The 72,089-nt window shown below is 38.0% G+C and overlaps 1 long non-coding RNA gene across 1 annotated transcript; it reads left to right on the top strand.

Moving 5' to 3' along the window:
* The first annotated feature begins 14,045 nt into the window (after positions 1 to 14,045).
* Positions 14,046 to 52,112, top strand: LOC133046770 (uncharacterized). Its single transcript, XR_009690557.1, has 3 exons — positions 14,046 to 14,127; positions 33,606 to 33,770; positions 50,994 to 52,112. It is a non-coding gene; the product is annotated as an uncharacterized LOC133046770 (long non-coding RNA).
* Positions 52,113 to 72,089: the final 19,977 nt, after the last annotated feature.

The raw sequence follows: 72,089 nt of genomic DNA, 5'->3' as shown, positions 1-72,089 counted from the left end.
TGGAAATTTACAGGCAAGAATACTGGAGTGAGTTGCCATTTTTCACTCCAGGGAATCTTTCTGACCCAGGAATCGAACCTGTGTCTCTTGTGTCTTCTGCATTGGCATGTGGATTCTTTCCTACTGTGCTAGCTGGGAGGCCCCAGAAACATAAAAATGTGACTATTTATATCCTTTTAAATGGTGGTACAATTATAGAGTTAGGCATTTCTGTATTAATTAATAAGATACAGCAAAGACCCAAGAAACACTAGAATATAAGACACCAATAAGGACTAGGAAAATGTAGAATTTTGTCTCATTTTTATGAAAAAATATGCTATAACAACAAATATTTTTCATGTCACTTGACATTGTATAACTTTAAGATTTTCAGATGAAATATATAACTTTTGAGATTCTTACAAAACAGGGATAATACTGGGATTTTAAAGTGGATTTTTTTTTAACGCTCTAATGAATGTAGTCTGGGCAACTTTTTGGTATAATGACTAGATCCTGCTTTCTAGAAATCAGTGTTTCTCTTGGCTTACTTTTATGAGTCATCCTTAACAATAGTAACTGGTCGATTAACTCAGTACTTAATAAGTGCCAAACATTCTCTCATTCATACATTTATCCAAAAAAACACATGCACACATCTACCTTGTGCATAACACTCTTTTAATTTTAATTAAGGATTCAATTAAAAATAAGTTATTTTGTGCCCCAGGGGAATTTATAGTCTCATAGAGAGATAAGACATTAGAGCAAATGAGTAACACTGAGCTAAGAGATTGGTGGGAGAATTAATGAGTATCCTGAAGACAGAAGAGGGGGAACTACACTATGAGTTGGGTTAGTCAGAAAAAACTAGTTGAAAATGGGGGTGTGGTAATCATGAGCAGGTTTGTACAACTTCCATATTGTCTAGAAATATTTTGGTTCTAGAACTGCTCTACTACAACTCTTTTATTTTACTGGCAAAGAAAGTAAGGCCCAAAGGACATAAGAAGCTTTGGGTGCAACTTCTGAGGTGCAGTTCAGTGGTGACTGAGCTGGGGCTGGAACCCAATTTCCCAGTCCATTAGTCCAAGGTGCTTTCTGTTAGAACAGTTTAAGAGATAACAAATGCAGTGATCCCCAACATTTTGGCACCAGAGACTGATTTCTCCATGGACAGGTGGGGGGCGGGGTGGGGCAGAAGGTTTCAGGGTGAGTTAAGCTCATTACATTTATTGTGCACTTTATTTCTGCTATTAATTACATCAGCTCCACCTCAGATCATTAGGCATTAGATCCTGGAGACTGGGGACCCCTGGGCTAGTGACCCACCACAGACCTTTGTTGTTAAACTCTCTTGTTGTCAATCTTTCTGTCAGATTTTCAAAATTTTAGGTTGGAAATTTATCTTTTTGATTAATTCAGAACTGTATTAGGTTTTACTGAGAAAAATTATTTACATGCCGTGTTGCTGTATTATGAAAGTGATTAGTGATTTTCACTGAAGGCAGCATGACTTTGCAATTTAGAGTAGGAATACATAAAAGAAAATGTTTTGGGGTTTGTCACCCCCCACCTTCATTCTTTACCTCTAATGGCCCTAGTGGCCTCCATTTTATTCTCCTTCCATAAAGAAATCTTTCAACAGCCCTTACACATGTTGTATTTTCTTGACAAAGTCTACCAGGAAAGCAGTGTTTGAAAAGTTCAGTACTGCTTCCAATCTCAGGCTTTATCTTTGAAATTTTGCACACTGAGTTAAAATATTGCTACATTTGTGGCCTGGGATCGTCCCTGCTAATTCCATATGAAACAAGAGTGCCAAAGAACTCTTAGAACTCCCCTTGTGAATTTGCTTGGTGAGCAGTTCTGGACTTGGCGTTTTAATCGCTCCATCAGGATCAATGTGATCCTGTGTTAACGCCAAGGTCAAGTAGGATAAGCAGTTGAACTTTCTCCTTCGTCTTGCGTGGCTCGTTGGAAAATGTAACCTTTATAGGCTTGGTTTCTGCTTTGGAGGGGAATCTGAAGTCCAGATGTTTCTTTCCTTCTTTTGAAAATCCCTTTTCATTTTTACTAGGCTTGGTGTCAGAGAAGCAATTGGGGGTAGATTAGGTAGGAGGTGGAAGGTCAGTGTTTTCTTCACTAACATTGCAAAATAAGAGATTTTTGTGTTTGTTTATTTCTAGTTTCTGCCAATTGGGCCACTGAGCGTAAGTTGTTGATTCTGAAGACATAGATTTCCTTCTTGTGTCAGCAGTGGCCAGGCAGTCAAGATAAGTGAAGAAAAGATAGGTGGCAGTCCTTTTGGTTGGCAAAAAATAAACCCTTATGTAGCCAGTTGCACCCTTTTTAGACTTTTTTCTCCAATGCAGTCAATGTAAATAGCTCCCTTCTTCCTCAAATGCTATAATGTTTTTTGTTACTAATAACCTATGAATAAACAGTAGCTAAACTGCTTTTCTTTTTCTGAAGCAGTCATATTTTCTTGATGAACAACCATGCATTCATTATCTTTAATTACAAATGACATTTATGGCCAACTTTATAGTTCCTGTCATTTCACAAAGCTCACTAACAAGGCCCTTCAAATAACTCCTTTAACAGCTTCAAGTGAGTGGGCTTTTGTTGCAGAAAAGCTCATGGAATGGTCTATTAATTGGCCATACATTCGATTCTGCCTATTTCTGACTGGAGGTAGTAGTCTAAATCTCCAATTCACATTTTCTATGATGTCTATGAATGATGGTAAATAATTCCCCGGCTATTTTCATGGGCACAAAAAATAAACCAAAAAACACGAACAAAAACTCAAAGAATGGAAGACACATATAAAAATTCGAGAATTTTATGGTCAGGAACTGATCTTTGCAATGAAATTGCAAATTGTTGTTGGGGATAAAATCGCTGCCACATTTGGGGATAAAAATAAGTATTGTGAATTCTTCTGCTAATCATTTCTTCTTGTTTTGTCCTTGTCTAGTAGCCAAAATTAACTTTCTGTCCTTTTCATCGCTAACTGGGGAGAACTGCTAACTCCCTGACTGAGTAGATGTTATAATGTAGGTACTAGACAGAAGATGGATTTTCAGTCTTCATTGCACATTAGAATCACAGAAATACTGTTGTCTAGACTCCACTTCCCAGGCTTCTGCTTGAATTTTTCTGGTGTTGAGGAAGAAGGAGGATGACACCGATTTCTTTTTAAAAGATTCCCAGATGACACTAATGGACCAAGGCTGAGAATTGTAACAGTTAAATGACGGAAAGACTACTATGTTGTATGTTAATTGCTCAGTCTTGTTCAACTCTGTGTGACCCCATGGACTGTAGCCCACCAGGCTTTTCTGTCCATGGAATTCTTAAGGCACGAATACTGGAGTGGGTTGCTATTCCCTTCTCCAGGGGAACTTCCTGACCCAGGGATTGAACCTGTGTCTCCTGCATTGCAGGCAGATTCTGTACCATCTGAGTCACACTACCTATTTAGGGTATTTCAACTGGCAGAGATATATTCTCCTTTCAGGAAAAAAAAAAAAAAATGAAAACAGTCTTTCCTTTTCATTATATAGTGATAGTAAAATTTTCAACCTGCATAGTTACAGGGTTTTTTTTTTTTTAATTTTTTAATGGAGCCAAAATTAAGCCTGTGTTTTATTCTTTATAAACAAAAGATTAATAGTGACATAGATAACTATTTCCATTAAGAGAGAGTTTGCTTCTTGGGTCAAGATTGCAAGTTATGATGAATTTATAGAAAATTTTTACGAATGTGAACCAATAATCTTTTTTTTACCTAACCTAATTTGAGTTGCTTCTGTCACTTGCAATCAAATAATTACTGCTCAAATGTGGGATATGCAAAATGTTTAGATGTAGGTAATTGGAGACAAGTGAAACCTTTTTATAAGGGGCAGAACCAGAGCTGGAAGACTCTGGATTGACTAAGGAGAGACGGAAGAGAATTCTGAGTGGAAAATAATTCGCTGATATATCTGGATCACACATGGATTGTGGAGCAAATTTTTTAATGAGTGAAAATCCAACGATTCCTTATCTTATCACAGTGGAAGATACTAAAGTTATGGCAACTATTACAATGTTATTGTTACTTAGACTTCAGAGGTTCCTGACACTGTATCTATCTTTTGTTTGAACATTTATACATTTTTGAGCATTTTCCTGCTATCATTTGAAGTCATATATTTCTAGTTGGACTACAAGCTCCTCAGAGGTGGTTTACTGTCTTTTGTTTGTTTGTTTTAACTTGCAGTGTGTTGTTGTTTAGTTGCTAAGTATGCCCAACTCTTTTGTGATCCCATGGAGTGTAGCCCGCCAGGTTCCTCTGTCCATGGGATTTCCCAGGCAAGAATACTGGAGTGGGTTGCCATTTCCTTCTCTAGGGGATCTTCCCAAGCCAGAAATCTAACCTGAGTCTCCTGCATTGGCAGGCATATTCTTTACCACTGAGCCACTAGAGAAGCCCACAGTAAGCACCTAATAAATACTTCTCTGTTGATTTTTCAGATTGATGAAAAGGAGAATTAAATAATCACTTGGTACAAGATGGAGAACTAGTTCAGTACATATTATTTGAATGTAGTCTTCATAAGACTGAAGACAAAGAAAAAGCTATGATGAAACCTCATTGTAGATTTAAGTGCTGAGAGACAGAAATGTGTAGAATAAGGTAATGAGCTGAACAAGGTGCTGAAGAAGTATAAGAAATTCTGATAGTTTTTTGTTTACTTTAGCTAGTCTTAAATGCAAACCTGTAGTTTTTGGCTGACTGTGAGCTATGGCACTGTTGTCTGATGTCAAAAGCATGGGTTCTGGACTCAAACATACTCAGGTTCAAATCCTACCTCTGCATTTCCTAGCAAGAGGATCTTGAAAAAATTATTAGTTTTTTTTCCTCAGATTTCATTTTATCATGTATAAATGAAGAGCACAATCATACTGACTTTTGGGGACTATTGAGGGGTTTTGAGGAGATAATGTACAGTACATATAACAGGTGCCTTGTATAGTTACTTGGTGAAGATCATAGATTTCTAGAAAAGGCCTTTGTGTGTAGGACCCAAGTAAGCAGTTTTTTCATGCATTTTCTGGGCATGTTGTGGCCACTCCCTGTCCCTGGGTTGTTATAAATCAAGAAAAGTCTACATAGGTCAAAGCAGGAATTATTATAATTCAGTTTCTTACATTTGTATAGAGATAGCATGATGTAGTGGGAAGATTGTAGGGATTAGCATCTGATACCCTAGGCTCAAGTGTTAGCTCTGGCACTTATTGTCTCCTATTCCATTATTGGCCAGATAGCTCTCTGTTGGCCCATCTCTTGAGGTTGCTATGGGCAATAGTGACAGAGTCAATGAGAAGGTAAATTTACAATTGTAAAGTGTTGTCCAAATGTAATTATGAAAAGAGAGACAGCATCTCTAAGAATTTAGAAAAATGTATAAATACAAGGTTCTCAAGGCAAGAATACTGAAGTGGTTTGCTATTCCCTTATCCAGTGGATCATGCTTTGTCAGAACACTCCACCATGACCCGTCCATCATAGGTGGCCCTACATGGTATGGCTCATAGTTTCATTGAGTTAGACATGGTCACTTTTCATTTCAATCCCAAAGAAAGGCAGTGCCAAAGAAAGTTCAAACTACTGTACAATTGCACTCATCTCACATGCTAGCAAAGTAATGCTCAAAATTCTCCAAGCCAGGCTTCAACAGTACGTGAACTGTGAACTTCCAGATGTTCAAGCTGAATTTAGAAAAGGCAGAGAAACCAGAGATCAAGTTGCCAACATCCACTGGATCATAGAAAAAGCAAGAGAATTCCAGAAAAACACCTACTTTTGCTTTGTTGACTATGCCAAAGCCTTTGATGTGTGGATCACAACAAACTGTGAAAAATTCTTCAAGAGATGGGAATACCAGACAACCTGACCTGCCTTCTGATAAATCTGTATGCAGGTCAGGAAGCAACAGTTAGAACTGGACATGGAACAACAGACTGGTTCCAAATTGGGAAAGGAATGCATTAAAGCTGTATGTTGTCACCCTGCTTATTTAACTTATGTGCAGAGTACATCATGCAAAATGCCGGGCTGGATGAAGCACAAGTTGGAATCAAGACTGCTGGGAGAAATATCAATAACTTCAGATATGCAGATGATACCACCCTTATGGCAGAAAGTGAAGAAGAACTAAGGAGCCTTTTGATGAAAGTGAAAGAGGAGAGTGGAAAAGTTGGCTTAAAGCCCAACATTCAGAAAACTAAGATCATGGTATCCAGTCCCATCACTTCATGGAAAATAGATGGGAAAACAATGGAAATAGTGACAGACTTTATTTTCTTGGGCTCCAAAATCACTGCAGATGGTGACTGCAGTCATGAAATTAAAAGCTACTTGCTCCTTGGAAGAAAAGCTATGACCAACCTAGACAGCATACTAAAAAGCAGATATATTACTTTGCCGAAAAAGGTCTGTCTAGTCAAAGCTATGGTTTTTCCAGTAGTCATGTATGGATGTGAGAGTGGACCATAAAGAAAGCTTAGCATGAAAGAACTGATGCTTTTGAACTGTGGTGTTGGAGAAGACTCTTGAGAGTCCCTTGGACTGCAAGGAGAGCCAACCAGGCCATCCTAAAGGAAATCAGTCCTGAATATTCATTGGAAAGACTGATTTGAAGCTGAAACTCCAATACTTTGGCCACCTGATGCAAAGAACTGACTCATTTGAAAAGACCCTGATGCTGGGAAAGATGGAAGGCAGGAGGAGAAGGGGACAACAGAGAATGAGGTAGTTGGATGGACCGACGCGATGGACAAGAGTTTGAGTGGGCTCCGTGAGTTGGTGATGGACAGGGAAGCCTGGCATGCTGCAGTCCATGGGGTTGCAAAGAGTTGGACATGACTGAGCGACTGAATGGAACTGATAAATAGAAGTGGTTAGGGCCTAATCATTTAGTTTCAGTTGAGGGCTTTCCTGGTGGCTCAGACAGTAAAGAATGTGCCTGCAATGTGGGAGACCTGGGTTTGATACCTGGGCCAGGAATGTCCCCTGGAGAAAGAGACTGGCAACCCACACCAGTATTCTTGCCTGGAGAATTCCATGGACAGAGGAGCCTGAGGGATTACAGTCCATGGGGTCACAAAAGAGTTGGACAGAACTGAGCAGCTTTCAGTTCACTGATAGTAAGCATTCTGTTGAAGATACAGTAGAGTAAATGCCATTCAATTTATCTTTATCATGGAATTGGCCCTGGGAATATACATGAACCTCAAAAGTATCTTTGGCTGCATAAAACTAGATTCTACAAAAAACTAAAAAAAAAAAAAATGTATGGTCTTACACATGTCAAAATTCTCACTTGGGCACAGCGATCCAGCAAATAATTCCTTTATTTGAAGGCAATTACCTACCTTGTGGCTGACATGTTTATAAAGAAAACCCAAGCATTTAGTTTCCGTTTGTTTTTGTTTAGGTTGGTTTTTCCATTGTCTTGCCTTGGGTCTAAAGAAAGCCTGCACATAATAGGAATGGCATGGAGCTATTTTGAAAAATGTGGCTAGAGGAGGAGCTAAAGCCTAAGAGCTGCCACCGCAGATATAAACAGTATCTACTTTTATGACTTGACTTGAGTAACAATGGGACCCACAGAATGCCTCTCACCCGCTACAGGCAGGGCATTACCACCCATTGTTCCACTTTCTGCAATTATCCACCCGCCAAAGGTGCCTATTGCCACATCCACTTCCCATGCAGGAGCATTTACTTTTCTCCTAGTGTGCAGGTTTGGATACATTTTTGTTCTGGAGATATATCAAAGTCAGCCTCTAGCCTGCGGTCTAGAGTACAGGAGAGTTTAGTCATAGCTTGGTCCAACTTCTGAACGACAATATTAAGCTTATGAATGCTGCAATGTTTACGTTATCTCTAGCCATGCCGTTTACTGCAGTTGTTGACACTAACACTGTTTGGTCCAGATGAGAGAACAAGATCGGCAACCGAGATTGTTTTGTGTTGTAAGTTCTACTTGCAGATGTCCTGAAACTAATGAAAGCCAGAGTGTATTTCTCTCCCTGATCACATGATCAGAAAGCCAAGGTTGTTGGAGACATTCAGGAAAGCTTTAGTTTTTAAGGTTAACAAATTATTGGGGGAAAATAACATGAGACTTCATTAGACAATGCCTGAGAGGATTTAGGAGATAACCTGCTTTCTTGGGTATATTTCAGAGGCCCTTCAAAGCCTTGTATGTGGAAAAGAGTGGTGTATTTTAGTAGCATCTGTTTAGCTATTACTTTTTAAACTGCCGTTTTCGGTATGTAAAGCAAGCATTGAATTCAAATAATTTTCAATCAGCGAAAAAGTTGCTTTATTTTCACAACAATTTTGGCTCTGTAGACATGGTTTTGGAACATACACTACTTGGTCTTAGAAATATGCATAGAGAGAACCTTGCTTCATTTTTCCTTTTGTTTTCATTTGTTTAATATTATACTAATGGACAAAGTTGGGCCAACTAAAGAGAGAAAAAGCGGCAAGTTAAGGGAAGGGTGATTTTAATTAGCTAACTCTTTTTAAAACTGCTGAGATCTGCCCCTTGGATTGGCAATGCTTTACCATTAGAACCAGACAGACCCTGAAAAGTTTTTAACTTTTCTTTTACTTGAGATTTCTTTTAAAGGAATGATCTTTTTTACAAGGTTTTCTACATTGCTCTTGAGAGACAGGTATAGTGTTAGATCTTGAAGAAAAATATGTGAAGATATTTTTATATCTTCATGGACCTTATTCCATGGTAGAAAAAATAATACAATGGTAACTCTAGAAAAACTATTTTTGACTTGTGTACCATGGAAACTGTGTGCTTTACAAACATGGTGATAATGGCAGCTAAGGAATTTGGACAACAGTTTGAGGTTCGCTGTAATGTTCTTTGAAATGCACTGATCTAAAGATTTTGTTCTAATCTGCTCAGCTTGGATCTTTGAATATTTGAAATCTGAGAGTAACCATTTGATTATTTTAAACCATAATATATTAAAGAATATGCATAGTGTTATTAAAGAATATATAGTAGTCTTCTGTTTAGAATCCTATTTGATATATCCAGCATTAAATGTATTAAGCTTTTTCTCTAAAACATTTTACTGTTGTATTTTAATTTTGAACATACATGAGTTTCTCTCAGTCATGTAATAAATATATAGAAAAATATATAGTCACCTGCTCTGCCAATGAAGCTCTTATTTCCCAAACTAAATGTCTTCACTGAAGAGAAGCTTTATTAATAATGGTGATAGCTAACATTTATTGAATATTTACTAAACGACAGAACAGTGCTAGGCACTTTGCATGTGCCCAAGAGTGGCTGTTTTCTTCCGTCCTGTTTCTTCTTCCTGGCAACCCAGCTAGTACATTTCCACTCTGGTTTGGAATTAGGTGTGGCCATGTGAGTTAGTTCTTGCCAAGGGAATGTGAGTAACAGTGATGTGGACTGCTTCTAGGTCTAGTCCGTAAAATCATCTCACATGAGCTACTCTGTGCTCTTTCCTTTTCTTCTGGCTTGATGCAGAGAAGCATGATAATGTTAGAAGTGATGTGTTGAAAAGGGTATGGTTACAAGATGAAAAGAGTCTGGGTTCCAATATCTCTGTTTGAAGTGGAGCCCCCTGATAATCGAGAATTACCCTTTTGGGATGGTACATGTGTAAGAGAGAAGTTTTTGTCACGTTAGAGTCATTATGTATTTGGGCATTTATTTGTTGTAACAGCTAACATTAACACACACATATTATTTAATTCTTTTCTCCTTGAGATTTCAAGGAATATGATTTTATGCATTTTATGAATAAGGAAGCTGGTTCATAGAGATTTTTAAATGTGATGACTCAGTGGAACATAGTTCCTAAATGGTGGAGCAAGGACTTAATAAAAATTCTGTTTGTAGATGCCTCTTTCTTGTGTTATAATTATCAATAAGAAGTAAAACAATTTTGCATTCTCCAAATCTTACATTTTGTGCTACATAGTTATATGCCCTTTAGAATTAAAGAGATATTGTTTGCATACTAACTTTTCAATAAATTCCTGTATTCACTAAACTTTGTCTTTAGTTTGTAGGTTGTACTCAGCAAAATTTTTGTGATGATAATTGGGGTAGTTTTTTCAATGATGATTAAGATTTATTTAAGTTATATAACACTCATATTTTAGAGTAAAAGAAGTTAGAAGAAATTTTATCACTAGAGTGTCATTATATGAAGATTCATAATATTATCAAGTAATATGTCTATAGTATGCATTTTTCAAAATGCATACTTTTTTTGAGATTAAATTGATTATAAAAATCATTAATGGCAACTTTTGTTACTGCTTAATATTTTACCTAAGTTATTTTCACTGAGCTATTTCATGGTTTCAATCAGGAAAGTTTCATAGTCATTTAAAATCTGATGAGGTCTGTATTTTTAGATCCCTGTGTCTCATTGCCATTCAAGTGACTGTGGACTTTCCCACATCTATCAAGGGATAGCACTGTAACTGCATCATGATGTTTGGATCAATGGAAAAGATGTTTTGAACTATTGCCATAATATATGCACAATCAAGTTAATAAGCATAGTAAATGCATCATAGGATAATATGGCTTTAAATGTAGAGACTTTGTATGCTTATTAAAGAAAAAAAAGAAGACAGGAAAACAAGTATCTGAAGTCTTAGAAGTTAAGCAAGTACATGTCCAAAGAGAAAAAGCCTACTGGATAACGGAAAAACTTAGGCATCAATTATACTAAAAGAAAGCATTCTCAAAGTCCAAAACAAGTAGTGAAGTACATGAAGGCATTGAGGAAGCTGACAATTTGTATAACAAAATGCTTGAAATTCCAGAGGAAATAAACTTTTGCTATTGTTTTATAAAATAACATATTTATTCATGGTTAAATAACCAAGCATAACATTCCATGCTAAGGACCAAAGTCCTTCATTTTCTTGTTGAAACATTGCAATGGTTTTCCATAATGAAAAAATGAAAACAAAAACTGCTTCTCAACAGAATGATCAGTTTGTTTCACTGGAGAGTGTTTGGCAGCTTTCTCTTTATCTAACTAAAGGATCCCTGTTAATTCTCAGCATTACCTGTTACTCTTGACCTCATCTCTCTAGGAGAAGAGTCTAGTTTTGGGGCCAAACCTCCTAGAGGAACACCAGGGCCTCCTCTTTTTGCGTAGAAAGTTCCATTTAGTTCTGGCAACACAAGGCTTTCTGGTTCAAAGAGAAGAGTCTTATAAGACTTCTTGGACACCAAATAACTCTTACAAAACAACATTTTGATGAATTAAGTGTAAATGAATCAGAAACATATGGATTAAATTTCCTTTGAAATATGCATGTCTTTTCTGAATTAAGGGGGAAAAGGTTTGGCAAAATGTATTTTGCTGAACCCAAAACACTAGAATAAATCTCAGTGTTTTCCTGGACCCCCAAATTATGCTGGAGTCTCTTTTATTTTAAAATTAATTCATGTTTAGGTTTAATACAGTTTATTTTTTAAAAATTGAAAATGGCTTTCCTCCGACCTCTAATTTTTTCTCTGGATCTGTGTTTCTTTTGTTCTTGATAAAACATCTGACACTTAGAAGTATGCATCCAACTTTATGTTCACATGTCATCAAACTTTTAAAAGAAGAAATGCATTTTGCTTCTCTGTCAATAATTGTGCAATCTTAATTTTGCATCTTATTCAAATTTAAAATTTCTATGTAAGTTATTTAGAATTTTCCCCCATGCTGTGGTCACTTGGAAAAGACACAAACTAGAAAGGTTTTTGAATTAAAGAGACATCAGGCTCCTATTTTACAGAGATAAATGTAGTGACACCCAGTGAGGAAATTTGTGTGGTGAAGATGGTTTTGTATCTGTTCTGCTGCTTTGAAGAGTATGTCCATTCTTTTTCCACCTTCCTCATTATGACATGGTGATAGAGGAAGAAATGGGGTTAAGAGGTTTTTTCCTAAATTTCAGTGTCCTTGTTCCATCTCTGACTTAATTGACCTCGTTGGGTGAGCTTACTCCAAGAAGGGGCAGAAGAATAAACACTTACTGAATTGGCTCAGCTGTGTGCATTGGCATACAGACCCTACTATTCTTTTATCTGAGATTGCAGGCCATCTGACTTTCCCAATCTGCTTTAGATACTCAGTCCTTTTTTCACTAAACTATAAGCACACAAGTCTTCTTTATTTTCTCACTTATACCAAACTTCCTCCCCTCAGGGTCCTTGTCCATGCTGTTCTCTGAGCTTGGAATGCTCCCTACTTTCCATCTCCCAGCCACTCCCATGGCTAATCCAACTCAGCTTTCAAGGCACATTTCAAATGTCACCAGTCCAGAGAGGTCTTTCCTGAACAGCTTATCCTGAGTATGTTCCTCTCTCAAGTTTTTTTTTTTTTTTTTTTGATTTCCTTTAAAGCATTTACAATCACAGTCCGTAATTATTTTAGTTTTGTGTTGTTTTCCCTGCTATTTCTTCCAAAAAGGCAAGGACTGTGTTTGCCTTGTTTATGATTTTTTATCTCAGTACCTTGATTTTTCATCTCAATACCTACACACAGAAGGTATTGAATAAATGTTGTTGAATGAGTAAATGAGTAAAGCATGAGGCTTTAGATGATCTGTGTCTTCTTCTTTAGAGTTGTGACATGCAATTTCTGTAGCAAACTTACTACAGAAAGAGATAGAAGAGATAGCAGATAGAATGGATTAAGTGGATTTGCCGGGACTTTGTTAGTTTGTGTTTGTCATCCTGGTTTAATTATCCGTAGTAGTTGCTCTCACTTTCAGCAGTGGTCGGGTTGGGGCAATTAATTATATGATCATTTGAGTTACCTAGTATTTTGGACAAATACATAATGATATATTCTCTGATGTTGGGAAAGATAGAAGACAGGAGAAGGGGATAACAGAGGACAAGATAGTTGTGTGGCATCATCAACTCTATGGACATGAGTTTGAGCAAGCTCCGGGAGATGGTGAAGGGCAGGGAAGCCTGGCATGCTGCAGTCCATGGGGTTGCAAAGAGGTGGACAGGACTGAGCGACTGAACAACAACATATAATGATATGTGTTCATCAATATGGTACCATACAGAGTACTTTTGTCTGCCCTAAAAATCCTCTATGCTCTATCTATTCATCCCTACCCTACACCCCCTAGCAATTACTGATCTTTTTCCTATTTCCATAGTTTTGCCTCTTTTCCCAATGTCATATAGTTGGAACCATGCAGTATGTTTCTTGATCCACTCTGACAATCTCTTTCAGTTGGTGCATTTAGACCACTGATCTGTAAGGTGATTATTGATGTAGCTGGATAACTATTTACCAGATTAGTTACTATTTTCTGTTTGTTCCCTTTGTTCTATTTTAGCCTTCCATTCTTTTTCTGTCTTTCGTGATTTTAATTGAACATTTTATGTGATTCCATTTTCTCTCCTTTCTTACATATCAGTTATACTCTTTTTTTTTTTTTTACTTTAATTGTTGCCCTAGTTTGCAATATAAAATTTCAACATTCCTGCTGTGTCTGGGTTCTGATGCTTGCTTTCTCTTTTCAGATTGTGATTTTGCCTTTTGGTATGCCTTGTGAGTTTTCTTGACAGCCAGACACGATGTGTCAGGTAAAAGGAACTGCTATAAATAGGGCTTTATTAACGTGATAGTGAGTGTGAGGAGAGGCAAGTGTTCTATAGTCCCCTGATGAGGTCTCAGTATCTTTGAGGCCTATGCCTCTGTACTGTGAACTTACAAGTGTTTCTCGGTTCTTTTCTCCTCCATTGGGTGATGCAGGATGGAAGAATGGGTGGAGTTAGGCATTTCTCTTCTCCCATTAGGCCTAGTAGAAGCTGGAGTTGGGTATTTTCCTTCACTTAGGTCAGTTAGGCTGTAATACCTCAGCTGTGGTTAATTCTGGCTCTGGTTAACTGGTTTCCCCTGTGGGCAGGCCTTATTAAGAACAGAGTGCTCTTACATATCTCAGGAGTGGTTCTTTCTTCCCCTGCTGGAAGCACAAGGGGATTTTTTTCCTATGATATTAATCCTTACTGTGGGAACACAGTTGATCTTTTGGAGGTGAGTCTCACAATATTATGTCTGCCTTCCTATGACTGGGTCTCCCTGAAGTTCTGAACTCTCAGAGTTGTCCACGCTGAGCCTTTGTAATTTGTGAACTACAGTTCAGATTTTTGTTCCTGAGGAGGTTTCTGCTTAAAAATCTCTTCTCTCGTAAGTTGTGACTCCCTGTATTTGCTGTCTTTCCGATATTGTGGGCAGTTAATTTGCTCTGTGTCATCGCCTGTATTATAAATTCAGGAAGAGTTGCTGATTTTTCAGTTTGTTCAGCTTTTTAGTTGTTGTTAGGATGGAGTGGTTTCCAGTATTCTTATACCCAGAACATTTGTGTAGCACTTTGAGAAGGATAGGCATTTGCTTTTTAAAAAAACAGAAGAGGAAGCAGATACTGAGATGAAATTAGGAGAATAAAAGATGTATTTTTAACTATGAAAGAAGAGGAGCAAAAATAGGATTGGGCAATGGGAACTCTCAGAATGTGAGGTATATCTGACACAGTCTCTGCCAGCCTTATGGGATTTGAGGAGCAAGGCTTGCCCCTCAGCTTTTGTTAATGGTATGAGGTAAGAGCTGATCTTTACTTTGCATATGGACAGTGATTTGTTTCAGCACTATTTGTTGAACACCATTTGTTGAAACCCTGGCTTCTGGTGGTTAAATACCCCCACCTGGCCTTAATTGTGGGAACCCCATCATCTCCATTGCTATCCATGAGATATTGTTGCATCTTCTGTCAACACTTGATCTGTAGAGGAGAGCCACTATAAACTTAATAATTATGTGCTGTGGGCTAAGTTGCTTTAGTTGTGTCCATCTCTTTGTGACCCTGTGGACTGTAGTTCATCAAGCTCCCCTATCCATGGGATTCTCCAGGCAAGAATACCGGAGTAGGTTGCCATTTCTTCCTCCAGGGGATCTTCCCGACCCAGGGATCGAACCTGCAGCTCCTCTGCTCCTGCATTGCAGGCAGCTTCTTTACCACTTGAGCCACCAGGGAAGACCTCTTAATAATTATGGTGCCCCCTAATCAGCATATTCCTGATGGCTTTGGTGAATGTTGTGCCCTTTGCGTCTTCTCATGACAGAATCCTCCTGTACGTCGTCAAACTGTATATAACCATGGCCAATATGCCTGGCCCTCTAAGCCTTTTATTCCTTTCTTATACCATCTGCTCTGGCAGTTCAGGCATTTTAACCTTGTTCAACATGAGTTTGTTTCTCCAGGCTCCTAGAAGCCATGCTGCTGCTAAGTCACTTCAGTCCTGTCCGACCCTGTGTGATCCCATAGACAGCAGCCCACCAGGCTCCCCCATCCCTGGGATTCTCCAGGCAAGAACACTGGAGTGGGTTGCCATTTCCTTCTCCAATGTGTGAAAGTGAAAATTGAAAGTGAAGTCGCTCAGTCCTGTCTGACTCTTAGCGACCCCATGGACCGAAGCCTACCAGGCTCCTCCATCCATGGGATTTTCCAGGCAAGAAAACTGGAGTGGTGTGCCATTGCCTTCTCCCCTAGAAGCCATGCTTACTGCTAATTTACACTACCTCCTAGTGCCCTTTCTAGAACACTATACCTATATCCTGAGACAGCGTCCTTACATTAATTAAGTCAATATATCAGGCCTATGGTCTAATCTTCTTGGTCAAACCTTCTCAAAACCCAGTCAAAGGTATTATCTCAGTCCCTGCTAGTACATGCTGACTTAGTCTTACACATCTTTTTGGATATAGTCCCCTTTTCTCTCTTATCAGGTCCAGTTTTCCCAGGACTTAATCCTATCTATTGGTGCCTTGACTTAAGAGGTGAGGAAAGATCCTCTGTTAGTAGGGTAGGGGCTTCTGCAGGTTATTCTTACTTTGCTGCTGCTGCTGCTAAGTCACTTAAGCAGTGTCTGACTCTGTGCGACCCCATAGACCGCAGCCCACTAGGCTCCTCTGTCCCTGGGATTCTCTAGGCAAGAACACTGGAGTGGGTTGCCATTTCCTTCTCCAATGCATGAAAGTGAAAAGTGAAAGTGAAGTCACTTAGTCATGCCCGACCCTTAGCGACCGCATGGACTGCAGCCTACCAGGCTCCTCTGTCCATGGGATTTTCCAGGCAAGAGTACTGGAGTGGGGTGCCATTGCCTTCTCCGATTCTTACTTTGGGGAAGTGCTAAATCTTAATAGAGAGGACTAAGATGTCGCTGCATATTCTGGGCTTGAGTAGTGAAACAAAAATCTTCATTTTGTTTCTCCCTGCTGCTCACATTTCATGTGTCAGGGTCCTAGGTTTTCCCAACCGGGGCCCTCATTTAGGCACAACTGTTCTAGCTCAGCTGAGCATTTAAAATGCTTTGAAACCTGTTGTTGTTCAGTCACTAAGTCATGTCCCACTCTTTGAGACCCCATGGACTGTAGCCTAGTAGGCTCCTCCCTCCATGGGATTCTCCAGGCAAGAATACTGGAGTGGGTTGCCATTTCCTTCTCCAGGGGATCTTCCCGACTCAGGGATCGAACCCGGGTCTCCTGCACTGCAGGCAGACGCTTTAACCTCTGAGCCACCAGGGAAGCCCCATTTCCCTGAGTTTGCTCTAACTTATGTCCATTGTGAGGCTAACCACCTCTTCCTCTGTCTTTCCCTTCTCCTTTTGCTTCAATCTCTCCCAGCATCAGGATCTTGTCCAATGACTCATCTCTTTGCATTCATGTGGCCAAAGTATTGGAGCTTCAGCTTCAACAACAGTCCTTCCAGTGAACGTTCAGGGTTGATTTCTTTTAGGATTGATTTTAGGCTTTATCTCCTTGCTGTCCAAGGGACTCTCAAGAGTCTTTTCCAGCACCACAATTCAAAGGCATCAATTCTTTGCTGCTCAGCCTTATTTATGGTCCAATTCTCAAGTCTGTACATGACTACTAGAAAAGCTATAGCTTCAAGTATATGGACCTTTGTCAGCAAAGTAATATCTCTGCTTTTTAATATGCTGTCTAGGTTGATCATAGCTTTCCTTCCAAGGAGCAAGCATCTTTTAATTTCACAGCTGCAGCCACCATCCGCAGTGATTGTGGAGCCCAAGAAAATTGTTACTGTTTAATAAATTTTTTTATTAAGGTATAATTGATTTATAATGTTGTATTAGTCTGGTATACAGCAAAATGATTCAGTTACATATGTGTTTATACATGTGTGTGTATATATATTCTTTTTCATATTCTTTTCTACAATGGTTATTGCTTTATTATAGGATATTGGATATAGTTCCCTCTGTTATACAGTAGAACCTTGTTTCTTATCTAATTTATATATAGTAATTTGTATCTGCTAATCCTAAGCTTCTAATTTATCCCTTTCCCATCCTCTTTCGTCTTTAGTAATCATAAGCTTCTTTTCTATGGGTAGCTCTTCCTATTAAGTCCTGGTTGGTCCTTTAGCTTTTCCTGTTCTGCCACTTCAGAGAAAAAGGAATAAAGACCTTTGTAAGCCGTCAAAGAGGCCTTATGGCCTTCCCATTCTCTTTTCAATCACTTGTTAATTGTCTTCAGCTTGTCATAACCTCTTATGGGGTCATTGTAATTTAATAACTAATAGTCATTTTTATTGACTTATGTGCATTTTGTCCCTATACGTTTTAAACCTCTCAATGATATCACATTGGCAGAAATACTCTTCAGAGAGTACATCTTCCCCCACAAGTACAGTTTTCCATGTTTTATTCATTGGGCCAATGTTTCGAGTTGGGATTGCCTGTGCCATGCATATCACCTGGGATGGGCTCTTATTGCCATCAGTTAGTAAGTTATCTAATCCCGAAGGCTCATTTTACTGACTTCTTTCTTGGACCACTAACTGTCTACTACGTAACTTAGACTCCCTGAGGAAGAGATGCTGAGCCAGAGTTAGGATGCAAAATGTTTACTGGGGATTAACACCTATGAAAGGAAAAGGGGGAAAATAGCATTTGGCAGGGGCAAATAGGATTGCAGTGCAAACTTGATGGTCTCTCACCCCAGTGACACCTAAAGCAAAAATTGCCGGTTTTAGAGGAGTTTTGTGTTGTGTATTACCAAGGGTCCTTTATAGTGGTGTTGCTCAGAATTTGTCTAATGCCACCTTGAGAAGGACATGACCTGGGTGCAAAAGCTGAGGCAGACATAAAGGAATGGACACTCAGACTGGCAGCTAACTGTATTCTTTGGTACTGGATAAAGTGTTCCTTCTTGAAAAGGTGTGTGAGTAGCACATTGCCATGCCTCTATGAGTTGTCTTGGTAGACTATTGTTCTATGGAACAGTTTCATCCTGGACTCTTGAAATTTGAATTCTGCTAATTACCAGTAAAAACAATTTAGTAATGGAAAAGCATAATTATTGGTGAACATTAGCACAAACTAGCAATATTTAAATAATTGTACAGTATAGGTACAACTAGATACATTATCCTTACACTAAACTACTAATTTCTATTCAAATTTCAAATCTGAAAGAAACTAATTTTTAGCTCTCAACTTTGGAACTTAATGAGTTAAGAATCCTAGGTTTATCTGTGACTTCTAAAGATTTCAGTAGTTGTATGTATTTCAATAGTGGTGTGTTTTACTCAGCTTTGTCTTTTCCTCACTTAAATGCTAGGATGATTCTCTGTGTTTCATAACAGTACTTACTTTTCTTTTCTTGCTTTGCAGAGAGAAATTACAATTTTTAGGTAATGATCATGAGGTTGGGTCATGTTCCATGGTATCTCACCAGGGACCCTCCAGGAGAGTGTAGGAAGATGGGAATTCTCTCTTATCTCAACTAGGAGCCTGAAGGAGACTTCCTCCTGACTATTCTTTCAGCAGACATTCCTGAACATTTCACGTTCCTCAGTTCAGTTCAGTTGCTCAGTTGTGTCTGACTCTTTGCAACCCCATGGACTGCCGCACGCTAGGCTTCCCTGTCCATCACCAACTCCCCTAGCTTGCTCAAACTTGTATCCGTTAGGTTGGTGATGCCATCAAACCATCTCATCCTCTGACTTCTCCTCCTGCCTTCAATCTTTCCCAGCATCAGGGTCTTTTCCAATGAGTTAGTTCTTCACATCAAGTGGCCAAAGTATTGGAGCTTCAGCTTCAGCATCAGTCCTTCCAATGAATATTCAGGATTGGTTTCCTTTAGGATGGACTGGTTGGATCTCCTTGCAGTCCAAGAGACTCTCAGGAGTCTTCTCCAGCACCACAGTTCAAAAGCATCAATTCTTTGGCACTCGGCTTTCTTTATAGTCCAACTTTCATGTCCATACATGACTACTGGAAAAACCATAGCTTTGACTAGATAGACCTTTGTTGGCAAAGTAACCTCTCTGCTGTAGTAGATTGGTCATAGCTTTTCTCCTAAGGAGCGAGCATCTTTTAATTTCATGGCTGCAATCACCATCTGTGGTGATTTTGGAGCCTAAGAAAATAAAGTCTGTCACTATTTCCATTGGTTCCCCATCTATTTTCCATGAAGTGATGGGACCAGATACAATGATCTTAGTTTTTTGAATGTCGCCTCCCTAACTTTTAAGTAAAGTGTCAATCATTCAGTTGTGTCTGGCTCTTTGTGACCCCATGAGCTGTAACCTGCCAGGCTCCTCTGTCTGTGGAATTTTCCAGGCAAGAATATTGGTGTGGATTGCCATTCTCTTCTCCAGGGGTCTTGCATACCCAGGGATTGAACCTGGGTTGCCTATATCACAGGCAGATTTTTACCATCTGAGCCACCTTTCCCCTTTTAGTGAAAGAGCTTTTAAAATGCTAATTTATATTTAATATATAATTTCATAGAATGTTAAGTTTTGCAACTTTCATTTTCTTACACATTTACTTTTAAAGCAATTAAATCCTTCTTATGAAAAAAAGTGTTTAAAAGACTTTTAATTAACATTTAGATTTTTGTATTTCTTTTATTAAAACTTATGATTTTAGAACCTTTGACTTAAAGACATCCTTGTGACCAGAAAAGAACTGTATGAGGAAAGTGGAACAATTCTGGATTTGGGAAGTGGTTAGAAAGAAGAATGAAAATAAAAATGAATTATAGCATTTTGCTTTTCTCTTTGTACATGGATATTTTCTAAGACAATAAAAAATAATGACTTCATCGCCACAGGCAGAGTTTGGTATCAAGTTGAGAATCATAAATACAGACAGGAATTTTAAAATGGGAATTGAGTATATTAAAGGAACTCAATGGTGGATGCATGTATGTGATAATCACTTCTACCTTTAAATCTGCATTTTAGAACTTCTTATCAGAGGGTATTTATTATAACATTGAATTAGGTCCTTACAACTGCTATATTCTTTTTTTTTCCATTTATTTTTATTAGTTGGAGGCGAATTACTTTACAGTATTGTAGTGGGTTTTGTCATACATTGACATGAATCAGCCATGGTTTTACATGTATTCCCCATCCCGATCCCCCCCCCTCCCCCACCTCCCTCTCTACCCGATCCCTCTACAACTGCTATATTCTTTTGTTTCCAGTAAGCATCATCCATTTCAAAACAATTATTGTCTTACTCTTAAACTGCTTTTAAAATAATTGGGAACAAAATTATTTTTCATGAAACCCTACTGAAAAAAGCTGATGTATGTCTTTGTCTCACAATTAAGAAAAAGATTATGTTAAGTAGTGTACCAAATAATTTATAGGAGAATTGGGTTAATAATAATTTCCTAGTTTCTGTTTTAATCATGCTGCCTTTTAGAATTCTTATTACATACTCATTAATTTTTTTCTAATTCTACTTAAATTCTACTGTTGCAGATATATTTAATAACATAATTTAAAGGGCTTTCCTGGTAGCTCAGCTGGTAAAGAATCTGCCTACAATGCAGGAGACCCAGGTTCAATCCCTGGTTTGGGAATATCCCCTGGAGAAAGGAACAGCTATTCACCCCAGTACTCTGGCCTGGAGAATTCCTGGGTGGCAAAGAGTTGGACATGACTGGAGTGCCTTTCATTTTCACGTCATTTAAAGGATAAGCTAGAAGTTATTAACTAGTGATAGCTTGCTAGAGAAATACATACTTCTGTTTTTAAAAATGTCCTTTTTGATCTATTTAGACTTTGTGTAAAAATCACAAATAAAGGTATTTAAATTTTAACCTTAACCATAACATAACCGTTAATATGATGTTATTGAAAATGTACTTTAATTGGCTATTCTATCCCGTAAATATTGACCTTTAGATTCATAAAACGTGTTACCTCCTATGCTTAAAGCAAGTGATCTAAATTATGGAGTTCTATCTATTAGACATTAAAAAAAGGGGAACAGCTTTGAGAGATTCAGGGAAATTCATAGCTTTCATTGTTACGGGAACATTCTATTTGTCAAGAAAAACTATCATGCTCTTAGCGTCCTAACAATTATCTTAATGCTGAATTCCTCAAAGAAACTGTGGAGACTGCTATTTTCTGAAGTTTTGTGGGAACAGAATCTTCTAGGATATGAAGAAAAGTGTTTTTTTTTTTTTTTCTTTTTTTAAATCATTGTCTTCTCCTTTTCAGAGATAGTATGCCATGGTAACTTATTTTCTAGAGAGCCCTCGATTAATATTTGAATAAATGGATTATTAGTGATCAATTTCTCTCTCTACATTTTTCTGGAGTTTAAAGACAAAAACACAGATAACTCAAACACCTCTGGTTTATAGATGTTTTTATAGGTATAGGATAATTTCCTTATCCTTTTTATTAAGAGGAAATGCAGGATTTGGGGCAAGATAGTGGAGCATTTTTTTTGTTAGAACTTTTTTTCAATTTTGCTTTTCTTGCCAGGATGTATGGGGTACTTCACGAGTTGTCATTTTACCATTAAATCAGAAATGGAGATGCATGTTTTACTTGAAGATGTTAATGTCTAAAATGTAAGTGGGTGGTATGAGTATTTCTGATGCCCAATTTATAGTTGAACTCTAAATCACACAATTAATACCATTTCAAATTGGTGGCTAAGGGTCTTATTAATTCTATGTAATAGTTATGTCTGAATTTCTAGGAGAGATGAATACAATGTGTAAAAGAATGGAACATATAGAGTTTAGTCTGTCTGTTTAAATAGTTCTAAAATTTGGGAATTAAGCCTATTTGAGTATAAACCATCTTCAAATAATCATTTAAAAAAAAAGCCTGTTTTTCTTGTTTAGCACTTAATAATGAATAAGACTGTCACAAACAGCAAATTTATTTGTGATGATATTGCTGCCAAGGTTTTTAATGACTATAGTGAAAGTATTTTTTGAAACCATTTTGTTTTTCAATGAAGCACAAATGTGGTTTTGTACAAATTATCACTGTCTAATAAAACAAAAGTATTCAACTTTTAATTTATGAAGTGGTAATTAATAAACTTTTACTACCTCAGATGTACAAAAAATAGAAAATCAAAGGTTTATAAGACCCTGAAATAAAAAGAGTTTTAGATAGTTAGTAGTTTGTGTGACACATGTCTAAAATTTTAAAATAAAGACTTATTACTATCAATGTTTTTACTGGTGACATTTAATACTGCTGCATAGTTTTGCTTGCTGTCTTAGATGCATAGATGAAATTTAACTTGAACCACAACATATACAAAACACTTTGGATTTATCTTAACTTCTGTGATTTGAAATGTTGTCTCATAGAGCATACTGCGTTGTGATTTATAATTTCTATCTCCTCAGTATAAAATTGATCATTTAATTCAATTTACATGAAATATGTTGCATTCATTCAAAAACATTTTCTAATCTCTTTTTCTGCTTAGTATGATCTGTGTAAATATTTATGAGTTTGCCCTTTAAAACAAAACAAAAAAGAAATTTTAAAATTCAAAGCAAAACACAACAAAAGAAACAAATTAGGAAAGTATTTTTTTCTTGGCAAGAAATCTTTTTGTGAATATTTGGCTTAGGATACTATTGAAAGTTGCAACATTTTATTCTTCTGGGGCAAGGGCTTCCCCCTTCCTTCTTCCAAAGTAATTCTGGGTGCTGGTTCTGATGTCTGTTTATTTTTATGTAATGATGACAGCACATCTTTATGTTGACCGATCATTGACTAAAATCATTCTTAGGTAAACAGTAACAGTTGTGCCAGCAAATCTGTTTCTGTTCTGTAATTTAATCTACAATGGCAGCCTTTCCTTTGTTACCATCTTCCAAATGTCCCATATGCTTTTTACTTTGTCCTACGCCCAAAGTGTAAATTACTGTAGCTCCTGACAATGATTGTGACCCTCTGGTAAGATATGTTTATTCCATCAAATGCTAGGAGACAGAAATTCTTAGCTTGCTGTTCACAAATCCTATCCTCCAAGCTCCCAGATCTCACCTAACTTGATATTCCCAGTGTCTTTTTATGCAGCATAAACTGTCCCTTTTGGGAAAAATCAGTTTAATCATGTCTCTGCTGATGTGTTAGCTTTATATTTCATCAACTTTAGAAATTATTTGGAGGTTTTATTAACATGTTAGTCACATTGGCCTTTTGAAATTGTAGGTACAAAGTGCATGCTCAGAGGTAAAATTTGCTAAAAAGGAAAGACCACATAAGTGTTTGACTTTTACCTTGTGCAAGAGAAGAAACAGTAGTCATGTTGTTGACCAAGTACTACCTGCTGGTTTAAAGTGGGGAAACTAAAATTGTTTTGATGATTTAGGAGCAGTATATAGGCACTTGCCATTTATAAATGATTTTCAACGTTGTGAAGAAGGTGCTCTGCCAATAGTTATTAAGCATTAAGAAGACTCCTGTAAGTGGTATTTTAGTGGTATTCTCTCCTTTCTGAAACTCAGACTGTAAAACTATAGAATATAGAAAGGTTTTAGAACTTTACCATCTTTTAACTGGTAGTAGCATTCATTTTTCATACATTTATTATGTGCATTTTGAGCAGCTTCAACTCACTGGGATATAAACATGGGCTTTTTTTTTTTTTTCCCACTCCCGGTGTAGTCTCAGCTCCCTTGCCTTTTCTGTTCTGTGTTGGCTCCTTTAATGATGTTGCGTTTTGTTTCCACAGCCTGTTTCTTTTCCTTCAGAGCCTCCTTCTGCTCCCAGTCTGTCCTACAGTCAGACTCGCTGCCAGAACACTAGTGGCTTTGGGTGCAACCTTGTCCCTGCAGCCAGCTCTACCTCTTTCCTGGCTTAGCCCTCCTGTTTTTGGAGTGGGAGGAGAGGGGTAGTCTTCTTACAGGAGGCTCTTTACAGTCTCCTGACGGGATTTTTCTTGCTAATACTTTTTTTTTTTCCCCTGTGATGAGTTGCGACTACCCTTTGGCACTTTTAATCAGGCTGCATGTGACTTGCTGTGACTGGACGGCGGTACTTCTCGCTCCACTAGTAAAGCACTCAATCTTGAGTGTTCCTACTGGCCCTCAGCTAGCATTCCTGACTCAGGCACTGCTTTCCCCACCTTCCAAGTATCCTGTCAAACTTCAAGACTGTGAATCTGAATTACCGGCTAGGGCCCTAAGGCTGGGTGTGGATGTATGCCAGCCATCCGTCTTCTATCAGTATTGGAGGGAATTCGAGTAACGTTTTCCTTCATAATGTGCTGTAATACCTGCATTATTTGATTAGGAACAGACATCATTCAGTACGTCACCCGTTTAGTACTCTAAGATAAGGCAGGTTACTAGAGAAGAGAGACTGTCTACATTAGAAAGTGATGACTTGCAAAAAAAAGTACAGGAAAGGCTGTTAAGTATTCATTCTAACATACTCCCTTACTCCTTTTTGTTTTTGCATGAATTTAAAAAAAAATTCTACTTGAGCACTGCTTTCCAGAACTTTCCCAGTTTTTGTTCTCAACCCTGTTGAATTTGACATGTGCCAAATCTCTACAAGGTAAACAAGATCAGTTCTAAGTAAGTAGAGTCTGTAAAAATGGCCACAGATTTTTTACTAGCTCTTCTAAGACAAGTTCCTCTTCATACAGCTATCCAAACGTAAGATTGCAAAGACTTATTAAGATTTGGAAAATATTAGTAAATATGTGTGTCAGTAGATATTACAGATGATGTACAACTCATGAAGGATTCAGGTGTCTTTCATTTTAATGCCTTTTTTTTTCTTCCTGAGTAAAACTTGATAGATTATTGAACAGAGTATTCAAGTCCACAAAAAATCCTATGTTACTAGAGAAAAGTTGTATTAACATCTCAAAATATATGGGGTCTTTGGTATGGAGGATGCATTCCCCCCTCTCTTTATTGAGTTTTGTGGCAGGAAGACAAGGAAAAAAACTGGATGACTCAAAGCTAGAATTCACCAAACCCAGTTGTTGAGAAATGTTCTTAGAATTCACCAAACCCAGCTATAGAGAAAGGTTCTATCCAGAGGGATCAGGTGGCCCAAGGCATATCCTTGGAGTTCACTTAGCAAGTGCATGGAAGTCCAGGGCTAGGAGGCTGAATGGAAAGAATTAAAGGTGTGGTCTCCAACCTGAATTAAAAGATGAAATTCTCTAGTTTTGATTTCAGGGAATATAATTTTGGAATAACAACATTTACAAGGCTCTGAAGTTGACCAAAGAGGTAAAACTTTATTTTGGCTATAGGGTGTAAGCTTAAATATTATTTCCTCAGAGGAAAACAACTTTAGATGTATACCCCTGGGTAACTGGAAGACGATGGAAGGCAATAACAAAGCAATTAGTCTGGTAGCCGTATCTGTCATAACAATAAATTTAGAATAATGCCATATGCTTTATTATCCAGTTATTGGTGGGTAAGATCTGAGATGCACAGGCTATACAAAAGTGAGCATACATAAGTAGTATTTTCTTAGTGACCATTTTAGCTGATTTTCATTTGTTTTCATCTTTAGTTCTTGGCTATAGATTTCTTAGAAAAATTTTTCTACAGTTCAGTAGTATTAATGTTCATCTATGTTATGAGAATCACTGGCCCATTTAGACTTTCTCCTCGTCTGTTCATAAAATACCTCAAATTTTTCTACTTCCTTAATTTTGTATCTGTATGAAATCATGGATATTCACTAAACTTACTATGATAATCACTTCATGCTATATGTAAATAAAATCATTATGTTGTACACTTTAAACATGTACAGTGCTGTTTGTCAACTAAATCTCAATAAAACTGGAAGAAAAAATATTTTGATAATATACATTTAGAGTGTTACTCTAGAATTAGTCTTATTCAAAGAAAATAATGAGGAAACTAAGTTAAAACTTCTTCAAAATGAGCAATTTTTTTTAAACAAAAATGATTAATTTGAGGAAGGTGATAAGTATATTTTAAAATACATCCTGTCTGAAGAAATAAGACTTTTAGATTTATAAGTGACAAATTGTTTTATTAATAATTGTGTTTTGTTTGTTTTTAAAGGAAAAGAACATGTACAGTCATCAAGATACTATTTCTGCCCTTTTGGAAAAGATATTTGTTTGAATTTGCCCACTTTAAAAAATAAAACCTTGTAAAGTCACAGGTATTAACCACTTTAGGAGGCTTGCACACCTCCAATTTTGTGCCATTATTTGAAGTATTTTCTTCTCCCTAGATACTTCCTATTTACTGCACTGGTCTGTGAAAACTGCTTAAAATCTACAGGTTCATTTGGTTGTTTTTGTTCACTTAAATTATCATTTGGAAAACCCTCAAACCAAAAGACTTGTTAGCTAATCTCTAGGTCTTTGTGATGATGGAGTCTTTCAAGTTTTAGAACATTACATTAAATTTTGTAAGATAATGGAAGGCACATATATATGTACTTGTTGTGATGTTAGTTAAGGATGGACTGGAATTGGGAAATTCATAGTTTTCTTAACTAATACATGTTTTCTAAATTTAAAGAATAATTAATCTTATACCAACAAAGTTCATGAGATCATGATGAAATAAGAAATATGAAACGGTGATCACCAAAGTTTCGAAAATAGTTCTGTTCCATAAAGTTTGGAAGCAAAATTGTTGAATTAAAAGCAATCAAAAAATAAACTAAAAGACTTTGCACAGTTCCTGTTAACTCACAATGCCTAATTACTCCTTGATCTGACTTCTGGAGTCTCTTAGGGAAGAGAAAAGAACAAGAGAAGGTGTGACAGAGCAGTGCTGAATGTTTGGGGTTAGCAGGACATAAGTCTTACTGAGTAGAAAAAGAGCTGTCTGTGTTGTTGTTCAGTCACTAAGTCATGTCCACCTTTGTGTGACTCATGGACTGCAGCACCAGGCTCCCTTGTCCTTCATTGTCTCCCACATTTGCTCAGACTCATGTCCACTGAGTTGTTGATAGCATCCAACCATCTCATCCTCTGTCACCTCCTTCTTCTCCTGCCCACAATCTTTCCCAGCATCAAGATCTTTTCCAATGAATTGGCTCTTTTCATCAGGTGGCCAACATATGTATTTGCTGATTTTACTAACTTAATTTAGTACAAGATACTATTAACTTCAAAGTAAGTTTTTGGAAAGCTAAAAAAATCGGCATCTCTCTTTGATTAAAAAAAAAAGTGTCATTAGGCAGAACTGCAATAGAGTTTTAAGATTCAATTCACTGGAAAGCTTTTGTCTGTGATGCTTTCATTATTGACTCAAGTGCTCAATACATGTTGTTGGGTAATAAATGGAAATTGAGAAATTTTTAAAAATAATGTTCAAATTGTGGTTGTTCTTTCGTCCTCTGCCAAATACCTTTATGTTGACTAGAGTTTAGAATTTCAAGTGGCCTTTTACTGGTTTTATTTGCTTGCTTTTTTTATTCTAAAACAAAATTATTTTTTCAGTTATGTAATATATATTTACAGGATTCAAAATTTAGAAAATAAAGTTCAGAAAACATTTATCTCTTCCTTCTAAACCTCAACCATTTCTCCTCTTCCCATAAGCAACCACTGTATTTCTTTTCAGATATATTTTGTGTGTATTATATACCATATACACATAATTTTCACCCTCATTTTAAAGTAAAATTGGTAGGATTCTAAACTCTTGTTTTTCTATGCTCTCTTTAAGCTTAAAAAAATCTTGGAGATCTATCCATATAAGAACATCTTTATTAACTATTCTGGATATATATTATTCCATTGTATAAATACTTAATTTGTTTGACCAGTTTCTTATTTTTGTACACTTAGATTATTTCTAAGCTTTCACTATCACAAAACATAGCAAGATATAATCTGCATATCACTTTTTTTTCTATGCATATACACCTTTGAGATGTTCTTCTAAGAAAAATTTCTGGTTTAAAAGATATGTACATTGTAATGCAATACATATTGCCTCTAAGTGGACAAATTTGCACTCTTATCCACAATTTTTGAGAGTAACTATTTGTGATAGTATCAGCTCAGTGAAGAAATGACATATTAATAAATGATGTTGAGAAATCTGAGAAGCTTATGAAACAATGGATGTAGATCTGGACATTTTTTCATTACTACTATTATTTTAAAATTTAAAAAAATTAATTTATTTTAATTGGAGAGCTCTGGACTTTTAATTGTATGCTATTTATGCGTTTGCTTTTCTTGTGTCTATGATGATGCCATTTTAATTATTTACATTATTTTATGTCTTAATGTCTGATAGAGATGTACCCTCTTATGACTCTTTTCTGATTTTTCTAGATACTGTGTTTTTCAAAAGTTTAAATTAACTTTAAAATCAGCTTGGTGATTCCCCCACCTACTAAAATAAACCAAAACTTTTGTGCTTTTAGTTGAATTGAATTAAATTTATCAATTAACAGAATTTGACATTTTATATGCTTGTTCAGATTTCCTGTGTTTTCAAATAAGTTTAATTGTATCTTCACAGGTATCTGTATATTCCTTAAATATTTTGAAACTATTTCTGTTGCTTTTATAAATATGCCTTAGGCTTACATTTTTCTTTCTCCATATAACCACTATGTATATATATTAGTTTTGCACCATAAAATCTTACTAATTTCCCATATCATCTGTGGTGGTTTCTTAGCTACGGTAGTTTCAGTTTTTCAAACCAGAATCTTGAGTTTTTAAGCTATCCAATATCATCCACAATAGAAACCTTTTTAGTTGTTTCTGATTTAAAACAAACAACCAACTTGAGGCGTTTCTTTTTAATTCTGGTGAGCAATGGTGAGAGTTGGACCGGTGAGTGGATATCATTCTTATTTCTGCCTTAAGTGGGAAAGCACATACTATTTTTCCATTAGATATGGTGCCGGTTTTGAGGTTGAGACACAAAAATTTTTCATTCCTATTTTGTTATTTAAAAAAATTAAATGGTATTGAATATATCAAATGCTTTTCCAAGATCTATAATGATTAAATATGTCATTTCCCTGATATTTAATGTTGAAACATCCTCACAGTCTCCTTGTTTATAGATTTATTCATTATGATGCAGGTTTTTGCCTCCTATTCTTAATTTACTTTTCATCAATACTTACATGAGACTGGTCTAGTTTTGCACGTGTGTGCATCTTTTGAGTTTTGACATCAAAGTTATTATTCACATTCTAATATGTTTTTTTTTTTTTTCTTGTGCTCTAGAAAAGTTTAAGTGGCTTTGGAATTATTGGCATTTTAAAGGCTTCATGAACTACCCCAGTGAAACCATGTCAAAATTAGTTCCTTGAAGCATTTTGTACTTTTCTGTTGGTAATTTGTCTATTTAGATTTACTGTGTCTTCTGGTGTCAATTATTACACTTACTTAAGTTGAGTACTTACTACATTTTCTTTTCAGAAGATCATCCATTTCATGCAGGCTAAAAATACATTTATAACCACAAAGGCATATCTCTTTACACTCAGCATGGCTATTCCAAAACAAAAAATGAACATGTTAGGGAGGATGTGAAGAAATTGAAACTATGTAATTTTCTTGATTTCTTGAGCTATTTCTTGATTCTCATTTATTCCTATCTTTTCTTCTACCTTAATATTATATGCCCTTTCTGTTTGTTATTATTTATGTATGCTCGACTCCTCTAAATCTTTATGACTTGGCTTAATTATTCCCTTCACGGAAATATTTGAATATTGCCTATAACTGCCCTTGCTGTTTTTCTTTAATTTCTCTAATACTCAAGCATTCAGTTCAGTTCAGTCGCTCAATCATGTCCGACTCTTTGTGACCCCATGAACTGCAGCAAGCCAGGCCTCCCTGTCCATAACCAACTCCCAGAGTTTACTCAAACTCGTATCCATTGAGTCGGTGATGCCATACAGCCATCTCATCCACTGTCATTCCCTTTTCTTCCCGCCTTCAATCTTTCCCAGCATCAGGGTCTTTTCAAATGAGTCAGGTCTTTGCATCAGGTGGCCAAAGTATTGGAGTTTCAGGTTCAACATCAGCCCTTCCAATGAACACCCAGGACTGATCTCCTTTAGGATGGACTGGTTGGATCTCCTTGCAGCCCAAGGGACTCTCAAGAGTTTTCTCCAACACCACAGTTCAAAAGCATCAACTTTTCGGCGCTCAGCTTTCTTTATGGACCAGCTTTCACATCCGTACATGACTACTGGAAAAATCATGGCCTTGATGAGATGGACCTTTATTGACAAAGTAATGTCTCTGCTTTTTAATATGCTATCTAGGTTGGTCATAACTTTTCTTCCAAGGAGTAAGCATCTTTTAATTTCATGGCTGTGGTCACCATCTGCAGTGATTTTAGAGCCCCCCAAAATAAAGTCTGCCACTGTTTCCACTGTTTCTGCATCTATTTGCCATGAAGTGATGGGACCAGATACCATGATCTTAGTTTTCTGAATGTTGAGCTTTAAGCCAGCTTTTTCACTTTCCTCTTTCACTTTCATCAAGAGGCTCTTTAATTCTTCTTCACTTTCTGCCATAAGGGTGGTGTCATCTGCATACCTGAGGTTATTGATATTTCTCCTGGCAATCTTGATTCCAGCTTGTGCTTCATCCAGCCCAGCATTTCTCATGATGTCCTCTGCAATATAAGTTAAATAAGCAGGGTGACAATATACAGCCTTGATGTATTCCTTTTCCTATTTGGAACCAGAACCAGAACCCTAACCCTAACCAGTTCCATGTCCAGTTCTAACTGTTGCTTCCTGAGCTGCATACAGGTTTCTCAAGAGGCAGGTCAGGTGGTCTGTTATTTCCATCTCTTTCAGAATTTTCCACAATTTATTGTGATCCACACAGTCAAAGGCTTTGGCATAGTCAATAAAGCAGAAGTAGATGTTTTTCTGGAACTCTCTTGCTTTTTTGATGATCCAGCGGATGCCTTAGCAGTCATCTATACTGACCAGTATCCCATCTGTACTTCAAGCTCCAATGTCAATACTATTCCCTATGTGTAGCATCAGTAAAGGCAGTAAGTGTTCCATCGTCCCTGGTGTGCTGTGGATGCTTCCTTTCCATTTCTTCTAATCTGCTCTTTTCTGAACATCTGCAGGGCTTTGTATTACAAGCATAGGATTTATTTCATTTCACCATTATAGTTCATCACATAAATGTCCATGTATCCTTTAGAATGGCTAATTCCTTAAGGACAGGAATTATATTTTCCTCACACGCTACAAAAGATAATCGGTAAATATTGTTTGTATCAATGAATAAAAATGACTAACTACTTCCCATTTTAGATGCATGTCCTATGTTTTTTTCTAACCAATCTAAAGGCAAAGTATACTATTTAATACAGTATTTCCTAGTTTTCATTGCTGTCCAACTTCCTTAATAGAAGGTGGCTTGAATATAAGTGAATATGAGCCTTCTTTTAAGCAAGAGATTTTTCAAATCAAATCCTTTGTGTCTAGATTTTTTGATTTTCATAGTTTAAATATCATACACACGTAAATTTTTCTGTTCTTTAGAAAGATCAAGCAAATATTTTAGGTACAAAGGAGTCTTTTCTCTTTTTTTCCAGATTATCTAGTTAAAATTTCTTTTAAAACCCATTTGATCTATTCCAAAAAATTTACTCAATTTGTTATAAAAATATTTCTCCAATATTGAACTTTGATTTTGGACCAAAGTTACAAAATAGTCCAGAGTATATGGAAAAAGAAATTGTTTAATTTCAGTGTTATTACTGTAAGCATGGTAGTAGAGTTAAAATGATCTGTTTCTTAGAATATAGAAAATATATTCCATGCATTTTTGTGGCTCTGTTATTCATTTTAAGATCCTTACATGTACAGATAGTCTCAGTCCAGTCAGCCAATTAAATATCTCTTTCTCCATAATCTGCTTAATCCCATTTGAGAGAAAAATAATTTTTCCAATGGGGTCAGTGATGAAATAAAAAGATGTTCTTGGTTATATGTAGAACCTCATCTTGGACTACTTTATTTCTGTTCTGGGAATAGTTAGTGAGGAATTATTTCCAGGTGGAACATTAAGGAATTACTTGATTATCCATGCCATTTATTTAAAATGACTCAGTTTCCATCAGATCAATAAATCCTTTTACCTTTGACACTGTGGCATTAATTCCAACATTCGAATCAAAGTAATTTCATTGTAGCATCTTTCTGGATCCAAGAAGTTTTCTGGAATCTCCTCCAGGAAAAACAATGAAACTGCTATCCACTTTATGCTTACCATGTGCCATTTTAAGTGGATTGTCTTACAAATAATAAAATTAATTCTTAGAAAGTGGTTCCTCCTTACCCACGTTGTTTTTTCCTTTGGTTTCAGTTGCATGTGTGTGTGTGAGTGTGTGCTTGTGTTCCGTTGTGTGCAGCTCTTTGCAGCCCAGGGACTGTAGCCTGCCAGGCTCCTCTGGCCATGGAATTTTCCAGGAAAGAACACTGGAGTGGGTTGCCATTAAGTTGAAAGCTTTAGAATTATTTCAAAGTTTTACACTGTGCACCACTGTTAGCAGCCTGATGAAATCTTGCACCTCCTGCTTCCATCTTTCTTGGGACAGACATCATCTCTTGGATTAACTGAGATGGTCTCTGTTGCAAAGACCACTCTCCCAGGGAGTGCTTGTGTTCAAGGAACACTTAATTTTATTAATGGCCCCAAAGCACAAGAGTAGTAATGCTGGCAATTCAGATATGCCAGAGAGAAGCCAAGAGCACTTCATTTAAGGGAAAAGGTGAACATTCTCTACTTCATAAGGAGAAAAATTGCATGCTGAGGTTGCTAGGATCTACGGTAAGAATAAATCTTCAATTTCTGAAATTGTGAAGAAGGAAAAAAGAGATTTGTGCTAGTTTTTCTGTCTCACCTGAAATTGCAAAAGTTATACCACCATGGGTGATAAGCTCTTTATTTCACTGGGAAAGGCATTACATTTTAAAAATAAGTATTTTATTTATATTTATTGAAGTATGGTTGATTTACAGTATCTTATTAGTTTTAGGAATTGGCAATATCAGCAAAGTGATTTAGTTATACACACATGAATATTTTTCCTGATTCTTCTTTATTATAGGTTACCACAAGATATTGAATATAGCTCTCTGTGCTGTAAATTCTTGTTGTTTATCTATTTTATATATAGTGGTGTGTATCTGTTAATCCCACGTGTGTGTGCTGTCGTTTCAGTTGTGTTGGACTCTTGTGTGAATCTGTGGAATGCAGCCTGCCAGACTCCTCTGTTCATGGGATTCTCCAATCAAGAATACTGGAATGAGTTGCTCTGACTTTCTCCAGGGGATCTTCCTGACCCAGGGGTTGAACCTGTATCTCTTCTGTCTCTTGCATTGGCAGGTAGGTTCTTTACCTCAAGCATCACCTGGGAAGCTCATACTCCTAATTTACCCCTCCACCACTTTCGCTTTTGGTAACTGTAAGTTTGTTCTCTATGTCTGTGAGTTTGTTTCTATTTCATAAGTAAGTTCATTTGTATTTTCTAGATTCTGCATATAACTGATACCATATTTGTCTTTCTGTTGGACTTACTTCACCAGTATGATAACCTCTAGGTTCATCCATGTTGCAACAGATGGCAATATTTCATTTTTTTATGGCTGAGTAAAATTCCGTGTGTGTGTGTATCCTTTTATCTGTTATCCATTTACCTGTTGATGGACACTTAGGTTGTGTCCATGTCTTGGCTAACACAATCATATATTTTGAGAGAGAGGCAGATTACATTCACATAACTTTTCTTAAACTGCATTGTAATTGTTCTATATATCAGTTGATGTCCTATATATCATCATTAATGTTTTGCTGTGTTTAATCTATAAATTTAAGCTTTATCATAGGGATATGCTTATATTGGAAAAAAGACAGTATATGGAGGGTATAGATCAAATAGGGAAGAACTGAAATAATTAGTGACATTCAGTCCTCCAAACCATAAGCACGATCTATCTGTTTATTTGGATCCTATTATGGCAACCCCGGAGAAGGAAATGGCAACCCACTCCAGTATTCCTGCCTGGAGAATCCCAGGGACGGGGGAGCATGGTGGGCTGCCGTCTGTGGGGTCGCACAGGGTCAGACACGACTGAAGTGACTTAGCAGTGGCAACCCACTCCAGTACCCTTGCCTGGAAAATCCCATGGATGGAGGAGCCTGGTATGCTACAGTCCATAGGGTCAGAAAGAGTCAGACATGAGTGAGTGACTTCACTTAATTTATCTCAGCAATGTTTGTGTTTTATTGTACACATACTGTACGTTAAATTCTTTGTGAAAATCTATCCCTAAATATATCACTTTTAATGGTATTAGCAATAATTTAAAAATTTCAATTGTTTGTTGCTAATATATAAAAATGCAACTGACTTTTGGTAGATTGACCTTACTATCCTGTGACCTAGCTAAATTCTTTTGTCAACTTTAGAATCTTTTCTGTAGGTTCCTTAGGATTTTCTATGTTAATTGTTGGCAAATTGTACCCTTTAGGTCGAATACAACCACTCTCTAATTTTGTTAAGTAAAGTTTTATTGTGACATAGCTATGTCCGTACATTTACATATGGTCTAGAATATTAGAGTTCTCATATTCTAGACATATTTCCCAAGAAGAAGAAATGCATAAAGGCAAAATGGTTATCTGAGGAGGCCAGATAGCTGAGAAAAGAAGAGAAGTGAAAGGCAAAGGAGAAAAGGAAAGATATATATATCTGAATAGAGCATTCCAAAGGATAGCAAGCAGACAAAGCCTTCCTAAGTGATCAATGGAAAGAAATAGAGGAAAAAAGTAGAATGGGAAAGACTAGAGATCTCTTCAAGAAAATTAGAGATACCAAGGGAATATTTCATGCAAAGATGTGCACAATAGAGGACAGAAATGGTATGGACCTAACAGAAGCAGAAGATATCAAGAGGTGGCAAGAATGCACAGCAACTATACATAAAAGATCTTCATGACCCAGATAACTACAATGATGTGATCACTCAGTTAGAGCCAGACATAGAGGAGTGAGAAGACAGTGGGCCTTAGGAAGCATCACTATGAACAAAGCTAGTGGAGGTGATGAAATTCCAGTTGAGCTGTTTTAAATCCTGAAAGATGATGCTGTGAAAATGCTGAACTCAATATGCCAGCAAATTTGGAAAATGCATCAGTGACCACAGGACTGGATAAGTTCAGTTTTCATTCCAATCCAAAGAAAGGCAATGCCAAAGAATGTTCAAACTGTGCACAATTGCACTTATCACACACGCTTGCAAAATAATGCTCAAAATTCTCCAAGCTATGCTTCAACAGTATGTGAACCAATAACTTCTAGATGGTCAAGATGGATTTAGAAAAGGCAGAGAAACCAGAGATCAAATTGCCAACATCTGTTGGATCATCAAAAAAGCAAGAGAGTTTCAGAAAAACATCTACTTCTGCTTCATTGACCACACTAAAGTCTTTGACAGTGTGGATCACAACAAGCTGTGGAAAATTCTTAAAGAGATGGAATACCAGACCACTTTACCTGCCTCCTGAGAAATCTGTATGCAAGTCAAGAAGCAACAGTTTGAATCGAACATGGAAAAACGGACTGGTTCCAGGTTGGGGAAGGAGTACGTCAAGGCTGTATATCATCACCTTGCTTATTTAACTTACATGCAGGGTACATCATGTGAAATGCCAGGTTGGATGAAGCACAAGCTGGAATCAAGATTGCCGGGAGAAATATCAATAACCTCAGATATGCAGATGATACTACCCTTATGGCGGAAAGTGAAGAGGAACTAAAAAGCCTCTTGATGAAAGTGAAAGAGAGTGAAAAAGCTGGCTTAAAACTTAACATTCAGAAAATGAAGATCATGGCGTCCAGTCCTATCACTTCATGGGAAATAGATAGGGAAACAAGTGTGACAGACTTTATTTTCTTGGGCTGTGAAATCACTGCAGATGGTGACCGCAACCATGAAATCAAGAGACACTTGCTCCTTGGGAGAAAAGCATGACAAACCTAGATAAAATATTAAAAAGCAGTGGCATTATTTTACCGACAAAGGTCTGTCTTGCCAAAGCCATGGTATTCCAGAAGTTACATATGGATGTGAGAGTTGGACCATAAAGAAGGCTGAGTGTCAAAGAATTGATGCTTTTGTACTGTGGTGTTGGAGAAGACTCTTGAGAGTCCTTTGGACTGCAAGGAGATCAAACCAGTCAATCCTAAAGGAAATCAGTCCTGCCTGAATATTCATTGGAAGGACTGATGCTGAAGCTAAAACTCCAATACTTTGGCCACCTGATGCGAAGAACTGACTCACTGGAAAAGACCCTGATGCTGGGCAAGATTGAAAGCAGGAGGAGCAGGGAATGACAGAGAATGAGATGGTTGAATCACATCACAGAATCAGGGGACGTGGGTTTGAGCCAGCTCCAGGTGTTGGTGATAGGCAGGGAAGTCTTGTATGCTGCAGTCCATGGGTTTGCAGAGTCGGACAGGAGTGAGTGACTGAACTGAACTGAACTGATTAAAGTTCTAACTACAATAATGAGGTTGAATAGTCACAATAGAAACCTAAGACCTATGGGCATATTCATAGGGAATATAGAGATTATGTATTCTTAGGGGCTCACTTTTAGAATCTGGTGCTGCAGTCCATGGGGTCACAAGGAGTCAGGCATGACTGAGCGACTGAACTGAACTGATACCACACATCAGACTGTTTATACCTACCGTTTGCCACTGCTTTTTACTTGTAACATCCTTATATGTATGTGTCCATGTGTGTACATGCACATTTGTGTGTTTAATGACTTTATATTTTATAGTAGTTTTAGGTTCACAGAAAATTAAGCTTTCTCCTTTATCTCCTTCCCCACATATGCAGAGTCTGCCCCATTACCATATCCCTCACCAGAGTGGTAGGTTCTTATAATTTACAAAGTTATGCTAATACTAATTAGTTACACTAATACCTTGGATAATTATCATCCACAATTCATAGTTTTACATTAGGGTTCATTCTTGATTTGTTAGGGTTCACTCTGGTGCTTACTCAAGAATTTTCAGTTATGTGTCTTTAACATATCACAATCTACCTTCAAATAATATACTTATGCAGAGCATGAGAACCTAAGAACAGTACATGTCCTGTGAATTTTTATGTTGTTAGGTGCTGACTTTCTTTGTGTTTCTGTAATATTTTTAGACTTTGTTGTGGTATGTTATTGAGTTGGTTGGAATCATCTATCTTTTCAAGGCTTATTTTTAATATTTTCCAGAACATATTTGTCTAGAACAGCAGATGTTTGTTGAAGTTTAACTTTGTCCTATCCTATGTCTTGAATTTCATTTTGTGTAATTTCTTTTTCTTTCTATACTTTCATTGAGATATTTTTCTATTGATTTTTCTTCAAATTCACTAATACAGTTTTCTGTTATTTCCAGTATGGTACTAAGACTATATAATGCTTCTTAAGTTCAGATGATGTATTTTGCAATTCTAGAATGTCCATTTTACTTTTTTATAGATTTTAATCCACTATTGAAAACCTGTATTCTCTTAACTGTTTTATCTATCTCTCTTGAATATATTAATCATAGTTATTTTAAGTTCTTCACCTGTTAATTACAAGACTTTCTGTTTCTGATTCTATTTTGTCTGTTAATTATTAGACTTTAAAAATTCTTAACATGTTTAATAATTTTTGATTGTTTAGCTAACATTAGTGTATGTTCAAGATGTTTAGAATTATGTTATAAAAATGTTATATTTTGTCCTTGTGGGGAGCAAAATTACTTTTGGATCACCTTTATTTTGCCAAGGTAGTTTTAAGCTTTGCAAGGGCAAGTCTATTTTAGTTTTACGCATGGCCCTTGTACCTAGGGGGAGATTCTTACTCCACATCCTAGGAGGTGGCATTTCTGGGATCTCTGTTGAATGCTATGTCTAACTCTTGGACTGAACTCCACTGGAAACCTTTGCTCTGATTGCCAGCATCTCAGTGACTGTCTTTCCTGTGTTTCCAAAACTTTTCCATCTATAAGTGCATCTTAGAAGTTAACCGAGAGCCAGAGGGGAAATTTTACACACATTATTAGGGCTCCTTCTCTTTAGTTTTTTTCTCTTCAGGACTCAGCCACTCCATTCCAGTTTTCTTGGCTGCCCTGAACTCTGATCTCTATTTCTGGTGTCCAACAAGACTATTGTCTTTATTTAGGCTCTATTTCCCTGAACTGTGGTTTGGAAAATGCCCTGAGGAAGAAATCTGGGGTTTATGTGTCGTTTATTTTGCCTCTTTTCTCTCCAAGACCATAGCCCTGCAGTGGCTGCTGTCCAGTGCTTGCAAACAGTTGTTATATATGTTTTGTCTAGATTTTATACTTGTTTATAACAAGAAGTTAAGTCCAATAATAGCTACTCCATCATGGATAAAACTAGACCTTGACCATGTTATTTTTTATTTCTCTTTGTACCATCTCTTGCTTTTAAGACACCTTTATTCTACCATTTCAGTGATCAAGACCTAATCAGACCTTATTCTCCTTTCCGGCATTTTTGGACCAGCCTCAAATGCTTTCTCCCAGTTTAGCTTCTGAGGCTACATTTTTAGTATGTAAGAATAAAAGGGATCAACTAACCAAGAACCTCTATTGCCGTGGAATGGTGCTGATATTCCTCTAAACTTGTGACCATAGCCAGCTTTCATTTCTTCTATTTCCTGCTACTTCTCCTTTTTTTTTTTTTTCCATTTATTTTTATTAGTTGGAGGCTAATTACTTTACAATATTGTAGTGGTTTTTGTCATACACTGACATGAATCAGCCATGGATTTACATGTATTCCCCATCCCGATCCCCCCTCCCACCTCCCTTTCTACCCGATTCCTCTGGGTCTTCCCAGTGCACCAGGCCCGAGCACTTGTCTCATGCATCCAGAGTGAAGTAAGCCAGAAAGATAAAGACCAATACTTCTCCTTTTTAATCTACTGGCTTCTACTGGCTCTGATGATGTCTCTGGCTCCCTGGTTCCTACTTGAAATCCTAGCTTGCTAGATTTTATGCTTTTAAACAGCAACTGAATCATGTACAGAAACTGCCTCCTCTTAGGATATCAGCTCTTCTGTCACCTTCCAGTGACATCTGTTCTAATGTTAACAGGAAATGAATACAGTTGACACTCTATATCTGTGGGTTCTACATTTGTAGAGTCACCAACTGTGGATTAAAAATGTTCAAAAAATTTTCTAGAAAGTTCCCAAAGATAAAATTTGAAGTTGCTTTACACCAACAACTATTTAAATAGAATTTACATGTAGTAGGTATTAAAAGTAATCTGGAGATGATTTGAAGCATATATAGAAGGATGTGTGTAGCTTATATGTAAATACTACACCCTGTCACATAAATGACTTGAGCGTCCTTGTATCTCGGTATCGAAAGGAGTTCCTGAAACTCATCACCTGTGGATTCTGAGGGCCAACTATACTAGGTAGGAATTCATGTTAGAAATTGTACTCTTATCAGGATGGATTTTTTTCACAATAATACAAGATGTTTATCAGTTTTCACAATTAATCGCCAGATAAAAAATAAAGGATCATTATAATTGCAAACTATAATGAAAATATGATTAACCTAATAATATAAAATAATTATATACAATTTTGGGGGTTAAGCAGAATGAAGTAGTAAGTAGAAGTGCATACATGCACATGTTTTCATCTGCCCAGCCAGTCTATGTCTTTTGGTTTATGCATTTAATCCATTTACATTTAAGGTAATTATTGATATATATGCTTCCCTGGTAGCTCAGATGGTAAAGATTCTGCCTTCAATGCAGGAGATCCAAGTTCTGTCCCCAGGTTGGAAAGATCCCCTGGAGAAGGGAATGACAACCCACTCCAGTATTCTTGCCTGGGGAATCCCATTGACAGACCATAGAATTGCAAAGAGCCGGACACGACTGAGTGACTAACACAACACACTTGATCATATTACCATTTTATTAATAGTTTGGGATTTATTTTATGTTTTTTCCTTCTTTTGTGTTTCTTACTTAGAGAAATTCGTTTAGCATTTGTTGCAAACCTGGTTTGGTGGTGTTGAATTTTCTTAACTATTGCTTGTCTGTAAAGCTTTTGATTTCTCTGTCAAATCTAGAGAGTCTTGCTGGATAGAATATTCTTGGTTGTAGTTTCTTCTCTTTGATTACTTTAAATATATCATGCATTCCTTTCTGGATGTAGAGTTTGTTGAGAAATCAGCTGATTACTTCCCTAGTATGTTATTTGTTGTTTTCCCTTGTTACTTTTAATATTTTATCTTTGTCTCTAATTTTTGTCAGTTTGATTACTGTGTGTCTTGATGTGTTCCTCCTTGAGTTTATCCTGCCTGAGACTCACTGTGCTTCCTGGACTTGGTTGATTATTTCCTTTTCTGTGTTAGGGAAGTTTTCAGCTGTTATTTCTTCAAATACTTTCTCAGGTCCTTACTCTCTCTCTTCTCCTTCTGGGACCCCTATAATGCAAATGTTGGTGCATTTAATGTTGTCTCAGACGTCTCTTAGGCTGTCTTCATTTTTTTAAATTCTTTTTTCTACATTCTGTTCTGCAGCAGTGATTACCACCATTCTGTCCTCTGGGTCATTTATCTGTTCTTCTGCTTCTGCTATTGATTCCTTCTATGTATTATTCATCTCTGTATGTTTCTTCTTTAGTTCTTATGAAGTGAAGTGAAAGTTGCTCAGTCGTGTCCGACTCTTTGCGACCCCATGGACTATACAGTCCATGGAATTCTCCAGGCCAGAATACTGGAGTGGGTAGCCTTTCCCTTCTCCAGGGGATCTTCCCAACCCAGGGATCAAACCCAGGTCTCCCTCAGTGCAGGTGGATTCTTTGCCAGCTGAGCCACAAGGGAAGCCCAAGAATACTGGAGTGGGTAGCCTTTCCCTTCTCCAGAGGATCTTCCTGATCCAGGAATTGAATCAGGGTCTCCTGCACTGCAGGTAGATTCTTTACCCACTGAGCTATAGGTCTTTGGAAAACATTTCTTGCATCTTCCCCATTGTTTCCCTGAGATTCTGGATCATCTTCACTATCCTTATTCTGAATTCTTTTTCTGCAAGGTTGCCTATCTCCACTTCATTTAGTTGTTTATCTGAGGTTTTATCTTGTCCATTCATCTGGGACATAACTTTCTGCTTTTTCATCCTGATTAACTTTCTGTAACGTGGTTTTTGTTCTAGTCACTGTGGGGTTGTGGTTTTTTCTTGCTTCTTCTATCTGCCCTCTGATGGAAGAGGCTAAAAGACTTGTAAAAATAAGCTTCCTGATGGTGGAGACTGGCAGTGGGAAAAACTGGGTCTTGCTCTGGGGCAGGGCTGTGCTCAGTAAAGCTTTAATCCAAGTATCTGCTGATGGGTGGGGTTGTGCTCCCTCCCTGTTTGTTGTTTAGCCTTAGGCAACCCAACCCTGGCGTCTATGGACTCTATGGTAGGGTTAGTGATGACCTCCGAGGGGACTTACACCGAGGGGCCCCTTCTAGGACTGCTGCACCCCGTGCCCCTGTCCCTGCGGTGAGCCTCTGCTGACCCACACCTCCACAAGAGACCCTAGCAGGTGGGTCTGGTTCAGTCTCCTGTGGTGTCACTGCTCCTTTCCCCTGGGTTTTGGTGCATGCGGAATTTTGCTTTTGCCCTCCAAGAGCAGAGTCTGTTTCCCCCAATCCTGTGGAAGTCTTGTAATCAAGTCCTGCTGGCCTTTAAAGTCGGATTCCCTGGGGATTCCCAGTCCCTTTTTTGGATCCCCAGGCTAGGAAGCCTGATGTGGAGCTCAGAACCTTTACAACAGTGGGAGAACTTCTTTGGTCTTATTTTTCTCCAGTTTGTGGGTTGCACATCCAGCAGGTTTGGGATTTAAATTCATTGTGGTTGCACCCCTCATACCATCTCATTGTGGTTTCCTTGCCTTTGAACATGGGGTATCTTTTTTTGGTGAGTTCCAGTGTCATCCTGTTGGTGGTTGTTCAACAGCTAGTTGCAATTTTGGTTCTCTCGCAGGAGGAGTTGAGCACACGTCCTTGTACTCCACCTTCTTGAACCAGACCAGGATAGAATTTTTAAGAACAATATTTGCTCAGGCAATTTAGGCTATTATAATAAATATGTCATTGTCTGGGTGGTTTAAACAACAAATATTTGTTGTCTTATAATTCTAGAGGCTGAGAAGACCAAGATTCATACTGGTACATTCAGTGTCTGTTGAGAGCTCTCTGATGTTTTAGACAACTGTCTTCTGGATGTGTCCTCTCATGACAGATACTTTTCACTGTTATCTCTTTTAGAAGGGCACTAATCCCATTAGTGAGGGCTCCATTTTCATTACCTAATCACTTCCAAAAGGACTAGGGCTTCAACAACACAAGACAAGAGAAGACTCTACACATGGATATCACCAGATAGTAAACACCGAAATAAGATTGATTATATTCTTTGCAGCCAAAGATGGAGAAGCTCTATACAGTCAGCAAAATCAAGACTGGGAGCTGACTGTGGCTCAGATCGTGAACTCCTTATTGCCAAATTCAGACTTAAATTGAAGAAAGTAGGGAAAATCACTCTAAACTGTTCAGGTATGACCTAAATCAAATCCCTTATCATTATACAGTGGAAGTGAGAAATAAATTTAAGGGACTAGCTCTGATAGACAGAGTACCTGATGAACTATGGATGAAGGTTCGTGACATTGTACATCAGACAAGGATCAAGACCATCCCCATGGAAAAGAAATGCAAAAAGGCAAAATGGTTGTCTGAGGAGGCCTTACAAATAACTGTGAAAAGAAGAGAAGCTACAAGCAAAGAAGAAAAGGAAAGATATACCCATTTGAATGTAGAGTTCCAAAGAATAACAAGGAGAGATAAGAAAGCCTTCCCCAGTGATCAGTGCAAAGAAATAGAGTTGGAATTTAAAGAAAGTTGAGCACCGAAGAATTGATGCTTTTGAACTTATTAATGCTTTGTGGTGTTCGAGAAGACTCTTGAGACTCCCTTGGACTGCAAGGAGATCCAACCAATCCATCCTAAAGGAGATCAGTCCTGGGTGTTCATTGGAAGGACTGATGCTGAAGTTGAAACTCCAATACTTTGGTCACCTCATGAGAAGAGTTGACTCATGGGAAAAGACCCTGATGCTGGGAGGGATTGGGGGCAGGAGGTGATGGGGATGACAGAGGATGAGATGGTTGGATGGCATCACTGACTCGATGGACATGAGTTTGAGTAAACTCTGGGAGTTTGTGATGGACAGGGAGGCCTGGCATGCTGCGATTCATGGGGTCGCAAAGAGTCGGACACGACTGAGTGACTGAACTGAACTGAACTGATGAGGATGTAAAGTAATTAGAAAAAAATTTTTTGCTTAATAGTGGGTAGGTAGTAGAAAATGATGCTTTGTCAAAGGAGAAATAAAACTAATAGAATATGTTCTAATTCAGCTGCAATTATCTTAAAGAACAAATAAAATATTTAGTCATAAAGCCTGTGTTTATGTAATTTTTCTATTCATTAAATCATCATAAAAAACATGGGAAAATATGGAAAAGGCTCCGAATACAAAGGATACCAAAATGTTGGGGAAAGTGAGGCCATTCAGTAATGGTGGTTCAAGGATGTTATTAGAATTTTAATTGATTTCAAACAACTTTCAACTTGTTTATTTTGTCTTTACATAGTTTTTCACTAGTGCTTTATGGAAGATGATTGATTCAAACAGAATTTGGCTATAAATTTAGATTGTGATTCTTCTGTCAACTTAAAAGTTTTTGAGTCATTTAGCCTCTGTCACTTTGTTGGACAATTTTGAGAAAGAGATAAATTCTAACTTCTCAGAAACTCTTATCTTCTGAAATACAGCATGGCTAAATTTTTACACATGGTCAAAGTAAGTAAGAACACTGTCTTTCCTTCTTTTGATTATGGACATGCATACTTAAACTTAGAGTTTAGGTGTATGTTTAAGGATCCTGCCCTAACCAGAATTAAATGCTATTTTCTCTACTTCCTTGATATAATTATTTTGCGTATTATGAACCAGTAATTACATTTGTGAACTACAGTTCCAAATATCCCACTAGTGTGTTTGGATTTTATTTTACACTGGGATAAAAAAATTGGGGATGTGCATTTTTAATTTTGGAATGTACATTTTTAACATAATTAGATTGAGGTTCAGCTGAGCAGGTGTCTCTATTTTTCTAAAAGTCATTAAAAATTAAAATTTCTCCATGAGAAACTTGATTACTGCTACAGTCATTCTTTGTATGCTTTATCACATTTTAAAGAAGGACTAGAAATATTTGGTTTCAGAAAATGTAGCCATTTGCCATAACAAAGAACCACAAACTTGATGTCTCAAAAAGAGAAATTTTATTAGTTCTAGAAGTTGGAACTCTGAGATCAAGGAGTAAGCAAAGTTGATTCCTTTTGACGGCTGTCAGGGAATATGTTTTATGCTTCCTTCCGAGTTTCCGGTGGTTTTCTGGCAATCTTTGGCATTCCTTGGAATTAAGGAACATCACCCAATATATGATACCCATCACACTATAGTATAGCCATTTTAATAACCTCATTTTAACTTGATCACCTCAGTAAAGACCCTACTTCCAAATAAAAGTAAAATTCTTAGGTAGTGAGATTTAGTGCTACATGCAAATTTTGGTGGGATGCAAATTCATCCCATACCGCAAGCAATTTTAGAATATTATTGACAGCAATATAGGCTTTGCTATACAGTGTTCATATTTTTTCAGATATCAGGATACCATTTGGTGAATGCAGAGAACTTTCTATTGCTCTGCTCTTGAGAGACATATTGTCTCATCCAAAAGTTCAAGTGTGTGAGGGCAGGGATAACACTTGCTTTATTCTCTGCTCTGTCTCCAAGACCTGACAGAGTCTGATTAAGTGCTTAATAAAAATGTGCTTAGTAACTAAATTTTTAAATACACAAAGAGATATAGGGATGGTATAAAAATTACCACAGAATGATTTTTAAAATGGGTTGTCCTATGGCATAATAAGAATTATTTTACTCCAGAAATTCTGTTGAACAATTTTAATTGTCCAAAGTTTTGACTTGTTTTAAATTTTTAAAGAGAAGTTATAACTGTTCAGTAAAGCACCAAGTATATTGTGGAATATTTGTATATAGACCTCAATGAAAAAAAAAAAGATAAAAAAGGAAACTGCCCTATAAATACTCATACATGCATGTATACACCAAACTAGATTTCGCTCCCTCTCTCCCTTCTTCCTTCACTCTCCTGCCTTACATCACTCCCTCCCTCTGAGCCTTCCTCCTTCTCTCTCTCCCTACCTTCCTCTCTCAAGTTGCCAGAAATCTTATTTGCTGAATTTATTTGGGTGTTTCAGTTCAGTTCAGTTGCTCAGTCATGTCCAACTTTTTGTGACCCCATGAACCGCAGCACGTCAGGCCTCCCTGTCCATCACCAGCTCCCGGAGTCCATTCAAACCCATGTCCATTGAGTCAGTGAGGCCATCCAACATCTCATCTTCTGTCATCCCCTTCTCCTCCTGCCCTCAATCTTTCCCAGCATCAGGGTCTTTTCAAATGAGTCAGCTCTTCACATCAGGTGGCCAAAGTATTGGAGTTTCAGCTTCAACATCAGTCCTTCCAGTGAATATTCAGGCCTGATTTCCTTTAGGATGGACTGGTTGGATCTCCTTGCAGTCCAAGGGACTCTCAAGAGTCTTCTCCAACACCACCGTTCAAAAGCATCAATTCTTTGGTGCTCAGCTTTCCTTACAGTCCAACTTTCACATCCATACATGACCACTGGAAAAGCCATAGCCTTGACTAGACAGACCTTTGTTGACAAAGTGATGTCTCTGCTTTTTAATATGCTGTCTAGGTTGGTCATAACTTTCCTTCCAAGGAGTAATTTTAATTTCATGGCTGCAGTCACCATCTGCAGTGATTTTGGAGCCCACCAAAATAAAGTCAGCCACTGTTTCCACTGTTTCCCCGTCTATTTGCCACGAAGCAGTGGGACCAGATGCCATGATCTTAGTTTTCTGAATGTTGAGCTTTAAGCCAACTTTTTCACTTTCCTCTTTCACTTTCATCAAGAGGCTCTTTAATTCTTCACTTTCTGCCATAAGGGTGGTGCCATCTGCATATCTGAGATTATTGATATTTCTCCCGGCAATCTTGATTCTAGCTTGTGCTTCTTCCAGCCCAGCATTTCTCATGATGTCCTCTGCATATAAGTTAAATAAGCAGGGTGACAATATACAGCCTTGATGTACTCCTTTTCCTATTTGGAACCAGTCTGTTGTTACATGTCCAGTTCTAACTGTTGCTTTGTGACCTGCATACAGGTTTCTCAAGAGGCAGGTCAGGTGGTCTGGTATGCCCATCTCTTTCGGAATTTTCCACAGTTTATTGTGATCCACACAGTCAAAGACTTTGGCTTAGTCAATAAAGCAGTAGATGTTTTCCTGGAACTCTTTTGCTTTTTCAATGATCCAGTGGATGTTGGCAATTTGATCTCTGGTTCCTCTGCCTTTTCTAAAATCAGCTCTAACATCTGGAAGTTCACGGTTCACATATTGCTGAAGCCTGGCTTGGAGAATTTTGAGCATTACTGTACTAGTGTGGGAGATGAGTGCAATTGTGCTGTAGTTTGAGCATTCTTTGGCCTTGCCTTTCTTTAGGATTGGAATGAAAACTGACCTTTTCCAGTCCTGTGGCCAGTGCTGAATTCTCCAAATTTGCTGACATATTGAGTGCAGCACTTTCACAGCATCATCTTTCAGGATTTTAAATAGCTCAGCTGGAATTCCATCACCTCCACTAGCTTTGTTCGTAGTGATGCTTCCTAAGGCTCACTTGACTTCACATTCCAGGATGTTTGGGTGTATAGACAATTCAAATGTCCTGTGCTGCTTTAATTAGAGTACTCTTCTCAGAAGGCTCCCCATCTACCACTATTCTCCTTTGTACTTCAATCTTCTTGTCTGTACTTCTAGATTGGAAGGATTTATAAAGGATCTCCCATCTGGCTCCCGATCATTGCAGCCACCATGGTTTAAGTAGTAGCAGTGACCTGAGAAAGCTGCACGCAAGTTAGCAGTCTGACAAGTCCACAGGGGTCTAAATTAATAGACACACGTGCCATGAGGCAGGGCTAGGAAGGCTGATCTCTAATTTAATATATGGCAGCTATTGCACTTTGCATACATTTGTACATACACACTCCCTCTGTGTAAAGCCTAGAATGTGTCTGCAAATTGGGCTTTTAAAAAAAGAACTTCAACTTCACATCCATCTATGAGAGAAATGAGACTTTAGTTTTGGTATAAGGAAAACAAAACAAATAAAACATGGTATCAAGGAACTATTGGCGAAAAAGATAATGCCATGAATATGTGAATGAAGATAGGATAGTCTTCAGTGGAAATGCTGTTCAACATGCACCAGCCTTGACCAATTGGATTATTTTTGAACAATCTAGAAATTTCTGGGTTGTGACTGTATGTTTAACTCTGTTTTTCATGGGAAACCAGAGGGGTGTTTAGGAGTACCTAAATACCTAAATTGTCCTGATGACAATGGGTAGTTTTTCAGTTTCATTTTACAGTAGTGGGCTCTAGTAGTCACCAACAAGTTGTTTTGTCTGTGAGATCCAAGCAACATAGAGCAAAAAGATGGATACAGATACTTTAAAGCTTAATACTAAACAATGCTTTAGGTTCTTGTGTTTATGGGAAACTCAAAAGGATGGGAAGAAAATATTAAATGTTTTAAAAAGATTGGCATCCAGGTTATTGCAGTAGGAAATGGCAACCCACTCCAGTATTCTTGCTTGGAAAATTCCATGGACAGAGGAGCCTGGTGGGCTACAGTTCTTGGAATCAGTGTTGGACACTACTGAGCAACTGCGCACACATCCAGGTCATAGAGGTATGAGCAGAGAAGTCTTTTTTCTTAAAGAGCACGGTTTTAGACTCTGCTTAAAGTTTCACAGTAGATTGGTTGAAAATTTAGCACTGCTCTTCATTTAACTATGGATATTTGACATTTTAAAGGTCTGGGTGACAGAAGATTATTTTTTATGTAAAAATTGCCTCATTAAATGTGAACACTTTGCTCAGTGGCTTATCATGAAATTTGCCAAACCTCTGAAAAAGCAACAGTTCAAAATGAGGTTGAGAGAGTAATTTTGACCAGGATGTCCTATTTTGTTGGGTTGGCTGCTTTGATTAAAACCTTCTGTGAGGCAATGGCCCTTGCGTGATAGGCCCAGATGCAAATTAAGACACAACAGTGTGTTGACCTACTAAACAAAAAGCACAACAGCTTGGTAACTATGAACAGATACAGTTACTTCACTGCTTAGCTATAAAACTGCACACCCACCCCCCTGCCAAAGCAGGGGTGGGGGGCAAACTATTTCAGCAGTGGCTTCTTTGGGGCATATGTAAATCCTTTCATGGAAAGTTACAAAACCCCAGGAAATCCCACCTGTGAATGATTGTAGTATTTAACCCTGAGGTTAGTTCCTATAATGCTCATTTCACAAAAAGCCTCCCCCACCCCCATTTTTAGTGGTTAGTTTGTGTAAAGCAAGCTCAAGACTGTAAGCCTGAAAAACCACAGTTTTCCCAAACAGGCGATATTTCCAGCAAAATAGTGTGAAAGCGACAGGGTTAACAGGTTAAACTCATTATTCTGACAAAGTGAAAGTCCCTAAGTATGATGGTATAGGCCACTATTACCTTGGAATCCTGTGAATGAGTCTTTGCCTATGACACATATAATTGTATATGTGATTAGCATTGTCATTAATCTGTTTCTGGTATGCATAATCTACATTCATGTTTTAAAGCCCCTCCCAATACCACCTTTGTCTCTACATGAGACAATTTAAGTGAATTGCTGGTATAAGGACACTGTGGCATTCTCGGGGTCACATGCTTGACAATTTAGCCAAGAAAATTGAACACAATGTTGTTTTCATTACTCCTCTTTTTTTTTTTTTAAACTATAGTTTTATACAAAACTGTTTAATCTGTCTTCTGGTGGTACTGTATTTACAACAGAAAGGTTGTATGTTAAATAGTTGACTTTTCTAGCAGCTCAAACACCTGGTTAGCATAAATCTTTTAATAGTAATGCCACTCCATTAACTCTTTTGTTACCAGAACTTCTGAAAATCCCTTTGCTAAAGAGCTGAAGAGTGACCAGCCATATAAACACCAAATATTGCATGTATGTGCTTAGTCTCTCAGTTGTATCCAATTGCGACCACATGAGCTGTAGCCGGCAGGTCCTCTGTCCATGGGACTCTCTGGCAAGAATACTGGAGTGGGTTGCCATTTCCTTCTCCAGGGGATCTTCCCAATCCAGGGATCAAACCTGCATCTCTTGTGACTCCTGTGTTGACCGAGGAGTTCTTTACCAGTAGCACCATCTGAGAAGCTTAAATATTGCATAGCCATGAGAATTAGGCAATACTCTTCATATTAGTACATGAGACTTTATAAGGAACAAAATCAAGTTGTTTTGGGGCTTCAGGATATTAGTTTCATTGTCAAATAGTATGCTTGCTTAGCTTATGACTTCACTTTCCCGTTTCTGAATTCCATATCCAAATGCACTAATGATTTCCATATTGGAAGTAATTCTTGGAAGAAAAAAGCTTTTTTTATTATAAAAAAAATGCAAAATAATAAATATGGAAATACAAGAAAGAGATAACACCTTAAAATCTTGCCTAAGGAAATAGTTACTCACATTTTTACCTTGTGTGTAATGAATGCAAATGTATACAGCATGCATGCATGCTAAGTCGCTTCAGTTGTGTCTGAATCTGCAACCCTACGGACCATAGCCTGCCAGGCTCCTCTGTCCATGGGATTCTCCAGGCGAGAATACTGGAGTGGTTTGCCATGCCCTCCTCCAGGGGATCTTCCCAACTCAGTAAATGAACCCATGTCTCTTATATCTACTGCACTGACAGGTGAGTTCTTAACTACTAGTGCCACATGTGTGTGACTATGAAAGTCACTCAGTCATGCCTGACTTTTTGCAATCCCATAGACTGTATAGTCCGTGGAATTCTCCAGGCCAGAATGTGGAGTAGGTAGTTGTTCCCTTCTCCAGGGGATCTTCCCAACCCAGGGATCGAACCTAGGTTTCCTGCATTGCAGGCAGACTCTTTACCAGCTGAGCCACCAGGGAAGCCTGGGAAGCCCTTAAATGTATACAGAGCAGATTGGAATATGAGTGTATTTTTGGTCTAGTCTATTATGTAATGTTAATTAACTTCAATCAGCAGTTGTTTTAGTTTCTTAATGACACTTATGTGCTCTGTTGTAGAAATCACTTGGTTATAAAAGTTAAAAGGAATGAAGCATATATAAAATATATATAGGCATAAATACTATCAAAGTATGCATAAAACTGAGACTGTGCTATCATAAGATCCATAGTTTGATGCATTTGTTTATCCCTTTATTCATCTATTATACAAACATTTAATGAGTATCTACTTTGTTTCCAGCACAGGACTGAGTTCTGGAGATGCCAAATACCTATCAAAGAGAAGTGTTCCAGTACCACACAGCACAGCCTGTTTGAAACTATGTAAGCCAAAAACCCTGATCAAGATGACCAAAAGAATCACCTTTTTTTGGTTGATTCCCAATACATATCTTATCACTGACATCATTCCTAAAGGAAAACTTCCTCACACTTTTAGCTGCTGTGTGTATTTTGCAAAAACTTATCAAATGATTTAAATGATGTCAATTCAGAGGTCTATTCAAGTATCATGGTGAGTGTTGCAATTCTTGGCCGAAGTCTAAATTGAATATCTCTTATTAAACTCAACTTTCTTGGTCAGAAATATGCAGTTCTTTAAACAATTTGCTTGGTCAGACATTTGCAGTGTAATGAGGACCATGAACAAATAAATAAATAGTGATAATGTAATGTGAAGAGAGCTGTGACTGTTCTGAGAGCTTATGCATAGACAGCACGGTAACCAACTCTGTCTGAGGCTACTGGGGAGACCTTTCACTGAAAATGATTTTTGACTTGGGCTTTAAAAGCTGAGTGGAGGGCACTTGAAGCCAGAAGGATTAGCAAGTACCAAGGCCCAGAGATACGAAAGTAAGCAGCCAGTTTTAGCAATTGTGCGTAGTTCAGTATGATCTTAGTGGTAGTGGTATCTAAGAGAAGTGGGCGGGCAATTAAACTATTTCTCCCTGTTACTTAGGGGCTGTCTTCTCAACCCACACTGTAATTCAGTTTTTCCCAGTTCACCCAACCCTATAAAGGGTCAGCAATGGTTAGATGGTACTCTCAGCTTCTTTTTGTGCTCCCTGTTCCCTGTTTCAAGTACTATCCTTTTAAGTATCAACACTTTTATTTTTCTTATGTGTAAATTATAGAGCTTTAAAGACAGAAAAACAAAAAAAATGAAGATTTGTCATCTGATTTTTGAAAAACATCACTTTCACTTCTATCTCATGGTTTCTGGACTCAAACATGTTTGTTATGAGAGAATTACATTGGTCCTTGGTCTAGATCATTTATCATACCCTACAAGCCCATATTCCATCCTTGCAAGATGTTGTTTCCAGGCTGAAACCATAACTGAATCTTGACAACCTGATTATTAAGAACTTGCTCTTCAAGGATTTTTTTTTTGTTTTTGGTGGATAGTCACCTGACACACATTTTTATGCTTATCCACATAACACATGCCCAAACCTTCTTGTCCATAGTCTTTCAGCATTGTTTCTTTCATATCCTTGACTATCTTATTAAACCTGTAGCTTCCAGTCAGAAATCCACATGCTCTTCAAATTGTGTTGCTCTGGGCTCCACTGGTGATGTGCAGTGGTAAAAAATCCACCTGCCAATGCAAAGATACGGGTTCAATCCCTGGTGTGGGGGGATCCCACATGCCACCGAGCACCTCAGCCCATGCTACAACTCTGGGACCTGTGCTTTAGAGCCCAGGAACCACAATTACTGAAGCCCATGAGCCCTAGAGCCCAAGTTCCACAGCAAGAGAAGCCGCCTCAATGAGAAACCTGTGTACCACAGCTAGAGAAAAGCCTGTGCAGCAACAAAGACCCAGTGCAGCCAGAAGAAAAACTGTGTTGCTCCAAGTTCTGCCTTTCTCAGAGCCAGCGTTCAGTGGCACTATATATCCCTAGCAAGTGACTTTCAGCAATTGTCACAGATACCTAGAAACCAGGTTTGAGAGTATCCTCAGTTAATTGGTTATATGTGTCACCCTTTGAGGCCTTAAGCATGAGTTGAATAATGTGTTGCAGTGTTGTAGATGTGGGCATATGGAGGTTATCAATGATCTGCCCCTAGAACCTACATCTAGCTTATTTAGTACATCTATTTGATGAAAGAATGTTGTTGTACATACCTGACTTTATGGCTAGGTTGTTCAGAAAAGGTTACTAGTTGTCTTCCTAAATTAGTTTTCTTCCTTTTCCATATTATCAATGTGTATCTGGGCACAAATCTCCTTGAAACTAGAGATTATATTTCTTAGTCTCCTTTGCAGCCAATATGACTGGGTGTCTAAGTTCTTGCTAACAGAATATGAGTGAAAGTCATGTTTTTATTTCACTTGCTTAAAAAGTTATTTGTTCTGGACTCTCCTTGCCACTTTTCGTAGGCTGGCATGTGGGTATGCTGTTGAGTGAATTTTTGCCATAAATATGAGTAATTATACTTGAAGAGATAATAGAAAAACAAGAGGGAGAACCTTCTAGAGCAGAGCTACGTGTTGAATGTGGATCACTTCTAAATGCCTTTGGACACCACTGAATAATTAAATGTAAAAGAAAATGAGGGTTCTTTGGCCCATTTTTTGATTGGGTCATTTATTTTTCTGGAATTGAGCTGCAGGAGCTGCTTGTCTATTTTTGAGATTAATCCTTTGTCTGTTGCTTCGTTTGCTATTATTTTCTCCCATTCTGAGGGCTGTCTTTTCACCTTGCTTATAGTTTCCTTTGTTGTGCAAAAGCTTTTAAGTTTAATTAGGTCCCATTTGTGTATTTTTGCTTTTATTTTCAATATTCTGGGAGGTGGGTCATAGAGGATCCTGCTGTGGTTTATGTTGGAAAGTGTTTTGCCTATGTTCTCCTCTAGGAGTTTTATAGTTTCTCGTCTTATATGTCTCCAAAGAAGACATACAGATGCTAACAAACACATGAAAAGATGCTCAACATCACTCAATATCAGAGAAATGCAAATCAAAACCACAATGAGGTACCATTACACGCCAGTCAGGATGGCTGCTATCCAAAAGTCTACAAGCAATAAATGCTGTAGAGGGTGTGGAGAAAAGGGAACCCTCTTACACTGTTGGTGGGAATGCAAACTAGCACAGCCACTATGGAGAACACTGTGGAGATTCCTTAAAAAACTGAAATTAGAACTGCCATATGACCCAGCAATACCACTCCTAGGCATACACACCAAGGAAACTAGATCTGAAAGAGACACATGCACCCCAATGTTCATCGCAGCACTGTTTATAATAGCCAGGACATGGAAGCAACCTAGATGCCCATCAGCAGATGAATGGATAAGGAAGCTATGGTGCATATACACCATGGAATATTACTCAGCCATTAAAAAGAATTCATTTGAATCAGTTCTAATGAGATGGATGAAACTGGAGCCCATTACACAGAGTGAAGTAAGCCAGAAAGATAAAGACCAATACAGTATACTAACGCATATATATGGAATTTAAAAAGATGGTAATGATAACCCTATATGTAAAACAGAAAAAGAGACACAGATGTACAGAACAGACTCTGGGACTCTATGTGAGAAGGCGAGGGTGGATGTTCTGAGAGAATAGCATTGAAACAAGTATACTATCAAGGGTGAAACAGATCACCAGCCCAGGTTGGATGCATGAGACAAGTGCTCAGGGCTGGTGCATTGGGAAGACCCAGAGGGATGGGGTGGAGAGGGAGGTGGGAGGGGGGGTCGGGATGGGGAACACATGTAAATCCATGGCTGATTCATGTCAATGTATGGCAAAAACCACTACAATATTGTAAAGTAATTAGCCTCCAACTAATAAAAATAAATGAAAAAAAAATAAGTTTAGGCTTTGTTCTAGCAGTTTGTCCTGTGTTGCGTTGGGTATATGCAACCCATTTTTGGCAGTTCTAATTCCCTGATTACGTAGTATCTCATAGTAAGGCTTCATGTCCATCAGGCCCCAATGGTAAGTTGGAAGGTGTGCTTAAAGGGAGACTATATAGTTGCTGAAATGATTAGATCTGAGGATGGCATGACTTTGCTCTAAAACCATTAGAGATGTTTCTTTGGCTCAGAATTTGCCACAGACAGCATTCACCATTTGATTTTTACCACACTATGAGCACCATTGTATAAGGCATCTGAGTTCTTTGTTGCAAGCCAGAGAAAGTAGCTTTGGCTAAATTAAGTAGATAAGGAATTCATTTGAAAGATACTGGGTGAATCATGTGGAAATAAGGGGAAGGTAGGAGAATTGGGTTGGAGAATGGGTAGATGAGGCAGAAGTTATCAAAACTGATAGAGCTGTAGGAATACACTCGTTACAATGCCCCTGTTCTCATTTCTCTTCCTGGACACTGTTGGACATTTGACACTGTCATTGGCAATGAAGGCCACCACAGTGAGTCATTAAAAACTTCCCAGCATCTTGGGTATCTGCACATATACTTTGTTGCCTGGGTTTGCTCAGACTGACCTCTGCCTATGGATATCTGCATCTCCTTGCCTAAGAGCTTTCTTTGAATCTACAAAGGCTGTTCAATTTGCAGGTGGCAGGCTGAGGGTACTAGTGAGTTAATATCCCTCAGTCCTCAAGCAATGACTGATAAGAGTCAGTGTATACACAAACTTCCTCTCTCCTCAGGTGAAATTACTCTCATGTGTTTATTTTATATCACTTGCTCGAGGAAATTGGCTCTGGTCCCTTCTTACTCATAGCTGGCTTGATAATGCCCCATCACTGATTGCCTCTCCTCCATTTGTTTTACCTCCCCTTTCTCCTACTAGTGTTCTTGAATTTTCCAAACAAACAATTTGCCCTTGAATCTTTGTCTCAGAGTCTGCTTCTAGGGGATTCCCAACCTTCAATAGCAGCACTCATTCAAAATTAAAATCCCAGGTAAGAATATTTTACTAGCTGAGCTCAGTCCAGATTTGAGAGGTGGGGGAGAATCAGGTATGTATCCAATACGGTAGTTTCTGATACCTTTTGGCTTCCATAGCATGAGGTGGGTCCTTGTTTTATCCTGTGATTCATAAAATGGAGAAGTCTTCAAAATTTGAAAGGGGCCTTGATGCTGGGGATCAGAAACACTACCTGTTTCAAACATTACTATCTCTGGAATACTGCAGTATCCTTCTAATTTGTCTACCTTCTCCCTTAAAGTAAAAGGAAGAGAGAAGGGGAAGGTTGAATTATGGAGAAAGGAGCCTCGAAATTAGATAACTAGCTACAACACACAGTGACAGCCCTTTGGCCAAATGACACTGTTATTTCAAATCAATCACCTTAACTAAGAACAAGAAAGCCATTCCTCTGAGCATTTAATTTCCAAAGTAAATAATGGACTATTAGCATTTTTGTACTCCATTTTTATCAAAACAGCAAATTTCAAAGACTGAGGCAAATGTGGCAAGTGTTTGAGAAAGTTGATTAGAATTTATGTGCCAAACACTCTTAGGAAATGCACCATTGGAATAAACACGGTTGACCCTTGAACAACAGGGATCTGAACTGCCCAGGTCCAGTTATACAGGAATTTTTTTCAATAATGAATGCCGCTGTTGTTCAGTTAGTCATATCTGACTCCTTGAGACCCCATGGACGGCAGCATGCCAGGGTTCCCTGTCCTTCAGTATCTTCCGGAATTTGTTCAAACTCATGTCTGTTGAGTTGATGATGCCATTCAACCATCTCATCCTCTGTCATCCCCTTCTCCTCCTGCCCTCAATCTTTCCCAGCATCAGAGTCTTTTCCAGTGAGTCAGCTCTTCACATCAGGTGGCCAAAGTATTGGAGCTTCAACTTCAGCATCAGTCCTTCCAATGAATATTCATGGTTGATTTCCTTTGGGATTGACTGGTTTAATCTCCTTGAAGTAGAAGGGACTCTCAAGAGTCTTCTCTAGCACCACAGTTTGAAAGCATACATAACCCAAGGTTGGTTGGGCCAGCAGATGTGGAGGGCCTGCAGAGTTTCATCTTTATGAAGGTTTGCCCCCCAACCCCCTGAATTGTTCAAGGGTAAACTGTATATAGAATTTTGGCTTCAGATAATTAATTTTGTCAAATTGATTTTAGTGTCAGAACAAACTGAATATTTCTCCTACATTTATCCATCTTTTCCCTTTTCTTCCATCCTTTTAATCTGATTTAAGGCAGTGTCTACATGGTATGAGCGTGTATAACTATATAGTATTCCTGCTAGGGAAGTGTGGCACCTTCTGACTGCCCCATTATTTCCTCATTAGGGTCATAACAAATGTTCTATTCTCATTTCATGCCCCTCTTCCTTTTCTTTAGCGAGGCAGTGGGAAAGCTGCTCTAGCCTACTCCTTAAGCTAACTCTAGATTAAGATGGATGACTAGGTGGTATTACAGGAAGCAGACTGCACCAATCCTTGTTACTTGGAATGTGCCCTAAGAAAATCGCTTGTGGGAGGTCTCAATGTGTGGGAGCTTCTAGCACCTCAAAAAATCACTTCCAGAACTTTATTTAGGCACCGTCTTTCACCTGGTATTTATCTAAAACTGTTCCCTTCAGGAAAACCAAGTCATTAAGAAGAGGATGGAAGTGGGAAGGGCATACAGAGAACCATATGTGAGATGCATGTGTTTGGCAGTCCTTTTGAACCAAGAGGAGCCAGAAACTCCAGCACGGCTTATTTGTTTTGATAGTTCTGTGTCTAAAATGTTCACTAATTTATTCATTCATACAGAATGCCTGCCCTAGCTTAGCCACTGTGCTAATTACTAAAAGTACAAATAACCACAATAATCATCAGGTCATCCATTTTTTTCTCACATGAAACATCCACAGTGAGAGACAGTAGTTTTTAAAGGTAGTTCTTAACATTTGCACAATAGAATGATCTTATTTTACATTTTCAAACACTATCTCAACACTTTCCATGTTGACTAATAGATCATATAAATTTTAGGTGGGGAAAAAGAAATTAGATTTGTTTCTCTCATTCTTCCATAACCTCCATCAACCCTAAGACTGTCTTTTTTTTTTTTTTTTGCTAATCTTCTATTATGTTTTGCTTCACAACAGTAAGAAAAGAAGAAAAGCAGGCAAGATGAAAGGGGAAGAAGGGTCTTCTAAGAGAAATTTTCACCTGATGAGAATAAGAACAAAAATATATTTGCCAAAGAAGATTAGCAATAGCACTTTTATTTCTATTAGTCCTCCAGTGAAAGAAAGCATACTTCAAGCCATACTTCAGTTCAGTTCAGTCGGTCAGTCGTGTCCAGTTCTTTGCAACCCTTTGGACTGCAGCACGCCAGGCATCCCTGTCCATCACCAACTCCCAGAGTTTACTCAAACTCGTATCCATTGAGTTGGTGATGCCATCCAACCATCTCATCCTCTGTTGTCCCTTTCTCCTCCCACCTTCAATCTTTCCCAGCATCAAGGTCTTTTCAAATGAGTCAGTTCTTTGCATCAGGTGGCCAAAGTATTGGAGTTTCAGCTTCAGCATCAGTCCTTCCAATGAATATTCAGGACTGATTTCCTTTAGGATGGACTGGTTGGATCTCCTTGCAGTCCAAGGGACTCTCAAGAGTCTTCTCCAACACCATAGTTCAAAAGCATCAATTCTTTGGTGCTCAACTTTCTTTATAGTCCAACTCACATCCATACATGACTACTGGAAAAACCATAGCTTTGACTTACATTACTTTCCATATATTACAAGCCATACTTACATTATGTCATTTTGGTAAAGCTTTTGTATTAGCTTGATAGGAGTCAGTCTGTAATGAATGCTGTTCAAATCCTCTTTAGAGATCTCTTTTCCCACTGGCTTTCCTAAGCATTGAACCTATTGCAAGTACCAGAGTTAATTCATGATTGCTCTTAGAGATTGAGGGAACACATCCAAGTCTCCTCCAATTGATTCAAAGAAGTAGATGGAAGCCATGGGCTCAGTTCACTTTTGTGTTTCATATGAAATTTCCCTTTGGACTCTGAGAAACTCCCAAAACTTGAGTTTATGGAGTTCAGCTACTGTATGGAGCTCAATTCCTCCTTGCAGTTTGTAAAAAAATAAAAAATTTGCTTCTGTGTTGAGAAAGCCATGTACCAAAATAAATCCATTTGGAACCTTGGTTCTATGTAGTTCCTTTTGGTTGCAAAAGATTTAATTCTGTGGCACCCTATTGTTTGTTCTCCGGTTTGGCATATATTTTCCCTATTATGTCTGGCATCTTAGATACATAATAACACGAGATAAAAGTGATCCCTCCCAACCTGATTTTAATGAATAGACAAGGCACCTGCTTTGCATGTGTTGTGTGGTGGGAAGGGGTGGGTATAAATCCTTGACTATAACTGTGGTCTCCAGTTACATCACATTTAATAAATAAGAACAATCTGCATCTTTGGCTCCTCCTCTTGGATGGCTGAGCATGTTCAGTGGTGTTGCACATTTAAAAGTAACTGATTACAATAAGTTGTTATACATTTTTTAAAATTGAGTGATGGGGAGAAGTTTTGGGAAAGAGGTTTGAACCTGAACTAAGAATTATTTTTCAAGGTTTTTATTTTATATATATATTTTAAATTTATTTTTAATTGAAGGTAATTGCTTTACAATATTGGATTGTCTTCAAGATTTTTAGTTTCTACTCTAGACAGTTGTGTATTTTGATAAGATTTGAAAGTGACTGATTTCTTTGGGTAAAATACAATATAATTTTATTAATATTTTATATTTTGCAATTGTCCTGTGAATTTTTGTGAATTCTATCATCTTTATTTCGAGAAGTTGAAGTGAAAGAGTAAATCTCTTGTTAAAGAATATGCCAAGAGTGCTCAAGTCTCTTCAGTCGTGTAGAACTCTGTGCGATCCTATGGACTGCAGTCTGCCAGGCTCTATCCATGGGACTCTCCAGGCAAGAATACTGGAGTGGGTTGCTGTGCCCTCCTTCAAGGGATCTTCCTGACCCAGGGATTGAACCTGTGTCTCTTACAACTATTTGTATTAGCAGGCAGTTTCTTTACCACTAGTGCCACATGGGAAGCCCATAAAGAATGTGACTAACATCAATTCAAATATTCCAAGATAAATCTGATTCTATCCGCTACAAGTTACTTTGAATCACTTTATTGGTATTGATGCCATATATTTTATATTTTTAAAAGGAAGGTTGAAAATGCGCTGCTTATAAAAATGTCAACAAATGAACCAAGTCTGCAGAAATTTGCTTTTAAAAATCTTGGACCTGTGTATCTGACCTAAACTCAACTAATTTCTATTTCTTATTGGATGTTATATTTAGTGTTGTTAGTGGTATTTGTTTGAATTTATAATCTAATAAAGGATAAAACTTACCTTCTATAGGAAATTCAGCTTATTCAGTCTTTAAGAGCTTCATATCACCAGCAGTTGAGTTTTCACAAATATAGATAGATATTTTAAATAGTGTGATTTACCAATTTTAGGAAAAATGGAAAATGTTTCCCATAAATCCCATTAATAGTCATGATCTCAAATCTAAATGATAAACTAATCATTGTTATATTACTGTTTATCAAGGTCATTCATTTTATAATATTTGATAGAAATTCATGTAGGGCTAAGTTTCATGGATTATACAAACTCAAATTTATATTTAAGAGGCAAGGCAGGAGTGTAATTGGGAGTAACTGAATCAGAGTAATTATGTATCTACTTCCTTTTACTTGTTTTAAAAGTAGCTTATATTAAGTTGTATATAAGCCCACAGTCTAAGTTGGAAAATAGGATGTATGATATAAAAACAGTCATTTTTTCCCTAAACATATAGCATGAGGATAAAATTTTAGTTTAATATGAATAGGATTTTTTCTCTTTGATAGATTTCTAGAATTAACTTTTATGATTTAAAGGAAAGTATGATTTAAAGAAATATATATTATCAGGGGCTTCCTTGGTAGCTCAGCTGGTAAAGAATCCATTTTCAATGCAGGAGATGCCGGTTTGACTCCTGGGTTAGGAAATTCTCCTGGAGGAGGGCATGGCAACCCAGTCCAGTGTTCTTGGATGGAGAATCCCATGGACAGAGGAGCCTGGCATGTTGTAGTCCTTGGGGTCACAAAGAGTTGGACACAACTGAGTAACTAAGCACCCATGCATATTATCAGGGAAATATGTGGAAATGACTGTAGATTGAGCAGTATATATTAACATATGTGCTAGGGTCAGAACAAATTATTTTTCATAATATTTATCTTGCTGTCTCCATAAGCCAGTGAAGATGATAGTGCCATTCTACAAATAATAAAACTGAGGTGTGAGGTCAAATCTCTCAAATGTTTTCCACTTCTTCATAGAAACAAGTAGAGTGGTTGGAGATAGGACATCCAAGTAGTGTTAAAAGGATCAATACTTGATCAAAAAGATAAATACTAAGAGGTAATAGAAAGCTGATGACCCTCCATGAGGGTTTCAATTAGCATCTCAGTGAGAACTACCCACTCTCACTTCTGGTTGATCTCGGGACTCTTGATGAAGCAGTAATGGTTTTGGATTCTCTTGCTCCAGTGAAGCCTTCCCCAGTTCTGGCTGTAATCCCTGAAACCCTTTTCCTGTGCTGGCTAGAACACCAGACTAGGGTTCTACATCCCAGAATGGGGAGGTCAGAATTGGATTTCAAGTAGTGTGTGTGATGTATGCCCTGTTGAGTGGAGAAATATGAACCCAGACATCCAGGGCAGGTATCTGAATGGCTCAGAAACTTTTTATGTGCTTTTTCTGGAACAGCTTCTTTTCCCTAAGCATGTGTATGGGTGTCTGGGCCTTACTTTCTTCTCTAGTCTTCCAATTTGCTGTTGGTTAGCTTCTCTTTGGGAAGCTGAATTTACTTGAATTCTGAGGAAAACCAACAAAAATTTTCTGTCTGCTGTTGCCTGGTAAATAATGTAGTTTCTGAGCACTCACTTCACTGCATATTTCTGAGACAGCCTGCAGAAAGAACTCCTTTCTGTGTTGCCATATTAGGAGAACTGCCTGCATTCTTTTGCCACAAGGAAAGAATCACCAGAATGGGTTGGGCAAAAGCTTCATATAAAGGCAGTTTTGGTACTTCAAAAGAGCCAATAAGGATTCAGCAGTGTACATAGCTTCAATGAATTGTATACAAAGCAATGATTCTGACTTTTATTATTTATTCTTCTTTGCTATGTCATTACTCTGCCAGATGAGATTTGTACTCATCACACAAAATTCAATCAGAATTCCTAATAGCATAATGTGCATTTTTGTTTTTCAACATATAAAGCTTTTATGTGTAATCTATATTGTTCAATTGCTCAGTCATGTCCAACTTTTTGCGACCCCATGGACTGCAGCACTTCAGGCATCCCTGTCCTTCACCATCTCCTGGAGTTTACCTGTGTTTATGTCCATTGAGTCGGTGATGACATCCAACCATCTTGTCCTCTGTCATCCCCATCTCCTCCTGCCTTCAGTCTTTGCCAGCATCAGAGTCTTTTCCAATGAGTGGGCTTCTTGCATCAGGTGGCCAAAGTATTGGAGCTTCAGCTTCAGCATCAGTCCTTCCAATAAATATTCAGGGTTGATTTCCTTTAGTATTGACTGGTTTGAAAATAATCTGTATTACATGATCACTAAGAGGGAAAATCCCATACGTGGGGAAAAAAGTGCCATGTTTATTCTAGAAAAAGGAAGATAAGAAACTATAACTCACTGAAATACATATTAGGAAGCTGAGTACTGTGTAAAGTACTTACACAGATTTTTCTCTTTAAATCTTTATTTGAAAAGTATAAACACATACTACTGTCTCCATTTTATAGATTAAAAAAAATGAAACCTAAAGAAGTTAAATATCTTTTCAAATCCCAGTTTAAATAGTGAATGAATAAATGTACCAGAAAATGAACCTAATTCTCTTTGTGGAAAAATTCATGATTTTCCCACTAAATTATATTACGACTCTTCTATATCATTTATTCACCAATATATATTCATTATTTATTCTATGCCAGACACTATGCTAACTTTTAAGGATAGATAAATGATCAGTATATATCTTAGAATGATAGATGATAATTAAAATTAACATAAAATATTGTGACTGAATGGAGGAGAGAACTTTTCTATATAATACTCTGCCCAAATATGAGAATTTTACTATGCAGTAAAATTTAATTTTTTAAGCCAGCTTTTTTACTTTCTTCTTTCATTTTCATCAAGAGGCTCTTTAGTTCTTCTTCACTTTCTGCCATAAGGGTGATGTCATCTGCATATCTGAGGTTACTGATGTTTCTCCTGGCAATCTTGATTCCAGCTTGTGCTTCATCCAGCCTGGCATTTCTCATGATGTCCTCTGCATATAAGTTAAATAAGCAGGGTGACAATATACAGCCTTGATGTACTCCTTTCTCAATTGGGAACCAGTCTGTTGTTCCAGATCAAGTTCTAACTGTTGCTTCTTGACCTGCCTACAGATTCTCAAGAGGCAGGTCAGGTGGTTTGGTATTCCCATCTCTTTCAGAATTTTCCACAGTTTGTTGTGGTCCTCACTGTCAAAGGCTTTGGCATAAGTCAATAAAGCAGAAGTAGATGTTTTTCTGGAACTCTCTTCCTTTTTTGTTGGTCCGATGGATGTTGGCAATTTGATCTCTGGTTCCTCTGCCTTTTCTAAATCCAGCTTGAACATCTGGAAGTTCATGGTTCACATACTGTTGAAGCCTGGCTTGGAGAATTTTCAGCATTACTTTGCTAGCATGTGATATGAATGCAATTGTGCAGTTGTTTGAACATTCTTTGGCATTGCCTTTCTCTGGGATTGGAATGAAAACTGACCTTTTCCAGTCCTGTGGCCACTGCTGAGTTTTCCAAATTTGCTAGCACACTGAGTGCAGCGCTTTCACAGCATCATCTTTCAGGATTTGAAATAGCTCAACTGGAATTCCATCACCTAAACTAGCTTTGTTTGTAGTGATGCTTCCTAAGGCCCACTTGACTTCACATTCCAGGATGTCTGGCTCTAGGTGAGTGATCACACCATCGTGGTTATCTGAGTCATGAACATGTTTTCTGTATAGTGCTTCTGTGTATTCTTGCCACCTCTTCTTAATATCTTCTGCTTCTGTTAGGTCCATACCATTTCTGTCCTTTATTGTACCCATCTTTGCATGAAATGTTCCTTTAGTACCTAATTTTCTTGAAGAGCTCTCTAGTCTTTCCCATTCTATTTTTCCTCTATTTGTTTGCACTGATCACCGAGGAAGGCTTTCTTATCTCTCCTTGCTATTCTTTGGAACTCTGCATTCAAATGGGTATATCTTTCTTTTCTCTTTTGACTTTCGCTTCTCTTCTTTTCTCAGCTATTTGTAAGGCCTCCTCAGACAACCATTTTGCCTTTTTGCATTTCTTTTTCTCAGAATGGTCTTGATCACTGCCTCCTGTACAAAGTCATGAACCTCTGTCCATAGTTCTTCAGGCACTCTGTCTATCAGATCTAATCCCTTGAATCTATTTCTCATTTCCACTATATAATCACAAGGGATTTGATTTAGGTCATACCTGAATGGTCTAGTGGTCTTCCCTACTTTCTTCAATTTAAGTCTGAATTTTGCAATAAGGAGTACATGATCTGAGCCACAGTCAGCTCCTGGTCTTATTTTTGCTGACTGTATAGAGCTTCTCCATCTTTGGCTGCAAAGAATATAATCAATTGGATTTTGGTATTAACCATCTGGTGATGTCCATGTTTAGAGTCTTCTCTTGTGTTGTTGGAAGAGGGTGTTTGCTATGACCAGTGGGTTCTATTGGCAAAACTCTGTTAGCTTTTGCCCTGCTTCATTTTGTACTCCAAGGCCAAACTTGCCTGTTACTTGAGATAACTCTTGACTTCCTACTTTTTGACTTCACTGCAGATGGTGACTGAAGCTATGAAATTAAAAGACATTTGCTCCTTGGAAGAAAAGCTATGACCAACCTAGATAGCATACTAAAAAGCAGAGACATAACTTTGCCAACAAAGGTCCATAAAGTCAAAGGTATGGTTTTTTCAGTAGCCATGTATAGATGTGAGAGTTAGACTATAATTTGAACTGTGGTACTGGAGAAGACTCTTAAGAGTCCCTTGGACTGCAAGAAGATCCAGCCAGTCAATCCTATTGGAAATCAGTCCTGAATATTCTTTGGAAGGGCTGATGCTGAACCTGAAGCTCCAATACTTTGGCCACCTGGTGTGAAGAACTGACTCATAGGAAAAGATCCTGATGGTTGGAAGTATTGATGGTGGGAGGAGAAAGGGACGACAGAGGATGAGATGGTTGGATGGCATCACCGACTCGATGGACATGAGTTTGAGTATGCTCCGGGAGTTGGTGATGCACAAGGAAACCTGGCATGCTGTAGTCCATGGGGTTGCAAAGAACTGGACACGACTAAGTGACTGAATTGAACTCAGCTGAAAATTTAATTGATGGTAATAATTTGTGATGGATCAAAAGTCCTTCTTGGTGCACTACTATGTGCTAGGAGTATTTGATGTAGATTGCTATATAAATTAAAAAAAATAGAACTTGTAGGAGAGTTGTGGACTTACCTGGTGGCTCAGTGGTAAAGAACCTGCCTCCCCATGCAGGAGCTGTGGATTTGATCCCTGGTTCAGGAAGATCACCTGGAGAAGGAAACGGCAACCCATTCTACTAGTCTTGCTTGGGAAATCCCATGGAAAGAGGAACTTGGTGGGCTACAGTCCATGAGGTCCCAAAAGAGTTGGACATGACTTAGAGACTAATCAACAACAATAAAGGAGAGTTGTATTCAAAAATTCTGCTCTAACAGGTTTGAGTTTTGGTTAGGGAGAGAAACACCATTCTTAATGGAGAGTTTAGGTGGGAAGTAGAACTCTAGGTGATGACTCCACACTACTGGCTTCTCATACTTGAACGTATCTCAGAATCTTATAGAGGGGTTGTCAAGACATAGATTTCTGGGCCCAGCTCCTAAAATTTCTGATTCAGTAAGTTTGGGATGATGGGGCCTGTGAATTTACATTTCCAAGTTTCCTGATGCCACTGACCCGAGGACACATTTTGAGAACTTCTGCTCTGCATAAAAATACTTTCTTATTTGATATATTCCATGGGTCAGCTTGTTCTGGAAATTGTTGATTACTGCCTTGGCCTCACCTAGGAGGTCTGGTGATCTGTCAGACTAGGAATGAGGAGCTTGAGAACCCACAAGGTGAATGTTGATTATCTGTACAAAATTATTTTTAAATTAATTAGCTGAATTTAAAACTTCAGCTTAGAGTTCATTCATTTATGTGTTTATTTAAACTTTAGAGGTTCTTGTTCCATGAGAAAATGTAGAGAGTTAAAATAACAGCTATCCCCATATTTTTTCGTCGCTTCTAAGAGGAACTAAAAAGCCTCTTGATGAAAGTGAAGGAGGAGAGTGAAAAAGTTGGCTTAAAGCTCAACATTCAGAAAACTAAGATCATGGCATCTGGTCCCATCATCTCATGGGAAATAGATGGGGAAACAGTGGAAACAGTGTCAGACTTTATTTTTTTAGGCTCCAAAATCACTGCAGATGGTGATTACAGCCATGAAATTAAAGATGGTTACTCCTTGGAAAGGAAGTTATGACCAACCTAGATAGCATATTTAAATGCAGAGACATTACTTTGCCAACAAAGGTCCGTCTAGTCAAGGCTATGGTTTTTCCAGTGGTCAGGTATGGATGTGAGAGTTGGACTGTGAAGAAAACTGCCGAAAAATTGGTGCTTTTGAACTGTGGTGTTGGAGAAGACTCTTGAGAGTCCCTTGGACTGCAAGGAGATCCAACCAGTCCATCCTAAAGGAGATCACTCCTGGGTGTTCATTGGAGGGACTGATGCTGAAGCTGAAACTCCAATACTTTGGCCACCTGATGGGAAGAGATGACTCATTGGAAAAGACCCTGATGCTGGGAGGGATTGGGGGCAGGAAGAGAAGGGGACGACAGAGGATGAGATGGCTGGATGGTATCACCAACTTGATGGACATGAGTTTGAGTAAACTCTGGGAGTTGATGATGGACAGGGAGGCCTGGCGTGTTACGAATCATGGGGTCACAAAGAGTCGGACACTACTGAGCGGCTGAACTGAGCTGAACTGAAGTGATACCTTATTGCACTAAACACGCTTTGAAGAAGTCAGGTGTCTTTGGAGATATTTGGCATGCCTCTGTTGTACAAAAGACATCTTATTGATCTTAAACAGAAGTGAACTCTAGAGAGAGACCTCTTCGTGATATAGAGGAGCAAATTATATTTTCTTGTACCTGGCATTTAATCCAACCATCAAGCCCAATGAGCATGATTTCATCTAACTTGAGTGAAGTGATAACTAACCATTTCCACCTCAGACTTGAGTGTTTTGATGTAACATGAAATACAGTCAGCTGAGACCCTAGTCTGTAGCATTCTGTTTTCTTTTTCCCCTTTGATTTATGTTTAGTACTTTGTTAGGGGGTTCCCTTTTCATCTGATTCCACATGGATGCAATGTTTCCTGTCTCACAGCCAAAGTCAACCTTTTAAGGCCTACAGGGGTGTTGCAGGCATACAGATGAACAAAGCAGAGGGGAGGCTGGAATCCAGGACCGCCTGGACTGCCAACAGAAGCTCTAGAACCACACAGGTTGGTCAGTGTCCAGGAGGTCAGATGAGGAGTATACGGAGAAGAGCCTGTAAAACCTGACAGCAGCAAAGCCGGTGGAAGTAGAATTCCTTAAATGAAAGGCAAAAGGAGACTCATTGTAATCAGCATAGGTTAAACAGACCTGGAATATATTAGTCATGGATCTTTAAACAAACAAACAAAAAAAAGGTGATTACAGGATTTGGAAAAGACATTTCTGTAACTTTTAAAGCTTGGCAGCCTTAGGAGGAAAAGGGGCTAGTTCTTAAGACCAGAAATTTTATGCAAGCTTTTCTAAAAATTGTTACCTGTGCTAAATGAGATTGGGATATTAAAACAGTGTTATGGGATAGAAAACTGTGTGAATCAGACTCAGTCAAGTGGCTCTCTGAGTTTATGTAATCATTTTTGTCTTATGGTTATAAAGGATTATTGATAAAAGCTAAATCATAAAAACTCTTCTGGCTTTTTTGATTATGCTTATTAGATCTTTTCAACATGTTCAAAATTTCCAATGTGTGCTATGTGTAATAGTTTATAAGCAAAATATGTTATTGTTGATATAGAATGAGAAAGCAGATGCATTTGATAAACAATTTTAACACTTTTGAGAAGAGGACAGAACTTTCTGCAACAATAAAAATCACAGCGACCAAAGATCAGAATTTTTGGATTCAGTGGAAGTTGAGTGTAATTCATAAATTATTTTGAGTTTGCATAATTTCCCCTAAAGAGTCATTTAGTATTAAAAGAGAGAAAATGCCTCCTCTTAGTTTGTTTCACCATCCCTTCCCTACCCCAATCAAGAATCTTGGAATCAAAAAAGGGAAAAAATAAAACTGTTTATGAAAATAATGTTCAAGAATTTGTAGGGTCTTACCAAAGGCAATGAAACTGTCAACATGGTTCCTTGTAAATTTATTATGTATCTATGTATTGGCATGTGTTGTACATTTGTTGGAAACAATTCTCTAATATTCATTTTTAGGGTTCTTTTTCTGTGAACAAATGAAAAGTTAAAGCTTCATTAGCTGAACTGGGCTTCTTGTTGGTCGTCAGGTGTCAACTACTTAAGACTGTCTGCTCCTTCAACTAGTTTGTACATTAGTGTTTTCAAAATTTCCAGACTATCTGTCTTTATATTTTTCTGTCTCCTTATTCTCAGATTCCTTTTTAAAATTTAAAAAAAATTTTAATTGGAGGATAATTGCTTTACAATATTGTGTTGGTTTCTGCCTTTTATCAACATGAATCAGCCATAAGTATACATATGTATCCTCCCTCTTGATCCCCCCCTCCCACCTCCGACCCCATTCTACCCCTCTAGGTTCTAACAGAGTGCCTGATTTTAGCTCCCCGTCAGAATGGCTGTCAACAAAAAATCTACAAATAATAAATGCTGGAGTGGGTATGGAGAAAAGGGAACCCCTCTTGCACTGTTGGTGGGAATGTAAAATGATACAGCCATTATGGATAATAGTATGGAAATTCCTTTAAAAATTAGGAATAAAATTACTGTATGACTCAGCAATGCCACTACTGGGCATATACCCTCAGATTCCTTTTTAAGATATCAAAATTTATGCTTAAGAATACAGGATGTAAAAAAAAAAAAAGAATACAGGATGTAACAGATTATACATTTTTGTATATTTTTATTTTTTGAGCTTATATTTTTTGAGCACTGCCAGGGTTTATCTGCATTCCCTGCTCTGAGTTTCTTTTTCTCTACCTCTCCAATGGTCACTGAGGGAGTTGATATCTTCCTCAGAAATAAGTTAGAATGACAATGGTTTTAATGAAAACTTTGAATATATATGTCTTACTTTAGGCAAAAGTAGCAAGTAGGGGCTGTTCTTCCAGAAATGTTTTCTCCTCTCAGATTTTTTCATACTACTTTATCACTAAATATTTCTCTTTTTGTCTTCCAGGCTCATTACCTGGATTTGATCTCCCTGGCTTAATAATACTTAATGAACCAGATCTTACTTTTCATTTGGCCAGTTTTGCTGGCTTTGTGCTGTTCTGCTCCCCTATGTTGATCCTTCCTGGCCTAGCCCTTCTCCTGAGACATGTGGGCATCTAGGGTGCCATTCTTTTTTACTAATGTGCTAAGGAGAGAGGCTGGAGGATAGGCACAATCTTGGTGTGTTCTTTGTAAAATATAAACTTTAGAGAATGGGCTCCACAGTATTAAAACGAATCACTTTCAGTGGAAAGAGAGGAAAGTACAACATGTTGCAGTTGTCCAAAAATATTAAATAAATTATCCTATTTGCTTGAGATAATGCACCATAGCTTTGTGTCTAATTTGGACAGATGTTTCAGTCTATTCAGACAGAATGGGGAGTGCCATGGAAGTTGTTTTCAGGTGGGATGAGGAGTGAATCTTTCATCAGATTGCCTAGCGTCTTTTCCATTATAGTTTAACTTTAGCCTGCTAATGATACCTAAAAATTATGTTGAGTTAACAAATTTTTTTGGATTAAGGCGCTCAATTCCTATTTTTAGAAAGTCAGATATTATGCTGTATTAACAAACACTAGAAACAAAACTGGTTCAAAATTGGGAAAGGAGTTTGTCAAGACTATACTGTCACACTGCTTACTAAACTTATATGCAGAGTACATCTTCCAGAATGCCAGACTGGATGAATCACAAGCTGGAATCAAGATTGCCCAGAGAAATATCAACAACCTCAGATATGCAGATGATAGCATTCTAATGGCAGAAGTCAAAGAGGAAATTAAGAGCCTCTTGAAGTTGAAAGAAGAGAGTGAAAAGCTGGCTTAAAACTCAGCATTCTAAAAACTTAAGTTCATGGCATCCAGTCCATCATTTCATGACAAATAGATGGGGGAAAAGTGGAAAAAGTGGCAGATTTTGTTTTCTTGGGCTCCAAAATCACCTTGGATGATGACTGCAGTCACAAAATTAAAAGATGCTTACTCCTTGGAAGAAAAGCTGTGACAAATCTAGACAGTGTATTAAAAAGCATGATTTTGCTGACAAAAGTCTGTATAGTCAAAGCTATGGTTTTTTTCCAGTAATCATGTACAGATGTGTGAGTTGGACCATAAAGAAGACTGAGCACTGAAGAATTGATGCTTTTAAACTGTGGTGCTGGAGGACTCTTGAGAGTCTCTTGGATTGCAAGCAGATCAAACTAGTCAGTCCTAAAGGAAATCAACCCTGAATATCCACTGGAAGGACAGACGCTGAACCTGAGGCTCCGATACTCTGGCCAGTTGATGCGAAGAGCTGACTCATTGGAAAAGACCCCGATGCTGGGAAAGATTGAGGGCAGGAGGAAAAGTGGGTGACAAAGGACAATATGGTTGGAGGGTATCACCAACTCAATGGACTTGAGCTTGAGCAAACTCTGGGAGATAATGAAGGACAGGGAGCCCTGAAGTGCTGCAGTTCATGGGCTAACGAAGACTCAGACATGACGAAGCGGCTGGACAACAACCACCAAAATAAAAGAGTACATATGAAATGCTGTAAGAATGGGTAGTAGAGTGATTTCATCTAAGGGTCAAGAAGGCCTCCTGGGGAAGAAATATCCAGATCAAGACCTGAAACGTAAGTAGAAATTAACCAAGGGACTCAACGAAACTCTGTATTGCTGAATCATAGATGTCAAGGGGGTGTGAAGTTTGAGATGGGACTGAAGAGGCAGATAGGCACCAAACCATATGGGATCTTAAAAGCTGTTGCAGGAGTTTATTCATCCTAAGAGAAATGTGAAACAATTGAACTTTTAGCATAGCTGTGGCATGCTTTTATTTGCCTTTTTAAAAGCTATAGAATAAAGGCAAGCCAATACATTGGTGCTGGCAGTCGTAAACACTTTAATGCTAATACCCCTCTTCTACTAACACACATGGGTTTCCCTCATGGCTCAGTTGGTAAAGAATCCATCTGCAATACAGGAGATCCTAGTTCGATTCCTGGGTTGGGAAGACCCACTGGAGAAGGGATAGGCTACCCATTCCAATATTCTTGGACTTCCCTAGTGGCTTAGAGTCCACCTGCAATGTGGGAGACTGGGTTTGATCCCTGGGTTGGGAAGATCTGCTGGAATAGGGCATGGCAACCCACTCTACTATTCTGGCCTGAAGGCTTCCGTGGACTACATAGTCCATGAGGTTGCAAAGAGGCGGACATGACTGGGTTAATTTTCCTTTCACTTTATTAACATATACATTGAATTATTAAGAGGTAGCAACTACTGGGTATTGAGTGAAACTTACCGGAATGGTTGACTATGGGGTAAAAGGGAACAAGTTATAGGATACCTGGTAAGAAGTTGACATAGAATGATATATTTGAGAGAAAAGAAAAGGCAAGACCAAAGTAGATGCTTTCACATGCATTTATTTCTCACAGTCCATTTTGCAAAAAAGAAAACTGAAATCAGAGGAGTTTAGAGGAAATTTGCCCAAGAGCACATAGCAAGTGGCAGAGTTGGAATTTTAATTCAGATCCAGATTCTCCTATTGTATGTTCAGTGCTCTTTCTAATAGAAAAAATTCGTAAGAGAATATCTTGTCCTTAAGGGAGGAAATGTGCTAGAATGATGGAGGTATAGTATCGCCTAAAGAATGATAGATGATAGAACCTACTTTTTATCATAATACTTGCCAGGGACTAATCCTCAATGAATAAAACCAAATGCTTTCATCCCAGTG

The sequence above is a fragment of the Dama dama genome, chromosome 25 (genome assembly GCF_033118175.1).
Source record: "Dama dama isolate Ldn47 chromosome 25, ASM3311817v1, whole genome shotgun sequence".
Lineage (NCBI taxonomy): Eukaryota > Metazoa > Chordata > Mammalia > Artiodactyla > Cervidae > Dama > Dama dama.
The sequence above is the reverse complement of the archived record's forward strand: the minus strand, read 5'-3'. Positions and strand labels throughout refer to the sequence as shown.